The 72,089-nt window shown below is 38.6% G+C and overlaps 1 protein-coding gene across 1 annotated transcript; it reads right to left on the bottom strand.

Annotated features, from left to right (window-relative positions):
- Positions 1-56,590: 56,590 nt before the first annotated feature.
- Positions 56,591-64,370, bottom strand: LOC141590988 (ent-kaurenoic acid oxidase-like). The gene is made up of 9 exons (XM_074411478.1): positions 64,079-64,370; positions 63,612-63,936; positions 63,025-63,174; positions 62,603-62,860; positions 62,189-62,272; positions 61,350-61,428; positions 60,206-60,312; positions 59,407-59,525; positions 56,591-57,042 (listed from the first exon to the last, which is right to left on the bottom strand). The coding sequence occupies exons 1-9, from the start codon at positions 64,315-64,317 to the stop codon at positions 56,952-56,954; spliced, it is 1,452 nt and encodes a 483-aa protein (XP_074267579.1). The 5' UTR covers positions 64,318-64,370; the 3' UTR covers positions 56,591-56,951.
- Positions 64,371-72,089: the final 7,719 nt, after the last annotated feature.

The following is a 72,089-nucleotide window of genomic DNA, read 5'->3' as shown; positions in this document are numbered from 1 at the left end:
ACACACCTCAGTTATCTTCCCCAGCGAGAGTACATGATAGCCGATTGTTCCTCTCGAGACATGGATTTCAACTTCAACCTCAACCTCAAAGTTCGTCGAGATGATTCTTCAGTAACCTTCAGAGTACCTGTGATACCTCCTGCCTTTAGACGTCAAAGAGTTTTTGCCGAAGCACCTTCAGTCCCGTTTCGTCAAGGAATCTCAGGTATGGTCTATCTTATGGCTGGCGAGCCTCCTTACGTAGTCTAATGGACTTTAAATGACCCTCCCTGGAAGTCGACAGACTCTAAAATGTTCCCGACGACAGGTCCTTGGCTCAGACCCCTTGAGCCGCCTCGCATCACCATAGTCGTCAGGTTGTAATCTTCGATTGACTTGATGGCTATACTTTGACTCTCGCCTTGTCCAAGGCGCAGTCAAAGTGGGGGCTCTGTAGATACCTCGTTTCTGCACCTCCCACAAGCCACCCGATGATGATTGGGCCGCATGTTTGGTACACGGAACGATTTATGACAATTTGTAAGTTTATCGTCAAGTGATAGCTCAAATACTTGTGTCTACCCTTTGGTCATCAGCTACGCACCGTTACGGTCGTTTTGACAGTAATTAGAGCACATTTGGAGTCTGGGTCAAAAAACCGTCTTCATTTTCTAATAACCGTTTAAAATGCCGAGTCAGAATATCCTGGAATGTTCCGGATATTTCTATTCCATATTTTAATCTTTTTAATCTTTTGGTAAAGTAGTTTCCGGAATTATACTTTAAATAATAAGGAAATTGAGATCAACTGCAATTCCATATTAGAAACGCGGAAAATCAATGAATAGAATCTTACCGTTTTGTTAACCTTGACCGTAACACAATATCAAGGTCATAAGTCGGATTCCTTCAAAGTGTTGTAGATGTCGATCCCTGGTTTTACGGGAAGAGGGTATGTTATCAATATGCATAGAAACCGTCGAATAAATTGAGGGGAAGATAAAGAGTAAAAATATACTCTGAAGAGTAATACTATACAAATTATGTGAGACAATTGAATTGCCTATTAATGTTGGGAGCGTTTCTTTAGAGATGAAGATGATGAGTACTCCATTAATGTTGCCGTCTAAATTGGCTTGCCGCAGCTTGTGGACACGGGGGGCCCACGGGGGCGCTTGGGAAACAAGCGTTTGCATTTGTGGAGTCGCCACCAATTTATTGTGGAAAATTGGAAACCGTTCGAATACTTCGCGTCATGTCAAGACACAAAGTAATGACATCGACACTAAGAACTCGTTACCCTTAGCATTCTATGTCTAGAATGACTCTCGTGGATGTCAATGAACACGGATGTTCACAGAGATCTGGAGTAAGGGGTGAGGGTACGTATTAGGAAGCTCTTTTGATCGAACACCTAATCTCGCCCGCCTCGATAGCGGCCTCTACTAGTGATTAGGGAAATTATCTATACTCGATATGCTGTCAATTATATGCATGCAATGCAACAAACCATAAATTAATCCTAGTGATGCGTGCATTTTATATAGGCTTTTTGCATCATATTTGCACGCATCTCTATGCATTTTGTGTAGTGTTTAGCTACAAATGCCCCCCGAATTGTCTACTTTGGTTTCTCTTGTCTTATTTGCAGGAATGAACTAAAGAGAAGCGGAATCGAGCTTAAAACATGTCCCTATGCATGAATTTAGGAGATGAGTTGAGTCGGAGCTTGGAGACTACTATTTTGAGATGCGTAAAGAAGTAAGATAGCTAGGCGAGCAAAGGAAGAACTTTGAATTGCTAGTGCCTATTTTGAAGAGACATATCTCTAGTTCTATAACATATTTTCAAGTTATTCAAATTGTAGATGAAAGCTTGTCCTCTTACCTTTCCAACGCCACCAGAAACACTTTGTTTGCCAAAGTAACGAAGAAATGGCAGTCGTTTGAAGTTCATTGCGCGAAGCAGGAATTGTGCGCTGGAAAGTACTCGATCGAGTACAATCTTGTTCGATCGAGTCCTTTTTCTACTCGATCGAATGGCTTATTTTTGATAGTGTTCGATCGAGTACCTAAAGTACTCAATCGAGGAGTTTTAGCTTATATTTGTTCGATCGAGTGATATAAAGTTGTTCGATCGAGTGACTAGCTTATATACTCGGGATTTTTATCCCGTGTTAGGTTTATTTTATGTTAATAATCACTTCCCTATATAAAGGAAGTCGGGGATTAGGTTAAAAAAATCTCATATACATCTTATCATACTATTTTTACTCTTAATGGCTGCTGCTACTTGTTCTTTTGCCGGATTCTAAACTTCTGTAACCTTTCTTCTCTCTCTTTTATATTAATTCTCTTTTGCTTATTTCTTCATTATGTTTGTTCTTGCTTCATCTTTATCTTTTGCTTTATTCATTATTATGATTAGCTAATTCTCCTGCTAGGATTTAGGGGATTCAATGAGTTGGTGATAGTTACTAATTAGGTTTGCAGATCTTTTGCTAAAATCATGTCTTTGTTGTTAATCATTGCAATTAACTGTAATTAGCTGCTTGAGTCGACGCATTTAGCTAATTGAATTGGTAAGCCTTGACCTAGACCGGAAGGTTGGAATGGGTAAGACCTGCAGTGAACATTAGGATGCTTTAGTGAGGGCAGAAGCTAAGTTAATAGTGTTTTAGGGTGAATTGAGACCGGAAGGAGATATTCGTTACCCCTTAGACCGATACAAGCGACCGATTTGTGACCTTAGCTGCAATTATCTGACATTCATTGATGACCCGACAATCTTGGTTCTCTTTCTTTATTGTTAATCCCTTTATTTTTATCGCTCAATTTCTCTTGCCACCTCTCTTAGTTTAGAAATCATACTCAAACCCCCGTTACTCTTAGACTAATTTAAAACAGATAAATCTCATTTTTGCCTCCCTGTGGAGATCGACCCTACTTACCGCTAGCTTCTGTTAGTAGTACTTAGGTATTTATTTTTGGTACCTGACGACGGTATCAAATTTTGGCGTCGTTGCCGGGGAGGCAACGTAGTTTTATCTGTTTTTATTTAGTCTATTTCTTGTCTCAAGGAACCTCGGTTCCTTAAGACCATTCTCATGTCTCTCGTTCTTGACTTTCCGCAGAGAGAGAACGAAAGTTTTGGTTCTTATATAGACAGGTGGGAGGAGTGGCTCGAACCAAGACGAGGAATGCTTTTGGGACTCCAAATATGCATGTCTATCATCCGAGGAATTAATGCCCCTACGCGAGTATACCTCGAGGCTAATGGTAAGTGGGATTTCGAAGGAATCCCCGTAAAAGAGGTATTAGAATTTATTGAATGGTTTGCTACTGAAACTCTTAAACACAATTTCTCTCTTCATGTTGACTCAGATGAGGGGGTGGGTGAGACCTTGGAAACCGTTTTAGGAAATACTGACAGAGAAATAGAGGAGACCATTAGCCTGGTTGATAATTCTTTTTATAAGGATAATTTAGAACCCCTCTATGATTCTTGCACAGATAGTGAGGACGAATGGGAAGGTCTCTTTGAGAACTTCCCTACTGACGAGTCTAGCCATAAGGAGAGTGAGGAGAAAAGTCTTGACAGTCTTGAGGTTAAATGGGATAGTTATGACGATATTATAGATGAACCTATTATTGAGGACCCAGTTGACCCAATTGACTTTACTGTCCCTTGCATTTGGGATGAATACCCACCTTCTCCTATAGCAGACCAGATTCCTCCACTTCACAATACAAACCCGTCAGTGCATCTGGTTATACTCGCGTTATTTTTGAGTCAAATGCTCATGAGCTATCTTATTTTCCACTCGCGGTTAACTTGAGATTTTATATTCCGCCCGTAGCTGAGGGCAGAATTATTTTGTGGATAAATTTGGGAGCTGTCATAGGAAATTCGTTAGACTTAAACGGATGCACATTTCAATTTCCTATATTATTATTATATTATGGCGCTACTTACAGTTTTGTGTAGCACATGCGCAGATTTATGATCTTATGCTAAGAGCTTTGAGTTGTTTTGATTGTGACCAACTGGAGCGGGTGGATGAAGAAAAGAAGGTGTATTTGTAGTTGCTATTTGCGTCTTTGCAGGTGTTTCCTTAACGCCTAAGAGTTGCGCAATAAGGAGTTCTCGATCCAACAATCTTCTACCTGATCGAGTGACTTACTCCTTTGATCGAATGCTTTCCATCTTCGATCGAGCATCCACAGACACGACCATTTCGATCGAGCATTTCCCTTTTCTCGATCAAGCACTTCCACAGCCCATTTCACTCGATCGAGTAATCCACTCTCTCGATCGAGTTGGCTTGCTTTGATTCGCTTCCTGTGACGTTGTTCTGGGGCTATTTAGTGACCTCCCATGTTGCTGGATGGTTTGGGGAGGTCCCTACTTCGCGTATTCTTGTGAGTTTTCTGCATCTTCACTCTCTCCTATTCAGTTTGCATTTCCTTTCCCTATTTTTGAGTACAATGAGGGGATTGTACGGTTTGGTTTGGGAGGTTATGCATCCATATCTGTTTCTGCATTTATGTTCTTATTGCATTTCTGTCATCACATTTAATTTCTGTATGCATTTTTGTTTATTTTTTTTAAATTGAAAAATCCCATAAAAAATAGAAATTTCGAAAAATTCAAAAATACTTCACGTTTCCTTTTGCATATAGGTCGAGTCGGAACGGTGGATTTCAATGATGAAATTGCACTATTATTTGTCTTTTTGCTTAAGCCGTGCATAAACTAATTTACCTTTAGCATTGTCTTATCGCATATCTACGAGTTAATGTTAAAATTCAGCTGAACAAATAGACTTGACCTGAAATTTTGGCAACCTACTTATAATTTCTAAGATTTAGAGCCTTATAAACTGGTGTCATTTGTGGCCAGTTTCATGTAGGAATTGAGAGTAATATACTCCTTGCATAACATGTTCACTAATTTGCACGTTTATGAATTTCAATTGCTTTTTGCCTACATACATTCGGGTTAGTGGTTGGTGTCACATGCAGGGAGGTGCTTACATTCCTTTTTTCTTTCATTTTTACCCATTAAACTCCACATTTAGCCAAATTTGTCTTTTGACCCTTAACTACATCCAAAATTTAGCCTGACTTGTCAAGCTAGTTTAGTGTATGTTTTTGCGGTATATAATTTATCGTGCCGAGTTTGGTTTGTGTTGTTTTGTTTTGGAGTTGGTAAAAGAGAAAGAAAGAAGAAGGATGTGTTGAGAAAAAAAAAGAGAATTTGAAAAAAAAAATCAGAAAAAGAAAAGAAAAAAGCCGTAAAAAAGGAAGAAAGAAAAAGAATGAAAAAATGATGAAAAAAGAGTTTATATTGATGAGACAGTTTTACTCCTATGCTTTATCACTATTTTATGAGGAGGAGTTGTTTTGGTTAGTGAGTTTTTGTGCCAAATGAAGGGCACATGTTCTTAATTCTATAATTGAGTAAGAATCAGATGTTGATTAGTATGGTTTCGTTAGGTAGCTAGCTTGACTATTACCTTACATATCCCATAAATGTTTGTTAACCATTGCCTGACTTTACCATATTTTTGTAAGCCCTCGGCTGTGACAGACATTGATTGGTTGGAATGTATGTGTGGTGATTAGAATTGTCTATCATTTTAGTTGCATGCATGTTTATGCGGGTCGTAGTTTAGGCGAGCGACTATTTTTCTTTTTCTCTTACATTCATATGCTTACCCTTTGCTTCATGAGAAAAGAGTGACCTGTGAGAGTCCATAATTAAAGGTCTTGCAAGGTCGACGGTTCAACTTTATTATAAACATCCTACAACTCGTTTGCATTTGACATTTTTGCTATAAGTGTTAGTTTGCTGCATTAAATTGGTTTAAGTGGACAATTTGTAGCTAGCTCTGAGCTTTATTTTTCCGTTCCATTAGTTTGCATTTAGTTTGCTTGGAGACAAGCAAAGGTTTGGTTTGGGGAAGTTAAGCATGTGAGAATTAACTAAGTCGGTGAACATGTAATTTAGCACTCATTAATGTCGAATTAGGGTTTAAGATTGATTACATGTGAAAACAAGCAAACAAACGATACAAAATGATAAAGTACAATAAATAAATAAAGTACAATAATTACAATGGTTTAATGATTTACGTCAAAAATACATTTAAGACGGATAATTTGAGAAAAGAAAAGGAAAATAATTAGGTTAGAAAACGGACAGATTAAGAGGTGATATTAGGGTTACTAGTCGATTAATACGAAAACTAACAAGCTAGGTCAAAGCAAGAACGGAAGTTCAGAGACAGAAGTCACCCCGGAAAAGGCGCAGCAATGCCGCGTCCCTTGGAAGAGGCGCAATGGTCACTGCGTCTGTTCCTGAGGTGAGTTCTGGCTGTGAAGCCGGAACTGCATGTTGTTAATGTTCGTTGGTGATTTAATGATCGATTATTGATATCTAACTTGAGTAGAAATGATTTAACATATTATTTACAGTGAATTGGTCATAAAAGCGATAAAGAACGAACTAAAATGGACTAGAACTAATAAGAGGTTAATATAACCAATTGATACAAATTAATACAGATTAGTTAGGTTTATTTAGATTGAACTATTAAGAAATGTGTGATAAACAAATGAAAATATATACCAAAGGTCGAATCCTAGAGACTTGATATGAACAAATCGAATCTCCAAAACCCGGATTTTATTTTAATGACGAAAACCCGCAAATATTGATTATAAGGGATTTAAGTCGAATTTGAAGACGTTAACTATTATGAATTATGTATTATAATTATTAGGTGAATGGAACATAAAGAAAATAAGAGAAGACAGAACAAAATAGACGAATTAACAAAGAACAAAGGAAGAAGAAGAAAGTTAGAAACTGCGGTAGCCTCAGGAAGAGGCGCAGCACTTGAGGCGCAGCAGATGCTGCGACCCTTCGAAGAAGCGCATCAGTTGCTGCAATTCTTCTCGACGTATGTCTTCTGTTAATCCGTAAAAATAGGTTTGACAAAGGGTTTTATAAATCGGTTTTAAACATGTTCTTGACGTAAACCTTACATTAATTGATACAATAATAAAATACAATAATGAAATATGTGATTTACACCCTCAGACTTACATGTTTGACGAAATGAGATTAACTAAGTTAACGATTAGTGATTGCTCGACTCGAATGTATGATAAAAGTGCCCTCGTTAGAAGATTTAAATTAAATTGATTTGATTAATTGAAGTGGAGTTGGTCAAATTGGTCGGTTATGCAACGAGACTGGTACTCAGAAGGATGCGAGCTTACGTGGTCGATTGATCAAGCACGTAGACGTCAATAACCTTAGAGCACGGTCTTAGAATACAAAGGGAGAAGAGAAGGGCGGATACTCGCGTGAGAAATATGAGGAACGAAGGTCCCTATTTATACTAATCACACGGAGGAATTATGGTATGACTGAAACTTTGGAAACAAATCTCGAAAAGATCTGAAAATACGCAGAAAAGGGATGGGGAAGAGGCGCAGATAGGGAAGAGGCGCAGCAGCCACTGTGACTCTTGGAGGAGGCGCAGCAGGTGCTGTGCCCTTTCCCCAGAGGTTTCCTCCTGCGGAAGAAAGATTTCCGCGTTTCTGTTATGGAATTGCGGTAGATCTCAATTTCTTTATTGTTTAAAATAAGATTTTGGGATATATTTTGCCAAAAGATGAAAAGATTAAAATTATGGAATAGAAATATCCGGTATATTCTAGAACATTCCGACTCGGCATTTTAAACGGTTTATTAGAAAATGAAGACTGTTTTTGACCCGGACTCCAAATAAACTCTAATTACTGTCAAAATGACCTAATGGCGCGTAGATGACGACCAAGGGGTAGACATAAGTATTTGAGCTATCACTTGACGATAAACTTACGAACTGTCATAAATCGTTCCGTGTACCAAACATGCGGCCCAATCATCACCGGGTGGTTTACGGGAGGTGTAGAAATGAGGTATCTACATAGCTTCTTGAAATTCCAATACCCAAAAGCTATACGTGATGGCTAGAAGTAGGATGTATTTTAGACGTTGACACGTGGCATTCAAGTTTACCCTTTTTATATTATTTTATAGATTTGTTGCTAATTACTTATTCATTCCTATCAAATCGTCCATATTCATTTACACTTTTATTCATAAAAAAAAACCCTATTGTGCTCTCAAAACTGTGTGGGATCCTTCATCCATCACCATCTAATCATCATAACGTTTGTGTGGATGCGGGCCCACGGAGGCGAAAAGCGAGCAAGCTTTTGTGCATTTGTGGAGTCGCCATCAATTTATTGTGGAAAATTGGAAACCGTTCGAATACCTCGTGTTATGTCAAGACACAAAGTAGTGACATGAACACCAAGAACTCGTTACCCTTAGCATTCTATGTCTAGAATAACTCTCGTGGATGCCAATGAACACGGATGTTCACAGAGATCTGGAACAAGAGATGAGGGTACGTATTAGGAAGCTCTTTTGATCGAACACCTAATCCCGCCCGCCTCGATAGCGGTCTCTACTAATGATTAGGGAAGTTATCTATACTCGATATGTTGAAGGTTATATGCATGCAATGCAACATCCATTAGATTAATCCTAGGATGTGAAAATTAGACTAAGTCGGTTATCACGTAATTTAACATACATTAATGTCAAGGTAGAAATTTAATGTTGATTACATGTGAGAGCATACAAGCAATACGATAAAAGAAATACAATAAAAATACAATAAAGAAAATTTCAATAATTACACCGGGTTAATTGATTTACGTCGAAAATATATTTAAAACAGATGGTTTTAGAAAAGAAAGAATAAATAAATAAACGAACAGATTATTAGGTGATAATACGAGTAATAGTTAATTAATACATAATTAATAAACTAGGTCAAAGCAACGACGGAAGTTCAGAGACATAACTCAACCAGGAACAGGCGCAGCAGAGCTGCGTCCCTTGGAAGAGGCACAGCAGTCGCTGCGTCTGTTCCTGAGCTCAGTTCTGGTTGTGAAGCCGGAATTGCAAATTGTTAATATTCGTTGGTAAATTTAATGCTCGATTAACATTATTTGACTCGGATAGAAGTGATTTAACATATTATTTACATGTGAATTGGTCATAAAAACAATAAAACATAGACAAAAACTAATTAGAATGAATTATTTACAAGATTAAAAGGTTAATAATAAATCAAATAAACTAAAACAAATTAATTATGTTAAACATGTTAAACCGGTTATTAATGATAGTGACGATAAGTAACAGATAAAAATATACCAACGATGAATTCCAGAGACTCAATATGGATGAATCGAACCTCTAAAAACCCCGAATTGATTTTAATGACGAAAACCCGCAAATATGAATTATAAGGGATTTAAGTCGGGATTTTGAAAGATGAATTAAATATTAATGAATTACATGTTAAAATTATCATATTAGAATTATCGTGTTAAAATAAATATGAACAATTAAACAAGAAAACGAACAGACAAACAAAAGACAAAGGAAGAAGAAAGGAAGCAGGAACTGCGGCAGCCTCAGGAAGAGGCGAAGCAGGTGCTGCGTCCCTTCGAAGAGGCGCAGCAGTTGCTGCGTCCTTTCTCGACGTTTGTCTCCTGTTAATCCGTAAAAAGGGTTTGAGATAAGGTTTTACAAATCGGTTTTAAAAGTACTTTCGACGTAAATCTTACATTAATGATTACAATAATAAAGAACAATAATAAAAGAAGGGATTTACACCCTCAGATTTACATGTTTGACGATGCGAGATTGACTAAGTTAACGTTTAGTGATGCTCGACTCGAACGTACGACGAAAGTGCCCTCTAAGAGGAAATTAAATAGATTGATTAAGGTTGATTGATGTGGAGTTGGTCAAATTGGTTGGTCATACAAAACGAGGCGGGTACTCGGAAAGATCCGAGCTTACGTGGTCGAAAGTTCAAGCACGTAGGCGCCAAAAAGTAAGAACGTGGTCTAGAATGCAAAGGGAGAAGAGAAGGGCGGACACTCGCGTGAGAAATATGTGAGACCGAAGGTCTCTATTTATACTAATCACACGGAGGAAATTAGGGTTTCAGAGAAACTTTGGAAGTGAATCTCGAAAAGATACGAAAAATACGCAGAAAAGGACCGAGGAAGAGGCGCAGCAAGGGACTGCTTCTCTTGGAAGAGGCGCAGCACCTGCTGCGTCTTTTCCTCAGTGGTTTCCTTCTGCGGAAGAAAGATTGCCGTGTTTCTATTATGGAATAGCGGATTAATCTTATTTCCTTAATATTTTATATGATAATTTCGGGATATATTTTACCAAAGTTTAAAATATTGGAAAAAATACGGAATAGTAATATCCGGAACATTCCAGAACATTCTGACTCGGCATTTTAAACGGTTATTAGAAAATGAAGACGGTTTTTGACCCGGACTCCAAATGTACTCTAATTACTGTCAAAACAACCGTATCGGCGCGTAGATGACGACTATGAGGTAAACACAAGTGTTTGAGCGATCACTTGACGATAAACTTACGAAATGTCATAAATCGTTCCGTGTACCAAACATGCGGCCCAATCATCACCAGGTGGTTTGCGGGAGGTGCAGAAATGAGGTATCTACAGAGCCCCCTCTTTGACTGAGGCTTGGACAAGGCGAAAGTCAAAGTATAGCCATCAGGTCAATCGAAGATTACAACCTGACGACTATGGCGACGCGAGGCGGCTCAAGGGTTCTGAACCAAGAACCTGTCGTCGGGAACATTTTAGAGTCTGTCGACTATCGGGGAGGGTCGTTTAAATTCCATTAGACTACGTAAGGAAGCTCGCCAGCCATAAGAAGAGACCATACCTGAAATTCCTTGAAACTCCTTACTCTGTCGGACTCCAAGGGGAAACAAAACGCGATATTGGAAGAGGCAGCATGACGTAGTCAGGAACTGCTGGGAGAAATCTGCTTGGGTCGGCTTTCAAACAAATTTCGGAAAAAACTTGGGGTCGATGTTGATCTCCACGTGTTGAGAGGGACGATTGGCTGTCCGTGTACTCTCGTTGGGGGAACATAATCGGGAACTGATCTCCATGTCTCGAGAGGGACGATTGACTGTCTGTGTACTCTCGCTGGGGGAACAAAATAGAGCTGTGTCGAAACACCTATCAGAGAATATTCGCTCGTTGTGACAAGCAAGGTCTTGGTAAAATATCGCGACAGTTCGTAGTCGGCTTGGAAATGCGGGTCCGGGCGAAGAACAGACATCAAATGGACCAAATATACGATATATGGTATTGAGGAAGAGGCGCACTAAAGATGGGCCCACAAATAATGAACTTATAACGAATATTTGAAAATTAGTTTGGAGGGAAACTGAGGAAGAGGCGCAGCAAGAACTGCGTCTCTTGGAAGAGGCGCAACACCTATTGCGTCTTTTCCTGAGTGCGGCTTTTCTGAGTAAAAACTCGATGAAACACGGGATTATTTCATAATTTCGAAACACAAAACCTCCATTACTTTCTCAAATTCCAACCATTTCTTGCCAAAATTTGATCAAAAGCTTGCATTTGTCATGACTAATCGAGGTATGTGTATTATTTTTGCATTAATCTCCTGTATTTGATCAAATTGGATCGACAAATTAGGGTTTCAAGCCTAAAAGTGTCGAAAATTTGGGGCTTTTCCCCCAAATGATTTTGCCTTGTAAAATCGACTTTGTAAATGGATAATTGGTAGTATAAGGATCATAACCATGTATTTATTTTGAATTTTCGTTGAGTTTTGAGCATTTGAGCAAATTTGTGACGGTCTCACAGCTGAACCGTATATTGCTTCGAAAATAGCCTTAGGATTGCCCATTTGTGATGAAACTTGATATTAAGAATCCTTGTATGATGGGTAAACTTCCTACCATTTCGGAATTTTGATTTGTGACGACTTTTTCAGGACACTTTTCTAGGGCATAATCGCCGTTATAACGAAATGCTGTCGAAATTCCGACTCGAACCCATGATTAGGCTTCAACTTAGGCTTGACTTGACCCAAATTACCACATGAGCGGACGGGTTTGTGGGAAAATGGCCAAGGATGGCGAGAAAAGAGCGATTTCGGAGCTTTGAAAACTCGAAAATCCCTTAACTAAGGCTTGTCGTCATTTGACGCAGCCTAAATTCACTTTAATTTTGCTGGTGACGAGGCTTCTATGTCAGGGAAAGATCCCATGGACGTGGACACCGCTCTTGACCCTCCTCATATGCTCGAGGAAGCGTTAGAGCAGGCTTTTACCGCTGTAGTGGCAGCTGCTGAGGACGAGGTCGTCGAGGAGGAGGTTGTTGAGGAGGAGGTCCCGAGGCGGGTCAACATCGGACGAGGTGGTCGCCAGCTGAGGGGAGCACCAGAGTGGGCAGAGACTTGGGACAATAGGCACCTCATATGGGCTGCGGAGGGTCACCTGTCCTACAGGACGGTGAAGAGCTTGGTAATTTGAACTCATCACTCTTTCATTCATCCTCTTTCATTTCTTATTTGTTATTCCTTTTCTCTTCAATGCGAGCTAAAGATAGCTCTTGCTTCGAATCAAAATAGGATGCCGGGAACATTAGATCGTTCTCGGGTTACACGACGGGGATGGGGTTCTACGAGAGGCTGTAAGCAGAGGAGCGGGCCATCATCGATCGAGGAGCGTTTGGCGCTTTAGAACAGGCTTGGAGGGACATCATGAGGAGGAAGCTTCAGGCTAACCTTAGCCTGGTGCGAGCTTTCCTGGACCGGTTTTGGGACACGACCTCCACCTTTCACATGCCTTTTGGTGAGGTTGGGGTCACGTTGGAGGACTACGACATGATTTCTGGCTTGCCGTACGGGACTGAGGTTGTGGAGTGGCCGGAGACAGCCATGAGGGTGGATTCGGCCGAGGTAGGAGATTAATCGGCTGGAACCTGATGCCGAAGGCTGCTGCGATACCCGGGTTGGTGCCTAGTTCCTATGTCCGGGATTATTTTGCTGGGAAGTCACCGACGTTGGTGGTGATTGACGGGAGGGAGATGGCTCTTCCTCCCTATACTGCAGAGCAGAGAGTCCGTTTGTGGCTCTGGTGGTTCTTGTCTTCGATCTACCTCGGAGACAAGGGAGAGAGGCTGTCGACGAAGCGTCTTCCCTTCCTTTCTGACCTGGGTGACCTAGGCCATTGGGACTGGGTCACTGCTGGCTTTGCGGTCCTCATTCGCTATATGAGGGCCATGGTTCGTTCGGAGCTGATGGAGAAGGGGACTTCTTCTGCTACCGTTGGTCCTGGACTATTGCTGGAGGTATGAACCTCTCTTTCATTTCATGAAAGATCATTCCCTTTTCTTATCGAATCACGAAAGATCATTATTGACTATCTTATTTTATAGGCGTGGGTGTACTCCTATTTTCCGAGCCTTGCGCTCAAGAGGACGGAGCCGGTGGAGAGAGCTTATCCCGTCGTGAGGGATTGGGTGATGTGTCGCACGAAGAGCGAGCGTTCCTTTCACGACGCCTGTCGACGAGACGTGAATGCTCTGCAGCTGGACGGCGTGAGCACCTTCGAGCCACCTTTCTTTGTTTGTTTGTTTTTTTTGCTTTCTTTTAGAACCGATCATAAAAATGACCTCTTGTTTGCTTTTTATAGTGGGTGCCCAGGCCATGGGTGGACTACGCTGGCGCTCCTCCTTTTGTGGCTGAGGTCCTTCGACCTAGGAGCTCGAGCCGGTTGCTCTTGAGGATGTCAATGGGTCCTGTGTGGTACTTGGGTGAGCGTTTGGCTCGTCAATGCTCCCGAGATGTCTTGACGGTTCCCATCAATCCTCCTCGGACGATGTTCAGGGAGCCTTCTGATGCTGAGAGGGAGGCTGACTTGGCTGACGTCGGTGGCGACGCCCTCCTCCTTCCTGGTGAGGACTACTCGGCGTTCCTCTACGGGAGGTTGGCGCACTGGCCAGTCGTGGCTAGTGTTTTACTCTTCTCTTGATTATCTTGAAAACATGATGAATGATCATCGATTAATGGAAAGCTTTTGAGTTTTGCAGGAGGTCGAGGTGGCGGGCATCGAGCCCCCAGAGTACCCCAAGACCCTCGAGTACACTGACGCGACGGGGATGACGACGATCTCCGAGCTGCGCGACTTTGGCGTGGCGGTGACAGATGCTGGCTTGGACGAGTGGCAGCATTTAATTCGGAGAGTAAGTTCCCCGATTTGTATACATTTTTGTGTAATAACACATTTGTTTGAATTTGTCCAATCATTGAGAATCCTTGTTTATTGAAATGCAGGTAGCGTCATCCCGGTACGTGGCTTTGTGTAGGGTAGCCAATCGGCTGCGGGCTACTGCCATCGAGGCACTTGTTGGCGGTCGAGGACGTCAGGTATGAACCTTTCGTTTATTTTTGAGTTCTCTAACTTTTTTTGAGTTTTCGCCGAGATTGCTGCTCTCGAGACGAGATTTGCTGATCTAGGCGGCGACCAGCAGTAGTTCGTTTTTTTTTTGTTGGCTGTACTTCATACATTTTGTACATTTTTAGGATCTTTATTTTGGACTTTCGGACTTTATTTCGGGCTCGAGCCCCCAGTTTGATGTACATATTCCCTCTTTGGTTATGTATATGATGGCCTGATTGCCTTTGCTGTTGGGTTGCTTTGTTGGTACCTGCAAGTTAGCTTTGAACAGGTTTGGTAAATGACGGTTTATGCCGTCATGCTGCCGACATTTACACAGAAATTCACATAGAACATACATTTGTACACATGGCCTAAATTAGCGCAAGACAACGACTCGAAAATGCAAAAATGCAAAAAATTTACCGAAAATGACCGGACGGTAGGGAGGGTTACCCCTTAAAAAAGAAACAAAATAGAAACATATAAGTTTGAAATGTAATATGGAACGGGAGTGAAATGATTCCCCAAAAAAAGAAAATTAAAAAGAAATGTATAAGTTTGAAAATGAATAATTAAATTGGTGAAATGATTCCCCCAAAAAATAAAATTAAAAAGAAATGTATAAGTATGCTGGAATGACGAAAATATCGATATCGTCTCGAAATGCGTGCCCGAGGAATTTAGGAAACGCGAAACATGGTATATTGGACGAATTTACCAAAATAATAACCCGTATGAATAGGAAATTATTCTTTGAGGAATTAGGAAAGATCTTACGCGGAAAATCACAGAAATACAGCTGAGGAAGAAGCGCAGCATGAGCTGCGTCCCTTTGAAAAGGCGCAGCAGGTGCTGCGCCTGTTCCTCAGTGTGTCCGTCCTGACAGATTTTAGGAAATAGCTTTTAGTATAAATAAAGACGTCGATGGAGGTTTTATTCACATAATTCTTCCGCCTTTCTTCCGTCTTATTACATAAAAACTCTCTAATCATACATCATGAATACTCTTGAAATCCGTCTGAAAGAGTGGACAAATGAGTTCTCTAACGTGGAAAAACACGACATGGGTGCCTATAGTTTTGGATCAATTTTGAGTTTGAAGCTGATCAAGGTGATCAAACCGTTCCTGGATGCTTGTCTTAAGTATTGGGACCCGAATTATCACGTATTCGCCTTTCCTGGAGGCGATATTTGCCCATTCCCTGAGGAAATTGCTACGATTGGTGGTTGGGACCCGGAAGATTTGCCTGCCATACCCTCCACTTCTCAAGGGTATAAGAATAAGTTCAGAGATTTGCTTGGATTGACACGAGCTGAGGTAGACCGTCTTGTGACCTCAAACGGAGTGCGAATGCTGGATTTCATTGATCGATTCATCAATAGGGCAGATCCCACTATTTCCTATGTCGCGAGGCGAAGGGCATTCGGGTTTTGCCTACTGCATGTATATGTCCTTCAAGGACATGTTGATGAGGATCTGAGAGGTGACCCTCGCTATTTGAACTTAATTGAGCAAATGGAGCTGCGCAGGAGCCCAGCTTGCCTGTGTTTAGGAGAGATCCTGTTGGGGGTTAGATAATAGGAAAGCCAACCGCGACCTTCCTTATTTGGGAAGTCCCATCATCTTGCAGGTAAAAGAATAAAAATCCTTTTCTTTTTTTTTTCTTTTTTTTTCGGTTTTTTTCTTCTCTTCTTTTTTCGGTTTTTTGGTTCTAATACCTTCTTTTGGTAGGTCTGGCTTATGAAGCGTCTTCGATTGATCGAGCCCCCAGTTAATGTTCCTGCTTATCATGCTCGCTCAATTGCGATGAGCACTAGACTTTACATGGTGGACTTTTCTCGAGTCTGCAACTACTAGGAGAACAAGCTGAAGAGCGATGATGGTCCCCTGATTAGATGGATCGTACCATGGTGGCATCTCAAATCTGTCACTGGAGTATCGTCCTTGGACCCTACCGGATCGGTGGGCGTTCCTGGCTTGGAATTTATGATATGCATCTTCCCGGAGAGGTTGATGAGGCAGGTTGGATTGAAGTAGACGATTCCGAAGCTTGATATTGTCCCGCAGACTGCTGTAGCGCTTACCACTGAGAGCCGAAGAGAGTGGTCCATCAAATGGGCTCAAAGAAATGTGTGGTTCTTGAACTCTTCTGTTAGTGCTCTATGGGTGTCGGATTTCTACTTGTGGTGGAGGAAAGCTACTACTCCGGAGGAGCGCGAGAGATTGAGGAAGCGCGAGCCTGTTGACTACAACTTTCATGATGTAGAAAAGGAGAAAGAGAAGCATTTGACTGAGGGAGAGGAAGAAGCCGGGTTTCGAGTTGTTCATCTTTCGAAGAAACCGAAGACTTCTCCTGCCGTGGAAAAGGTGGTTGATAAGAATGGCAAGGCTAGACCACGAGAGATGTTAGAAATCTATATTTCATTAACTTACATATTCATATATGTTCAAATTTATTTAGTCATAAAATAAATTCTAGATCTTATGCATGCAAACATAAATAACAAAAGATGAGAAAATCGTTTTCTCACCATCAAATTTTCGGCCATTTTGGGCACCAACAAGATCTCCTACTTTTTGGTTCTTGAGCTATAATGAATATTAGTATGATCCTGCAAAAATCCCAAAGTAGAGATTCTCCTCTTGATTGCACCCAAGACTATCCCAAAATCCCACAAAATATGTACTAGATATTTGTAATGTGGTTTACCTTAAAATTGATTACTAATACTCATATACTACTACTAGTATTATTAGTGATTGATTTTTACAAATTTGATTCATAAAACTTGATTTTATGAAGAACAAGAGAGAGAAGTTTATTGTTTATCATAAAAACATAAAAAGAATGAAAAATTGAGAAAATCTCTCAATTTTCTATACCAAAAACCGGTGGGTAGAGGGCTATAGGACCCCCATTTTCTTTTTCCTTTTTGTCTTCACAAGACAAAATGTGTAAGCCTTTGTCCATAGTCATGTCACTATCAAGTGTCATAGACAAATGAATAAGACAAAAGAATAAGACAAAACTTCTAAAATGCCCACCAATATTTCGGTTGATATGTTGTAAAATGGAGTCCATTTTATTTTTGTCAATTGCACAATTGTATGTCATGTGACATGTCTTATGTCATGTTTTAATTTAAAATGCATATTTAACAAATTAAATATCATTTACAAATTAAATAAATCACATTTAACAAATTGACTAGTAATTCAAAATTACTTTAACATAAAATGGTCATTTAAATACTAGTTAGTATAATTCACAACATCTTGTAATTATAACTAACTTATCATTCTCATCTCGCGTGTTTCGCAAACACCGATTAATTTTAGTAATATAACTTCTTAAATTACTAAATAAAATCTTATTTAATCACATTATAATAAGATGTCATTTTTTCTATAATGATAATAATTTGTTCAATTTTAAGGAATTAATTAATCTGTATCGACATACAATTAATTAACCTTTTTCAATTAAGGGAATCGTCCTTTAGGTGTGACCTCAAGGGATCAGCTGATCACCACCGTCGCACGACAGTAATGTCAAACTCTAGCCAGCCAATCATTACCGATATGTGTGGACCAGTTGACTATATATGTAATTTATCATCCCTTTCGTATTCTTGTTATGAGATTTAAATATGTGATCAATATGATCGACAATTGTGATCGCATTATTGTCGGGGACACTTACTCCAACAATCTCCCACTTGTCCTCGACAAGTGTGCGTCACCAATTCTGTTGTCCTATTACTATCTCCCACTCAACGCAAGGTGTCTTTCGGGTCGTACTTGCAAGTGATCATATCGAGAGTGGTTTCCTCGATATGGAGAATAACTGATTGACCGGAAGTTTCTACCATAGAAACCTTCCGAGCGTGGCCACGCATTTCCAGTTCATTACTCCTCGAGTGGCCCTGAGATATTGTTTTAACCCTGACAAAGGGGTGGACAATTCCTATCGCACTATTCCCTTCGACTAGCCACAACCATCATAACCCAAAATATGCCCATTTGACCCCATTTACGAAGGTCGTAGTAACATAAATCAAAGCTAATCTGAAACTGTGCCATCTTAGGCGAACAATCTTTAGTTAAAAGAATCGACTCATTAGAATACTATAGTAGCTCTCGCCACGACCAGGCTATATAAATTTGCCAGAACTCTATAAGCGGTCACTGCCCGACAAAGTGTTCCTAACAGTCTGCCTATGTGATCGACTAGTCATCTCACATGACTGTATGGCACTGAACTTGCCATCAATCGCATCACACACTAGTCACTTCGAGACGTCACCTCATACAAGTGACTATGGGCGAATACTATGTTAATCCGGGTTCACTTTAACGGGGTTCAATATCGTCATACAACCCGTTTGGATGTAACAAAGTATGATAAAAGAGTTTTAAAGTAAAACTCGAACGACAAATGCGATTATCACATATGAATAGTTAATGCCTGATTACTACTTCATATTCTATAATCCAGCTTGATCTTGAATGTAGTTGTTCATCTCAATTCAATTGAAATGACATGACTCATCATGTTAAGCCTATGAGAAGGCTTTGGTTAGTAGGTTTTATCAACTTCTTGTACCTTACTCAACCTTACTACATACTCGTTTTCCTTTGTAATGTATACATTTGCATTACAAAACTTTCTGAGTACGTGTCGAGATCCAATCAAGACATAGGCCCTCTAGCCTTAGAATAGCTCCCACTGTTTTCACAGTGTGCGGGACTCATCCTTCTTGCACATCTCATGATTGCAAGTGTACTCAATTTCCGTTGTAAATATTTCTCATTAGTCTTTATTGCCTAGAACGATTCTAGAAAATCTATTTCTTAAATAACATAGCCACAATGGTATCTTAACCATCCTAATGTGTTTTGATTATGGTTTTGTCGGAAACCATGCGCAATCTCAATTGTCAATTGTCATTTGTGTAACACCCTTACACAGAATTGCATCAAAACACTTTGCATTACATCCTTAATGCTTCTTCAAGCACTTAAGGTTAATCTTTATGGCTTACTTGGTAACTATTACTTAAATTCGATTTGAAACAATTCATCATACTCAAGGTATATGAAGTGTTATACATCATTTCCTATTTAATTGATTCGGCAGCGGAAGCAAATGGAATAAATCAAATATGTTCAACTTGATTGAACTAGTCATGAATCTCATCAACATAAGACTTCTTATTTGACGCTAATATCATGTGGATTTATCTCTATAAATCTGGATATTAAAGATGTATTATAAATATCTCCAAGTCTTAAATCATTCCCAATGATCAATATGTCATCCACATATTAGACTAATTAAAATAACCGTGACTCCCACTAAACTCTATGTATAAACACAACCTCTCGACTTATCGAGAAAAGTTTTATAACATGATCAAAACATTGATTCCAACTCATTGATGTCCAACTTAAGACAATCTCTTAAGTTGCACATTATCTTAGGATTGTATGAATCTATAAAACTCAAGACATGTATTGAATACATTCCTTTTAATTTAAGAAGTGGATTTTAGATTCACTTGCTATATGTATATCATCATAATGAAACACAATCCCTAAGAAGATCCAAATAGACTTAAGCATTTCAACTAGTGCAAAACCCTTTGCTACCAATCAAGCTTTGAAATTTCTCTTTATTAGTGCAAAACCCTTTGTCACTAATCAAGCCTTTAATTTCGGATTTTCATGGCTCTAAGCCTTGTATTGAGTTGTGACTTAAATACTCTCATGTAAGTCATATATTCATTACTTTCCAGAAGTAACTTGAATCAAACAATTTCGTTGTAAGTTGTAAGCTCTTTACTTTAAGCTCTTTACTTTCTTAAAAGTAACACTAATTCATCATCTTCAACAAGTGATGGCTTTAACCTCCTAGGTTTTGAAGAAACAACGTCTTACACAAAACGTCTCATGTAGCCAAGAAAGACCAGTTTCTTGCGACATAACATTCTTTGTGGCTGCTCTTGAATAATTTCTCCCACTCTGTCTTCTAGAAATAAACTTGTATTCTAGAAAGACAGCTTCACGAGCCACAAACTCGTTGTACTTGTGATAATAGGAAGGGAAAAATGAGCATTTGTTTCTTGTGAAAACTTACAAGCATGGTACTCTACCATTTCATATCTCATATGAATCGTTTAGATTTAGTGGAAAAACAACTTAGATAAAATGATAAAATCCCCAAAAGGATCAAGTAACTCAAAGTAACTTGATTGAAGTTCAAACCATATCGAATGGAGTTTGAATTCTTTATCCAACCACACATTATCCCATAATGCGTGCTAAGAGAGATTAATTTGTGATACTATATCACATTTCCTTTGGCTTATATCAAAGTCTTCACTTTGATAATCCCATCACGACTTGATCGTGATTCATGGAACTCTTTGAACTCCTTCAAAGATTTCTCCTTTTACCTTATTAAGTAAACATATTGGTGTCAACTTAAATTGGTGGTAAAAGAAAATGATCAACTTATTCTGTATCAATGATTTACAACCTCGATTTCCTTTTCAACCAAAAGGCACGAGATATCTTGCTTTGAATACAAGATACGCATATACCATTAACAATCTAATGGTTTCAAGAGTACTCGATAACTCTTTGCGTTCATCATTCTAGAATTTAAGGTTTAATCCTGGGTTACCAATTTGAGTCTTGCATCATCCACATGATATATCATTCTAGTTTGGTTTAGAATATAATCACCTTGATAATGGGCTAGCCATACATCAAATCATGGTGTATAGGGTCACAAAAGTGAAAACCTCTTTTGTATCTTAACAAGTATATATTCTTATTTAAGGTTTATGCACTTAATAGTCGCAATTAAGTACAACTTTAAACCCAAAAGCTAGATTGAGTACACAATTACTCTATCTCTCAACATCATTGTTGTAGTCGTCATATTCTAATCATTCTATGTATCAAATACAATGATGAAAACCACCATCGGTTTCTAATATTGACGAAGTAGTATTACCAAAATTTATGTCAATCAAATAAATATTTAAAGAAGAATGTCCCATTAGATGTCCCACAACTAACTTGTTGATTCTTCAATAATTTGGGGTAGTTTCCTTTCTAGTGTCCAAGAATTAAGACAATGGAAACTTTATCGGTCGGGATTGATAGGTTTAGTACCGTTATTCTCAACAACTTTACTTTTAACATTACCTTGTATCAATTCCATTCTAATTTTACTTCTTTAAACCTTATCCTTTTCTTAACGGTTTAAGAGAATGCTCCCACTCATTTCAATGAGTCTTTGCTTTGAGAAGCAAAATTGAATTTCATGAAGACTACTTTTCATTCGTTCGTTTTAGTCTTAAAACTTTCATTGAAGTGGTTGCGTTATTTTGGTCAATTACGATTTCTAACAAATCTAATTACCAAAACAATTTATCGTTTCAAGGTACTTAACTCAATTAAGCAAATGAGAAACAATTTATTGTAAGTAGATATGTTAGTCAAGAATCAAAAACCCTTTTGATCACGAATAACTTTTATCTATACTCTTCACAAGAGATCCATGCAATGGATAATTCGAGGTTTTTAGAAGAAAATTCTAATTTTGTCTTTCGTTACGATGTTTTAATGGAGATTTGAACTAAAATCGAAATGATATCGTATATAAATTGTGGTAAAGAAATAGAACAATATGATAACGGATTAGTGGAAAACTTAACATTTATCGTTTTATTAATACTTGTAAATTTAATTTAAACAAGTTTTATTGCATTTATCTAGTGACCTCTACCCAACTTGATAAATGATTCCAAGACCCAAATTCATATCAACTTAGGGCACGGTGTGCCGAAATACCCTTTATTAACATAACTTGGTGGATTAACTTTTTAATCGATTCTACTTTTAGAACTCTTGGTCGATAAAATTACATTAATATTTATCTCTAGCCCGAAACACATCCGGAAATCGTCGTGAATACTTTCGTTGAGTTCAACCCAAATTTCGAATAAATTTGTCCATGATCCAAACTCATATCAACTTAGGGCACGGTGTGCCGAAATACCCTTCATTAACATAAATTCGGTGGATAGACATTTATCACCCACTTCCCCTACGTAACAAGGTTTGTACCCCGGTGTGGCCGAGTGCACTCCCTCACGAAATAGGTTTTCATGGTTTCTACTTTTTGGTAAGTCTAAGTCTCAATTGTTTATTTTTAGCGAGAGGTCATGTCAATTTATTATCTATCACGTTTTAAGTGAACTAAAGCGGTGAACTACGATAATTGTAATTGACACGGTCGATAAACTTGATTAAATGATAATGCATGTTTTAGTTATGGCGATTTAGCGATGCATGCAACATATAAATAAAATGCAAAGCATATAAAATCCTAGTATGGCCTTCCTAAAATAGTAAATCTAATAAACTATTTTACAAATTCGGAAACTAACTCCTTTGGTCCCTTGAACTTCGGTTTTGACACGCATCTCGAGGTAACACCGTCTTTGATGGACCGTCTTCTTGAAAGGCACCATCTTCAAGGAACTCCGGAATAAATAAATTACATAATAAATTACATAATTTCCTAATATACATATGTAATTAAAATAAAATAAATCTATTAAATTACAAAACGGTGATACGAGATCACAATAAATTACAACCGAATCGATATTCCCATACATTTCGGGTAATACCAATTAAAACTAAGGCCATACTAAGTAAAATTACATAATTCCAAAATTACATAAAATTAAAAAAAAAATGACAATCATAAATGAAATGCAGCATTATAATATGTATGAACATGCCCAATTTTATGCTAAATCGCCTTTAAGGAGCCAATATCGTATATTAATCGGTTTTTACGGATTTGCGTGATTTAACCCTTTAAAAAACACAATAATTACATAAATTTATATTTATGTACAAGTTAATTACCCTAACCTTTTTAGGACTCAAAATTAGTCTCCACTAACATTTGACAATAATTAACCTATATTTCTTAATATTGTTCATAAATGGACTTAAAATACAAAATTTTGTCATAAACTTCAAATTAAATCATAACAATTTCAAATAAATTTGAAATTTGAAATTTAAACTCATGAACATTCTGGAAAAATACCATGACACTCATAATGTTCAAAAACTTAGGTTAAAAATTTCGAATTTTATCGAGAAAAAACAATGTTGCGGTTTATCGGATTTATCAATTATTACCATAAATTTTAGATCTGAAATAAGTGATAAAATGCAACATGTGACGTTTTTCCTTAGTCATGAAGTATGTTTTAGCAATTTTTACTAATTAAAGTCACTATTTATGTGATTTTTCATCAAAAATTCATAAATCATGCATAAAGACTTCATTATAGCCAATTATTTTACACACATCTTGTAAAATTTCATGTGACAACATACTAAATTTCTATGACCAGATTCGAAATATAACTCATATTAACCTATTTTTCCATTTAAATTCGATTTTATCTTGAAAAATCCATATTTTGAGCATAAGAACTCATAAAATTATGAAAAATTACAGGTCATCAAAAGATAATATATGTGAAAACATATCCAAAAAACACTGGAAAAATCAAAGTTTAGCTAATTTTAGTCCAAAAATGACATTTTTATCATAAAATCACATTTTAATGCCATTATTATACAAAATGAACAATAAAAATCCATAAATTAACCAAAATATCCTAAATACATTTTAGGACCAGAAACTTTAACATGCATAATAAATTTCGTGATATATCATAATAAACACAAATTTATAAGTTTTGTTTGTTAATCGTATAACTCGGAAAAACAATAACCGATTTGCATGCAAACAACCTAAGGCTCATGATACCGCTTGTTAGAAATCTATATCTCATTAACTTACATATTCATATATGTTCAAATTTATTTTGTCATAAAATAAATTCTAGATCTTATGCATGCAAACATAAATAACAAAAGATGAGAAAATCATTTTCTCACCATCAAATTTTCGGCCATTTTGGGCACCAACAAGATCTCCTACTTTTTGGTTCTTGAGTTATAATGAATATTAGTATGATCCTGCAAAAATCCCAAAGTAGAGATTCTCCTCTTGATTGCACCCAAGACTATCCCAAAATCCCACAAAATATGTACTAGATATTTGTAATGTGGTTTACCTTAAAATTGATTACTAATACTCATATACTACTACTAGTATTATTAGTGATTGATTTTTACAAATTTGATTCATAAAACTTGATTTTATGAAGAACAAGAGAGAGAAGTTTATTGTTTATCATAAAAACATAATAAGAATGAAAAATTGAGAAAATCTCTCAATTTTCTATACCAAAAACCGGTGGGTAGAGGGCTATAGGACCCCCATTTTCTTTTTCCTTTTTGTCTTCACAAGACAAAATGTGTAAGCCTTTGTCCATAGTCATGTCACTATCAAGTGTCATAGACAAATGAATAAGACAAAAGAATAAGACAAAACTTCTAAAATGCCCACCAATATTTCGGTTGATATGTTGTAAAATGAAGTCCATTTTATTTTTGTCAATTGCACAATTGTATGTCATGTGACATGTCTTATGTCATGTTTTAATTTAAAATGCATATTTAACAAATTAAATATCATTTACAAATTAAATAAATCACATTTAACAAATTGACTAGTAATTCAAAATTACTTTAACATAAAATGATCATTTAAATACTAGTTAGTATAATTCACAACATCTTGTAATTATAACTAACTTATCATTCTCATCTCGCGTGTTTCGCAAACACCGATTAATTTTAGTAATATAACTTCTTAAATTACTAAATAAAATCTTATTTAATCACATTATAATAAGATGTCATTTTCTCTTTTATGATAATAATTTGTTCAATTTTAAGGAATTAATTAATCTGTATCGACATACAATTAATTAACCTTTTTCAATTAAGGGAATCGTCCTTTAGGTGTGACCTCAAGGGATCAACTGATCACCACCGTCGCACGACAGTAATGTCAAACTCTAGCCAGCCAATCATTACCGATATGTGTGGACCAGTTGACTATATATGTAATTTATCATCCCTTTCGTATTCTTGTTATGAGATTTAAATATGTGATCAATATGATCGACAATTGTGATCGCATTATTGTCGGGGACACTTACTCCAACAATAGAGACCGTTGGTGATTAGGTCAGAGGTGGCGCAGGAGCTCCCGACTCGAGGTCGAGACAAAAAATATGATAAAAATGACAAAGGCAAAGAGAAAATGGAAGAATAGCCTAAGTCTTTATTTATTATTATTATTATTTATTTGTAATAAGAAGTTGGGGTTTTTAGAATCCTAGCCTATATTTTTTATTTGTATTATGTAGCGTATTATTATTATTAAAAGAAATGAAATAAAAAAAGGTTAATTGGTTACGAAACCATTGTGATTTTCTATTATTATTCTTGTCGAATTCCAAATGCACATGCAAATGTCCTTCTATTTACATTTAAAATAAATAATGGGTTTTATCCTGTGAAGGATTGCCTACGTATTCATTTAAAAAAATGAAATCAAACCCTTGCGCGTAGTTCAAGTAAATGTAAAAGAATAATTGTTCTAAGCAAGAGCTTGTAATGATATAGAAAATAAGCATGAGCTTTTTACTTACTCCTAAAATACAATTCAGTTTATTTGATGATATGAGGATGACAAATTGTCAAAATGCACGAGCAAGGTGACATTAGCTTTATTTTAGCTTGGCCAGGGGCCGTTTATTTCATGCCACAGGAGCGACACGTGAGGTTACGCGAGGCGCGTGTTGCTCCTATTCTAGGCATAGTAACGTTTCAATTGATCGAGGTTTGTCGGGTTGGCAAATTCATTCCCATCTAAGTCTGTTATTCTAACCGCACCCCTGGAAGTATGGACTTGACTAGAAATGGTCCGACCCAGTTGGGTTTGAATTTTCCTTGTAGATCGACAAGTAAAAGAGCTCTAACTGATTTGAGGACCAAGTCTCCTTCTTTGATGTTCCTTGGCTTAACCCTTTTGTTGAAGGCTCGTTTGATACGTGCCTGATATGTTTGCACATTATGTAATGCGCGCAATCTACGTTCATCCAAGAGGGTGAGTTCTTCATATCTATCCCTATTCCAATCGGCTTCTAGGATTTGACTTTCGAGTAGAATACGCAAGGATGGTATTTCGTGCTCGAGTGGTTGTACGGCTTCCATGCCGTAAGTCAAGTAGAAAGGGGTGGCTCCAGTGGGCGTCCTAACGGATGTGCGGTATCCCCATAAAGCAAAAGGTATTTTGCTTGGCCAATCTCTATAGTTGTCAATCATTTTCTTAAGGATTATGGCAATGTTCTTGTTTGCCGCCTCTACCGCGCCATTAGTTTGTGGTCTATATGGCGAGGAATGGTGATGCTTGATCTTGTACTTGGCTAGCAATTGCTCGGTCTCGGCCTGGAAATGTGACCCATTGTCACTAATGATCTCATGTGGGCAACCGTATCGACAAATGATATTTGTTTGTATGAACTTTGCCTTGTTTTTGGCTGTGAGACTAGTATAGGAAGCCGCTTCTACCCATTTGGTGAAATAATCGATTGCCTCCAGGATGAAACAGTGACCTCCTGTTCCGGCTGGAGTGATCTTTCCGATGATGTCAATTCCCCAAGCAGAAAATGGCCAAGGAGATGTCATGGTGTAGAGCAATGAAGGTGGGACGTGTTGCACATTCCCGAAGATTTGGCAGTTGTGGCAATGTCTGACATATTTGATGCAATCAGATTCCATTGTGGTCCAATAATACCCCAAACGTGTGATTTTCTTTGCCATTATGGGTCCACTCATGTGAGGGCCACATTCTCCTTCATGGACTTCTTCCATCACTTTCCGTGCCTGTGAATGATCAAGGCAACGTAGGATTACACCAAGAGGTGTTCTTTTGTATAACTCTCTGTAGATACCTCATTTCTGCACCTCCCGCAAACCACCCGGTGATGATTAGGCCGCATGTTTGGTACGCGGAACGATTTGTCATAGTTCGTAAGTTTATCGTCAAGTGATCGCTCAAACACTTGTGTCTACCTCTTAATTGTCGTCTGCGCGCCGATACGGTCGTTTTGGCAGTAATTAGAGTACATTTGGAGTCCGGGCCTAAAGTCGTCTTCATTTTCTGATAACCGTTAAAATCCCGAGTCAGAATATTCTGGAATGTTCCGGATATTTCTATTCCATATTTTGCAATCTTTTACTCTTTGGTAAAGTATTTCCCGTAATATTCACACAAAATATTAAGGAAAACAAGATTAATCCGTTATTCCATAAACAAAACACGGAAATCTTTCTTCCGCAGAAGGAAACCACTTGGGAAAGGACGCAGCAAGTGCTGCGCCTCTTCCAAGAGACGCAGTGCCTGCTCCGCCTCTTCCCAGGTCTTTTTCTGCGTATTTTTCGTATCTTTTCATATCTTTTCGAGATTCACTTCCAAAGTTTCTCCGAAAACCATACTTCCTCCGTGTGATTAGTATAAATAGAGACCTTCGGTCTCTCATATTTCTCACGCGAGTGTCCGCCCTTATCTTCTCCCTTTGCATTCTAGACCACGTTCTTAATTTTTGGCGTCTACGTGCTTGAACATTCGACCACGTAAGCTCGGATCTTTCTGAGTACCAGCCTCGTTTTGCATGACCGACCAATTTGACCAACTCCACATCAATCAACATTAATCAATCTTATTCGTTTTCCTCTTAGAGGGCACTTTTGTCGTACATTCGAGTCGAGCATCACTAAACGTTAACGTAGTTCATCTCGTTTCGTCAAACATGTAAGTCTGAGGGTGTAAATCCTTCTTTTATTTATTGTTCTTTATTTATTGTAATCATAATGTAAGGTTTATGTCGAAAGTATTCTTAAAACCGATTTATAAAACATTGTTTAAAAAAACCCTTTTTACGAATTATCAGAAGACAATCGTCGAGAAAGGACGAAGCAACTGCTGCGCCTCTTCGAAGGGACGCAGCACCTGCTGCGCCTCTTCGTGAGGCTGCCGCGGTTCCTGCTTCCTTTCTTCTTCCTTCGTCTTTTGTTAGTTCGTTTGTTTTGCTTTTTGTTTTCAATTGTTCATTGTTCCTTAACACGATAGTTTGAACATGATAATTTAACATATCATTCATCATCATTAGCATCTAATTCATCATTAAATCTCGACTTAAATCCCTTATAATTTATATTTGCGGGTTTTCGTCATTAAAATCAAATTCGGATTTGTAGAGATTCGATTCATTCATATTGAGTCTCTGAAATTCATTCATTGAGATATTTCCATCTGTTTATTATCGTCACCATCATTAATTCGTCTTATTCAACCTAATTAGTTTATTCAATTCATCAATTAATCTTTTAATCATGTAATTAATTCGTTCTAATTAGTTTCATCCGTGTTTATTGCTTTTATGACCTTTAATCACGTGTAAATAACATATTAATCACTTTCATCCGAGTCAATAATTCATAATCAATCATTAAAATCACCAATGAGCATTAACGATTTGCAATTCCGGCTTCACAGCCAGAACTGAGCCAAGGAACAGACGCAGCAACTGCTGCGCCTCTTCCAGTGGGCGCAGCTCTGCTGCGCCTGTTCCTGGTTGAGTTCTGTCTCTGAACTCCCGTTTTGCCTTGACCTAATTTATTAATTATGTATTAATTAACTATTATTCGTATTATCACCCTAATTTCAGTTCGTTAATTTATTTGTTTATTCTTTCTCAAATTATCCGTTTTAAAAGTATTTTCGACATAAATCATTAATCCGATGTAATTATTGTAATTTTCGTTGTTGTATTTATTATTGTATTTCTTTTTTTTTTTGTATGCCTTCACATGTAATCAATTTAAACTCCAAATTCGACCTAATTGTATGCTAAATTACGTGTTTAACCGACTTAGTCTAATTCTCACATGTTAGGATTAAAACGTTGGATGTTGCATTGCATGCATATAAATTGACAATATATCGAGTATAGATAATTTCCCTAATCATTAGTAGAGGCCGCTATCGAGGCGGGCGGGATTAGGTGTTCGGTCAAAAGAACTTCCGAATACGTACCGTCACCCCTTACTCCAGATCTCTGTGAACATCCGTGTTCATTGGCATCCACGAGAGTCATTCTAGACATAGAATGCTAAGGGTAACGAGTGCTTAGTGTTCATGTCATTACTTTGTGTCTTGACATGGCACGAGGTATTCAAACGGTTTCCAATTTTCCACAATAAATTGGTGGCGACTCCACAAATGCAAACTCTTGTCCCAAGTGCCCCTTGTGGCCCGCGTCCACAGTTTAGCGACTCCGCTGGGGATAATACACTTACGTGTAGCCAAAAGGGTGAAACTTGAACAAGGTTAGGGAATAGTTTGTACAAGACAATTGTCGGTTTTTCATAACTCGCTCTTCCTAGATCGTTTTACTCGGCCTTCCTAGGCCCAACCCAACCCATTCATCCAATCGTCCCGTCTAAACGGTCCTAATTCTTATTCGGGCTCAAGGATGGATAGCAATTGACGTCACCCATACCATGGTACTTACTCTTGTTTGTATCAAGGACTTTCACTACTTGAGGAAATGGACTAGGAATCGGCCTTACTCTTGTTTGGTACGAGCCTCTCCACAGACTTCGGGTTTGATTGTTCGGTACGGTAACCCACCCTTTAAGCCAAAACCTTTTAAATCCATTCAGCATCCCGTTATAATGCTTGTATAAATGCTTGTTCCTTATGTGATCACCATTCCTAAACAAAGCCATGACGATTTTTGTAAAATCAAATCCTCTCTTTCAAAATGTAAAAATTTCGAAATAGGCCAATGTTAGCGCAAAACCGAGTCAAAACTCTGTCCAATTGTCGAGTCAAGTTTCGGGCTTAAGCCCATTTCAAAACCTCACTTCGAGTCCTTTCCTACAACTACACTACAGTTGACTAGGACCCACATTTTCAAACTTTGTCATTTCTTCAAAGCTCACTTGACACAAGCGGCACATACCCACTTCACAAGTCAAAACATTTTTTTAGTAAGTGTGCTAGAATGGTCGATCGTGTTTTGATTCGTCGTCGATCTCTTATCCAGTTTCCAAGATGCCTGAAACAAGCGACGTGAGCAACGACCAACCCCAGAATGGTAATGATCAAATCCTAACCGCACTAGCTTGTCTCCAAATCACTCAAGATCAAGTGTATGATCGCCTCGACATGATCGAAGGCCGAATATATGCTGTGGAAACGAGGTTTCCTCCTCGAGAAAGTGAAGTGTCTGATGACTTTGTGAACAACTTCGGGGAAGAAAACCCTCCCGTAGACATGACCGCAGCTGAGAAACGGCTTCAATATTTGGAGGAACAGTTGATGTATCTCAAAGGGGATGATATTTATAGGGAGAATAACCGCAAGTATGAGGTCGTGAGTTCTAAATTGCCTACTAACTTCAACATGACGGATATCCCTAAATTGAAGGGGCATGAAAACCCTTTGAACCATATCCGTGCTTTCAAGGACTACATGTCTATCAAAGGCATTAAACCCGAGATGTTCTTAAGGATCTTTCCTTCATCTCTTCACACCATCCCAAGACAATGGTTCTATTCTCTAGAGCACAAGAAGATCGCTACCTGGGACGATGCCGCAATTGAGTTTGCCAAACAATACGCGGATAATGCTGAAATCCAAGTCAACATGCGCACTTTAGAGGTTCTTACCCAAAATGACAAAGAAGGTTTCACCGACTTCTTAAGTAGGTGGAGGAAGACTAGTACCCAACTTGTTGAACGTCCAGATGAAGCTACCCTCGTAGAGAAATTTGTGGACAATCTAAAGCCCATCAATGCAAGTCATTTGAGGTACCAAACCATCAAGACCGTCAAGGACTTAACCGTACTAGGAACAAGGATCGAAGATGACATCCGTAAAGAGCTCTTGTCCAAAACAGTAGATCGAGGATATCAAGGCTCAACAAGTCATTCTTACGGCTCTACTAGCAAGACTGATGAAGTTAACCTTCTCGAGCCATCTAAGAAGAGTACCCCACCGAGGAAATTCAAAAATCTTGGGGATACGTATTCTAATGCTCTAAAAAGATTGATGAAACTAGGCAAGCTTCAACCTATAGGCCCTACACCCGAACCAGAAAAGAAATCCAAGTTCTGGGATGAGAATGCCTACTGCGAGTATCATAGAGGTAAGGGACATGACACAGAAAAATGCTACAAACTGAAAAATGTGCTTCAAGACATGATTGAAGACGGTTGCCTACCAATACCGCCGGGAGGTAAGCCTAACAACACTCAGAATCCTCTTGGAGTTCTGATGATTACAAGTGACGAATCTACCTTAGATTGCTCACATCTTATCTCCCCAAAATAGGAGCTAATCAACGGGATATGGACAGATAGCGAGGAGGATGTCTACCTCCAAGATCTCCCCTTAATCAAAAGCGCCGAAAGCATCATAGATGAGATCATTGCCACGCTGGGGGCCACAGAAACCAATTCCAACCAGCAGAAAGGATGGAGAAAATCAATCAAGTGGACAAACAATCAAGGAAGACTCTTCAAGCTCACCACTGGAGAAGGAGAGATGTTCAAACGAGTACCAGAAGACGATGAATTCGAGTCAGAGTCGGAGTCGGAGTCTCCTCCTGTCGTCATTCCCATTCCCTTTGTTTCTCCTAGCTTAGCATCAAATAGTAACAGTAGTTTGGGAAATGTCCCAATGACTGTCCCTTTACCGCCGCTGACTACAGATCAGATGGCTTCTTTGTTTCAACTTTTCTCAAACTTTAATATGAATAAATCAGGTTCTGCTTACTCTTTGTGTTATCTTGAATGCAATTCCGTTTACGATGATACTGAGGATGACCCAGACCCAGACTCGATCGAGATACCTCCTTACATAGCCACGGAAATACTACAAGAGGGGGAAGGGGGACCAGTAATAGAGAACACTGAACCCATTAACGTAGGAACCGAACTAGAACCCCAAGAACTTAGGATAGGGACGACCTTGAGCTCTACCGAAAGGGCCAGTTTCATAGACCTCCTACACGAGTTCAAAGACGTTTTCGCTTGGTCCTACAAAGACATGCCAGGGATCGACAAGGACATTGCAGAACATAGAATCCCAATTAAACCAGGTTCCAAACCCGTAAAACAGAAGCTTCGTCGAATGAGGACAGGATGGGCTCTTAAAATCAAAGAAGAAGTCAATAAACAATTCACAGTCGGGTTCATCAAAGTTTCCGAGTACTCAGACTGGGTAGCCAACATAGTACCCGTACCCAAAAAGGATGGGAGAATCCGTGTTTGTGTTGATTTTAGAGACTTAAACAAATCGAGTCCTAAAGATGACTTTCCTCTACCACATATCGACATATTGGTGGACAATACAGCCGATCACGCGTTACTATCCTTCATGGATGGATACGCGGGTTATAACCAAATCAAGATGGCCTAAGAAGATATGCATAAGACCGCCTTCGTCACTCAGTGGGGAACCTATTGCTACACGGTTATGCCATTTGGATTAATCAACGCCGGAGCTACAGATCAATGCACCGCAACTACACTTCTACATGACATGACGCATAAAGAAGTTGAGGTATACGTAGACGACATGATTGTCAAGTCCAAGGATAGAGACGGGCATATTGCGAACCTTCGCAAATTCTTCTCAAGGCTACGAAAATACAACATGAGGCTCAATCCTCAGAAATGCGCATTCGGAGTAACATCTGGTAAACTCCTGGGATACGTTGTTAGACAACGAGGAATAGAAATAGACCCTTCCAAGATCAAGGCTCTAATTGAAATGCCGCAACCTCAAACGGAAAAGTAAGTTAGAGGATTCCTAGGTAAGGTGCAATACATAAGTCGATTCATATCGAAACTCACCATGATCTGTGAACCTATCTTCAAAAAGCTCAAGAAAACAGATCACACCATGTGGGATGACGACTGTCAAAAGGCATTTGACCAAATCAAGGAGATACTAACCAAACCACCAGTGCTCATGCCACCTCAACGAGATCAACCTCTTGGTTTATATCTCACGATAACCAAAACAGCCATGGGCGCCATGCTAGCTCAAACCGTAGGAAAAGAAGAAAGAGCTATCTACTACCTTAGTATGAAGTTCTTGGAGTACGAGTGCAAATACACACTACTCGAAAAGACATGCCTCGCTCTTGTGTGGGCAATGAAGAAGCTACGCCATTACATGCTTAGCTACTCTGTGAAAATATACTCCAAAATGGATCCTGTCAAATACCTCTTCGAGAAACCCGTTCTCAATGGACGCCTAGCAAGATGGACTTGGATGCTCTCAGAGTTCGACCTCAAGTATGTACCTTTGAAAGTTATAAAAGGGCGCGCCGTTGCCGAATTCTTTGCAGAAAATCCCATCAATGATGCACAAACAATAGACACTTGGTCATTTCCAGATGAGGATATACTCCAAACCGATGTAGACTCCTAGGATCTTTACTTTGATGGAGCATCAAACTTAAGAGGATTTGGAATAGGAGTGTTGCTCATTTCTCCTAAAGGCGAGCATACACCAATCTCTGTCAAACTCGACTTCGAGGTGACAAATAATGCTGCAGAATACAAAGCTTGTCTCATTGCATTGCAAGCGGCAGTAAGTTTAGGCATCAAGAATCTTCGAATGCATGGGGATTCATCTTTGATCATCAACCAAATTACGGGATCTTGGAAAATACGAAGTGAAAGCTTAGCACCTTATCAAGCCAGAATAGACCAAGTTGCCCAATTTTTCGATCAAGTGACCTATCTACACCTACCTCGAGAAGAAAATAAATTTGCAGATGTTCTTGCAAAACTTGCATCTTTGATTAATATGCCAGATAGCATGGTAAAAATGCCTTTATGCATCGAACGACGATCAGAACCAGCTTATGTGCACCAAATCACCGATGAAGAGGAAATCGCCGAGAAACCTTGGTTCCAAGCGATCCTAAACTTCAAACTCAACGGCACCTATCCACCGGATATGGACAAGAGGGGACAACGCGCTATACGCCTACTAGCTTCCCAATACGTTCTCATGCAAGGAGAGTTATACAAAATAACACCTCTTGGTGTAATCCTACGTTGTCTTGATCATTCACAGGCACGGAAAGTGATGGAAGAAGTCCATGATGGAGAATGCGGTCCTCACATGAGTGGACCCATGATGGCAAAGAAAATAACACGTTTGGGGTATTATTGGACCACAATGGAATCCGATTGCATCAATTATGTAAGACATTGCCATAACTGTCAAATCTTCGGGAATGTACAACATGTCCCTCCTTCACTACTCTATACAATGACGTCTCCTTGGCCATTTTCTGCTTGGGGAATTGATATCATCGGAAAGATCACTCCGGCCGGAACAGGAGGTCACTGTTTCATCTTAGTGGCAATTGATTATTTCACCAAATGGGTAGAAGCGGCTTCCTACACTAGTCTCACAGCCAAAAATGTAGAAAAGTTCATACAAAACAACATCATCTGTCGATACGGTTGCCCCCACATGAGATCATTAGTGACAATGGATCACATTTCAAGCCGAGACGAGCGATTGCTAGCCAAGTACAAAATCAAGCATCACCACTCCTCGCCATATAGACCACAAACTAATGGCGCGGTAGAGGCGGCAAACAAGAAAGTTGTCACAATTCTCAAGAAAATGATTGACAACTATCGAGATTGGCCAAGCAAGATACCTTTTGCTTTTTGGGGATACCGTACATCTGTTAGGACGCCCACTGGGGCCACCCCTTTCTATTTGACCTACGGCATGGAAGCTGTACAACCAGTCGAGTTAGAGATACCATCCTTGCGTATCTTACTCGAAAGTCAAATCCCAGAAGCCGATTGGAAGAGGGGCAGATATGAAGAACTCATCCTCCTGGATGAACGTAGACTACGTGCATTACATAATGTGCAAACATATCAGGCACGTATCAAATGAGCCTTCAACAAAAGGGTTAAGCCAAGGAACATCAAAGAAGGAGACTTAGTACTCAAATCGATTATAGCTCTTTTACCTGTCGATCCACGAGGAAAATTCAAACCCAATTGGGCCGGGCCATTTCTAGTCAAGTCCATACTTCCAGGGGGTGCGGTTAGGATCACTGACCTAGATGGGAATGAATTCGTCAATCCGACAAACCTCGACCAACTGAAACGTTACTATGCCTAGAATAGGAGCAAAAACGCGCCTCACGTAACCTCACGTGTCGCTCTTGTGGCACGAAATAAGCGGCCCCTGGCCAAGCTGAAATAAGCTGATGTCACTTTGCTCTTGCATTTTGACAACTTGCCATCCTCATATCATCAAACAAACTGAATAGCATTTTAGGAGTAAGTACAAGCTCATGCTTATTTTCTAAAGTTCATTACAAGCTCATGCTTAGAACAATTATTCTTTTACATTTACTTGAACTACGTGCAAGGGTTTGATTTCATTTTTTAAATGAATACATAGGCAATCCTTCACAGGATACAACCCATTAATTCTAAATGTAAATAGAAGGACATTTGCAATTGCATTTGAAATTCGACAAGAATAATAAAAAGAAAATCATGACGGTTTCATAACCAATTAACCTTTTTTATTTCATTTCTAATAATAATAATAATAGTACGTTACATAATAAAAATAATGCAAAACAAAAAATAATAATAGGCTGGGATTCTAAAAACCCCCACCTTCTTATTATTATAATAATAATAATAATAATAAATAACAATAAAGACTTAGGCTACTCCTCCATTTTCCCTTTGCCTTTGTCATTTTTGTCATATTTCTTGTCCCGACCTCGAGCCGGACGCTCTTGCGCCACTTCAGACCTAATCACCAACGGTCTCTCTCGTGGTCTTGCTTTGCCATTCTTGTCAACCACCTTTTCAGCGGCAGGAGAAGTCTTCGGTTTCTTCGAAGGATGAACAACTCGGAAGCTGGCTTCTCCTTCTCCCTCAGTCAGATGTTTCTCTTTCTCCTTTTCCACCTCGCGAACCTTGTAGTCAACAGGCTCGCGCTTCCTCAATCTCTCGCGCTCCTCCGGAGTAGTAGCTTTCCTCCACCACAGATAGGAATCTGACACCCATAAGGCACTAACAGAAGAGTTTAAGAACCATACATTTCTTTGAGCCCATTTGATGGCCCATTCTCTTCGACTCTCAGTATTAAGTGCCACGGCAGTCCGCGGGATCGTGTCAAGCTTGGGAATCGTCTGCTTCAATCCAACCTGTTTCATCAACCTCCCCGGGAAGATGCATATCATAAACTCCAAGCCGGGAACTCGAACAGATCGGGTAGGATTCAAGGAAGATACTCCAGTGACAGATTTGAGATGCCACCATGGTACGATCCATCTAATCAAGGGGCCATCATCACTCTTTAGTTTGTTTTCCCAATAATTGCAGACTCGAGTGAAATCCACCATGTAGAGCCTAGTCCTCATTGCAATTGAGCGAGCATGATAAGCAGGAACATTAACTGGGGGCTCGATCAATCGAAGACGCTCCATAAGCCAGACCTACCAAAAGCAGGTATTAGAATCAAAAAACGAAACAAAAAAAAGAAAAAAAACGAAAAAAAAAACGAAAAAAAACGAAAAGAAAAAAAAAACGAAACAAAAAAAGAGAAAGAGAATTATATTCTTTTACCTGCAAAATAATGGGACTTCCCAAATAAGGTAGGTCATGGTTGGCTTTCCTGTTATCTAAACCCAATAGGATCTCTCCTAAACATAGACAAGCTGGGCTTATGCACAGCTCCATTTGCTCAATCAGGCTCAGGTAACGAGGATCACCTCTCAAATCTTCATCAACATGCCCTTGAAGGACATATACATGTAGAAGGCAAAACCCGAATGCCATTCGCCTGGCAACATAAGAGATGGTGAGATCTGCCCTATTGATGAATCGGTCGATGAAGTCCAACATTCGCACTCCTTTTGAGGTCACAAGACGGTGAACCTCAGCTCTTGTCAGTCCAAGCAAATCTCTGAACTTGTTCTTATACCCTTGGGAATTAGAAGGAATAGCAGGCAAGTGTTCCGGGTCCCAACCACCGATCGCAGCAATTTCTTTGGAAAATGGGCAAATGTCGCCTCCGGGGAAAGCAAATACGTGATAATTCGGGTCCCAGTAATCAAGACAAGCATCTAGGAATGGTTTGACTACCTTGATCAACTTCAAACTCAATAGCGATCCAAAATTATAAGCACCCATGTCATATTTCTCCACACTAGAAAACTCGTTTGTCCACTCTTTTAGACGAATTTCGAGAGTATTCATGATGTATGCTTAATTGGAGAGCTTTATGTAATAAGACGAAGAAAAGAAAGAAGAATTATGTGAATAAAACCTCCCTCGACGTCTCTATTTATACTAAAAGCTGTTTCCTAAAAAACCGTCAGGACGGATGCAATGGGGAACAGGCGCAGCACCTGCTGCGCCTCTTCGAAGGGACGCAGCTCTTCCTGCGCCTCTTCCTCAACCTTCTTTCTGTGATTCCCGCGTTGGATCCTTCCTAAATTCCTCAACGAATAATTTCCTATTCATACGGGTTAGTATTTTGGTAAATACGTCAAGTTGCCATATTTTGTGTTTCCTAATTCCACGGGCACGCATTTCGAGGTGATATCAACATTTTCGTCATTTTTAGCACACTTATTCATTTCTTTTTATTTTTCTTTTTTAGGGAATCATTTCACCAATTTAATTTAATTTATTCATTTTTCAAACTTATTCATTTCTTTTTCTTTTTTTTCTTTTTTTTGGGGAATCATTTCACTCTCGTTCCACATTAAATTTTAAACTTATATGTTTCTATTTTTCTTTTTTTTAGGGGGTAACCCTCTCTACCGTCCGGTCATTTCCGGCAAAGTTTTTTCATTTTTTGCATTTTTCGAGTCATTTGTTTTGCGCTAATTTAGGCCATGTGTACAAATGTATGTTTTATGTGAATTTCTATGTAAATTTCGGCAGCATGACGGCGTAAACCGTCATCTACCAAACCTGTTCAATGCTAACCTGCAGGTACAAACAGAACAACCCAGCAGCAAAGGCACTCAGGCTATCATATATACAACCAAAAAGAGATATGTACACCAAACTGGGGGCTCAAGCCCCAAAATAAAGTCCGAATGTCCAAAATGTAGGTCCTAAATGTAGAAATGTGCAAAATACAGCCAACAACAAACAAAAAACAACAAGAAAACTACTGCTGGTCGCCGCCTAGCTCCGCAACTCTCGCCTCGAGAGCGGCAATCTCGGCGTCATGAACCTCGAGCTCCCTCAGCAGCCGAGGTGTCTCCTCACGAGACTGGGCTAGCTCTCGCTCCAGGTCACTCTCTCCCTGCAAAACACGACAATTGGCTCATGTCAATCATTTCAAGCAGTCAAACGATAAAGAAAGTTGGAAAATTCAAAAATGAAGTAAACGGAAGGTTCATACCTGACGTCCTCGACCGCTGACAAGTGCCTCGATGGCAGTAGCTCGCAGCCGGTTGGCTACCCTCCATAAAGCCACGAACCGGGATGGCGCAACCTGCATTTCAAATAAGAGATTCTGAATGATTAGACAAACTCAAGCCAACGTGTTCTTACACAAAAATGATACCATTTAGAGACTCACCCTCCGAATCAGATGCTGCCACTCGTCCAAGCCAGCATCCGTCACCGCCACGTCAAATTCACGCAGCTTGGAGATCGTCGTCCTCCCGGTCGCGTCAGTGTACTCAAGGGTCTCGGGGTACGCTGGGGGCTCGATGCCCGCCGCCTCGACCTCCTGCAAAGTCAAATAATTTCTATTTAAACCGATGATCATTCATCGTGTTTTCAAAATAATCAAAAGGAGAGTAAAATACTCACCACGACCGGCCAGTGTGCCAACCTCCCGTAAAAGAACGCCGAGTAGTCCTCGCCCGGAAGAAGGAGGGCGTCGCCACCAACATCTGCCAAGTCAGCTTCCCTCTCAGCCTCGGAAGGCTCCCTGAACATCGTCCTAGGAGGATCGATGGGAACCGTCAAGACATCCCGAGAGCACTGACGAGCCAAGCGCTCGCCTAAGTACCACACAGGACCCATCGACGTCCTCAGCAGCAACCGGCTCGAGCTCTTAGGTCGAATGACCTCAGCCACGAAGGGAGGAGCACTAGCGTACTCCACCCAAGACCCGGGCACCCATTGGGAAAAGCAAACAAGAAGTCATTCTTATGATCAGTTCTAAAAAAGGTAATGAAGAAATGAACAAAGGTGAAGTACTCACGCCGTCCAACTGAAGAGCGTTCACCTCCTTTCGACAGACGCCGTGAAAGGAACGCCGACTCCTCGTACGACATATCACCCAATCCCTCACAACGGGATAGGCCTTCTCCACCGGCTCCGTCCTCTTGGGCGCGAGGCTCGGAAAGTAGGAGTACACCCACGCCTGTGAAGCAAGATAATCAATAACGGTCTTTCGTGATTCGATAAGAAAAGGAAATGATCTTTCATGAAATAAAATGAAGGTTCATACCTCCAACAACAGTCCAGGGCCGACAGCGCCAAGAGAAGTCCACTTCTCCATCAACTCTGGACGAACCATGGCCCTCATAAAGCGGATGAGGACCGCAAAACCAGCAGTGACCCAGTCCCAACGGCCTAGGGAGCTCAGGTCAGAAAGAAAGGGAAGGAGCTTTGTCGACAGCCTCTCCCCTTTGTCTCCGAGGTAGATCGAAGACAAGAACCACCAGAGCCACAAACGGACTCTCTGCTCTGCAGTGCAAGGAGGAGGAGCCATCTCCCTCCCCTCGATCACCACCAACGTCGGGGTCTTCCCCGCCAAGTAGTCTCGCACGTAAGAACTAGGCACCAAACCAGGTACCGCAGCAGCCTTCGGCGCCAAGTTCTAGCCGATCAACGTCCTAGCCTCGGAGGAGTCAACCCTCATGGCAGTCTCCGGCCACTCCACCGCCTCAGTCCCACACGACAGACCAGAAATCATGCCGTAATCCTCCAACGTGACCCCCACCTCACCAAAGGGCATGTGAAAGGTGGAGGTCGTGTCCCAGAATCAATCCAAGAAAGCTCGGACCAGGCTAAGGTTGGCCCGAAGCTTCCTCTTCGCGATATCCCTCCAAGCCTGCACCAGGGCACCGAACGCTCCCCGCTCGATCATGGCTCGCTCCTCCGCCGACAGCCTCTCGTAGCACCCCATCGCCGTCGTGTAGCCCGAGAACGATCTGATGTTCCCGGCCTCCTATTTTGATTCGAAACAAAAGCTATCTTTAGTTTGAATGAAAAGGAATAACAAATGAAAGAAGATGAGTGAAGGGTGATGAATTCAAGTTACCAAGCTCTTCACTGTCCTGTAAGATAGGTGACCCTCCGCAGCCCAAAGCAGGTGCCTACTGTCCCAGGTCTCGGCCAACGCCGGTGCTCCCCTCAGCTGGCGACCACCCCGTCCAACGTTGGCCCGTCTCAGGGCCTCCTCCTCCTCAGGAACCTCCTCCTCGAGGACCTCGTCCTCAGCAACCTCAGCAGCCGTCACCACAGCGGTGAAAGCCTCCTCTAATGCATCCTTAAGCATCTGAGAAGGGTTAAGAGCGGTGTCCACGTCCATGGGATCCCTCCCAGATGTAGAAGCCTCGTCACCTGCAAAATTAAAGTGAATTTAGGCCGCGTCAAGTGACGACGACAAGCCTTGATTAAGGGATTTTTGAGTTTTCAAAGCTCCGAAATCGCTTTTTTCTCGCCATCTTTGGCCATTTTCCCACAAACCCGACCGCTCATGTGGTAATTTGGGTCAAGTCAAGCCTAAGTTGAAGCCTAGTCATGGGTTCGAGTCGGAATTTCGACAGCATTTCGTTATAACGGCGATTATGCCCTAGAAAAGTGTCCTGAAAAAGCCGTCACAAATCAAAATTCCGAGATGGTAGGAAGTTTACCCATAATACAAGGATTCCAAATATCAAGTTTCGTCACAAATGGGCAATCCTAAGGCCATTTTCGAAGCGATTTACGGTTTAGCTGTGACACCGTCACAATTTCACTCAAATGCGCAAAACTCAACGAAAATTCAAAACAAATACATGGTTATGATCCTTATACTACCAATTAGCCATTTACAAGGTCAATTTTGCAAGGCAAAATCATTTGGGGGGAAAAGCCCCAAATTTTCGACATTTTAGGGTTGGAAACCCTAATTTTGTCGGTCCAATTTGATCCATTATAGAAGATTAATGCAAAAATAATACACATACCTTGATTAGTCATGGCAAATGCGAGCTTTTGGATCATATTTTGACGAAAATGGTTGGAATTTGAGAGAGAAATTGAGAATTTGTGTTTCGAAAATAATGAAATTAACCCCTCTGTTTCATCGGGTTTTTACGCAGGATTGACACGTCCAGGAATAGACGCAGCAGGTGCTGCGCCTCTTCCAAGAGACGCAGCTCTTGCTGCGCCTCTTCCTCAGCTCCCCATCATACGAATTTTCAAAAATTCGTTATGAGTTCGTTATTTGTGGGCCTATCTTTGGTGCGCCTCTTACTTGATGCCATATCACATATTTGGTCCGTTTGACGTCTATTCTTTGCCCGGACGCACATTTCCAAGCCAACTGCAGACTGTCGTCATATTTATTTTTACCAAGACCTTGCTTGTCACAACGAGCGAGTATTCTCTGGCCCGTGTTTCGACACGCCTTCATTATGTTCCCCTAGCGAGAGTTCACGACAGACAATCGTTCTTCTCGAGACATGGAGATCAGTTCCCGATTATGTTCCCCCAGCGAGAGTTTACCGACAGACAATCGTCCCTCTCGAGACATGGAGATCAACATCGACCCCAAGCTCTTCTGAAGTTTGTTTGAAGCCAACCCAAGCAGATTTCTCCCAGCAGTTCCTGACTACGTCCTGCTGCCTTCTCCCAATATCGCGTTTTGTTTCCCCTGGAGTTTCGAAGAATTTCATGTATGATCTCTTCTTATGGCTGGCGAGCCTCCTTACGTAGTCTAATGGACTTTAAACGACCCTCCCCGATAGTCGACAGACTCTAAAATGTTCTCGACGACAGGTCCTTGGTTCTGGCCCCTTGAACCGCCTCGCGTCGCCATAGTCGTCAGACTGTAATCTCTGATTGACCTGATGGCTATACTTTGACTTTCGCCTTCCAAGCCTCAGTCAAAGTGGGGGCTTTGTAGATACCTCATTTCTTCACCTCCCGCAAACCACCCGGTGATGATTGGGCCGCATGTTTGGTACGCGGAACGATTTGTGACAGCTCGTAAGTTTATCGTCAAGTGATCGCTCAAACACTTGTGTCTACCTCTTAATTGTCATCTGCGCGCCGATACGGTCGTTTTGGAAGTAATTAGAGTACATTTGGAGTTCGGGCCTAAAACCGTCTTCATTTTTTGATAACCGTTAAAATCCCGAGTCAGAATGTTCTGGAATATTCCGGATATTTCTATTCCATATTTTGCAATCTTTTAATCTTTGGTAAAGTATTTCCCGTAATATTCACACAAAATATTAAGGAAAACAAGATTAATCCGTTATTCCATAAACAAAACATGGAAATCTTTCTTCCGCAGGAGGAAACCACTTGGGAAAGGATGCAGCAAGTGGCTGCGCCTCTTCCAAGAGACGCAGTGCTTGCTGCGCCTCTTCCCAGGTCCTTTTCTGCGTATTTTTCGTATCTTTTCATATCTTTTCAAGATTCACTTCCAAAGTTTCTCCGAAAACCCTACTTCTTCCGTGTGATTAGTATAAATAGAGACCTATATTTCTCACGCGAGTGTCCGCCCTTCTCTTCTCCCTTTGCATTCTAGACCACGTTCTTACTTTTTGGCGTCTACGTGCTTGAACATTCGACCACGTAAGCTCGGATCTTTCTGAGTACCAGCCTCGTTTTGCATGACCGACCAATTTGACCAACTCCACATCAATCAACATTAATCAATCTTATTCGTTTTCCTCTTATAGGGCACTTTCGTCGTACATTCGAGTCGAGCATCACTAAACGTTAACTTAGTTCATCTCGTTTCGTCAAACATGTAAGTCTGAGGGTGTAAATCCTTCTTTTATTTATTGTTCTTTATTTATTGTAATCATAATGTAATGTTTATGTCGAAAGTATAAAACCGATTTATAAAACCTTATTTAAAACCCTTTTTACGAATTATCAGAAGAGAATCGTCGAGAAAGGACGCAGCAACTGCCGCGCCTCTTCGAAGGGACGCAACACCTGCTGCGCCTCTTCGTGAGGCTTCCGCAGTTCCTGCTTCCTTTCTTCTTCCTTCGTCTTTTGTTTGTTCGTTTGTTTTGCTTTTTGTTTTCAATTGTTCATTGTTCCTTAACACGATAGTTTGAACATGATAATTTAACATATCATTCATCATCATTAGCGTCTAATTCGTCATTAAATCCCGACTTAAATCCCTTATAATTTATATTTGCGGGTTTTCGTCATTAAAATCAAATTCGGATTTGTAGAGATTCGATTCATTCATATTGAGTCTCTGAAATTCATTCGTTGAGATATTTCCATCTGTTTATTATCGTCACCATCATTAATTCGTCTTATTCAACCTAATTAGTTTATTCAATTCATCAATTAACCTTTTAATCATGTAATTAATTCGTTCTAATTAGTTTCGTCCGTGTTTATTGCTTTTATGACCTTTAATCACGTGTAAATAACATATTAATCACTTTCACCCGAGTCAATAATTCATAATCAATCATTAAAATCACCAATGAGCATTAACGATTTGCAATTCCGGCTTCACAGCCAGAACTGAGCCAAGGAACAGACACAGCAACTGCTGCGCCTCTTCCAGAGGGCGCAGCTCTACTGCGCCTGTTCCTGGTTGAGTTCTGTCTCTGAACTCCCGTTTTGTCTTGACCTAGTTTATTAATTATGTATTAATTAACTATTATTCGTATTATCACCCTAATTTCAGTTCGTTAATTTATTTGTTTATTCTTTCTCAAATTATCCGTTTTAAAAGTATTTTCGACATAAATCATTAATCCGATGTAATTATTGTAATTTTCATTGTTGTCTTTATTATTGTATTTCTTTTATTATTTGTATGCCTTCACATGTAATCAATTTAAACTCCAAATTCGACCTAATTGTATGCTAAATTACGTGTTTAACCGACTTAGTCTAATTCTCACATGTTAGGATTAAAACGTTGGATGTTGCATTGCATGCATATAAATTGACAATATATCGAGTATAGATAATTTCCCTAATCATTAGTAGAGGACGCTATCGAGGCGGGCGGGATTAGGTGTTCGGTCAAAAGAACTTCCTAATACGTACCCTCACCCCTTACTCCAGATCTCTGTGAACATCCATGTTCATTGGCATCCACGAGAGTCATTCTAGACATAGAATGCTAAGGGTAACGAGTGCTTAGTGTTCATGTCATTACTTTGTGTCTTGACATGGCACGAGGTATTCGAACGGTTTCCAATTTTCCACAATAAATTGGTGGCAACTCCACAAATGCAAACGCTTGTCCCAAGCGCCCCCCGTGGCCCGCGTCCACACTCTCCTTGCATGAGGACGTATTGAGAAGCTAGTAAGCGTATAGCGCGTTGTCCCCTCTTGCCATATCCGGTGGATAGGTGCCGTTGAGTTTGAAGTTTAGGATCGCTTGGAACCAAGGTTCCTCTGTGATTTCTTCTTCATCTGTGATTTGGTGCACATAAACAGGTTCTAACCGTCGTTCGATGCATAGAGGCATTTCTATCATATTATCCGGCATATTAATCAAAGATGCAAGTTTTGCAAGAGCATCTGCAAATTGATTCTCCTCTCGAGGTAGGTGTAGGTAGGTTACTTGATCGAAGAATTGGACGACTTGGGCTATTCTGGCTTGATACGGTGCTAAGCTTTCACTTCGAATTTTCCAAGATCCCGTAATTTGGTTGATGATCAAAGATGAATCTCCATGTACCCGAAGATTCTTGATGCCTAAACCTACTGTTGCTTGTAATCTATTGAGGCAAGTTTCGTATTCTGCCGCGTTATTTGTCACCTCGAAGTCGAGTTTGACAGAGATTGGTGTATGCTCGCCTTCAGGAGAAATGAGCAACACTCCTATTCCAAATCCTCATAATTTCGATGCTCCATCAAAGTAAAGATACCAGGAGTCTACATCGGTCTGGAGTATATCCTCATCCGGAAACGACCAGGTGTCTATTGTTTGTGCATCGTTGATGGGATTTTTTGCGAAGAACTCGGCAACGGCGCGCCCTTTTATAACTTTCAGAGGTATATATTTGAGATCGAACTCTGAGAGCATCAAAGTCCATCTTGCTAGGCGTCCGTTGAGGACGGGTTTCTCGAAGAGGTATTTTACAGGATCCATTTTGGAGTATCCTTTTACGGAGTAGCTAAGCATGTAATGGCGTAGCTTCTTCGTTTCCCACACAAGAGCGAGGCATGTTTTCTCGAGTGGTGTGTATTTGCACTCGTACTCCAAGAACTTCTTACTAAGGTAGTAGATAGCTCTTTCTTCTTTTCCTACCGTTTGGGCTAGCATGGCGCCCATGGCTGTTTCAGTTACTCTGAGATATAAACCAAGAGGTTGATCTCGTTGAGGTGGCATGAGCACTGGTGGTTTGGCTAGTATCTCCTTGATTCGGTCGAATGCCTTCTGACAGTCATCGTCCCACATGGTGTGATCTGTTTTCTCGAGCTTTTTGAAGAGAGGTTCACAGATCATGGTGAGTTTCGATATGAATCGACTTATGTATTGAACCTTACCTAGGAATCCTCTAACTTCTTTCTCTGTTTGAGATTGCGGCATTTCGATTAGAGCTTTGATTTTGGAAGGGTCTATTACTATCCCTCGTTGGCTAACAACGTATCCCAGGAGTTTACTAGATGTTACCCCAAATGCGCACTTCTGAGGATTGAGCCTCATGTTGTACTTTCGTAACCTGGAGAAGAACTTGCTAGCTAAGGTTCGCGATGTGCCCCTCTCTATCCTTGGACTTGACAATCATATCATCTACGTATACCTCAACTTCTTTATGCATCATGTCATGTAATAGGGTAGTTGCGGTGCGTTGATACGTAGCTCCGGCATTGATTAACCCAAACGGCATAACCGTGTAGCAATAGGTGCCCCATTGAGTGACGAAGGCGGTCTTATGCATATCTTCTACGACCATCTTGATCTGGTTATATCCCGCGTATCCGTCCATGAAGGATAACAATGCGTGATCTGCTGTGTTATCCACCAATATGTCGATATGTGGGAGAGGAAAGTCATCCTTAGGACTTGCTTTGTTTAAGTCTCTGAAATCAACACAAACCCGGATTCTCCCATCCTTTTTGGGTACGGGTACTATATTAGCTACCCAGTCTGAGTACTCGGAAACTTTGATGAACCCGGCTTTGAATTGCTTATCGACTTCTTCTTTGATCTTGAGAGCCCATTATGTCCTCATTCAACGAAGCTTCTATTTTACGGGTTTGAAACCTGGTTTAATCGGGATTTTATGATCTATAATGTCCCTGTCGATCCCTGGCATGTCTTTGTAGGACCAAGCAAAAACGTCTTTGAACTCGTATATGAGGTCTATGAAATTGGCCCTTTCAGTAGAGCTCAAGGTCGTCCCTATCCTAAGTTCTTGGGGTTCTAGTTCGGTTCCTACGTTGATGGGTTAGTGTTTTCTATTACTGGTCCCCCGTCCCCCTCTTGTAGTATTTCTTTGGCTATGTAGGGAGGTATTTCGATCGAGTCTAGGTCTGGGTCATCCTCATTATCATCGTAAACAGAATTGCATTCAGAATAACACGAAGAGTAAGCAGAATCTGATTTATTCATATTAAAATTTGAGAAAAGTTGAAACAAAGAAGCCATATGTTCAGTAGTCAGTGGCGGTAAAGGGACAGCTGCTGTTACTACTTGATGTTAAGCTAGGAGAAACAAGGGGAATGGGAGTGACGACAGAAGGAGACTCTCTAGGGACTTCTCTAGACTCCAACTCTGACTCTGACTCGAATTCGTCGTCTTCTGGTTCTCATTTGAACATCTCTCCTTCTCCAGTGGTGACCTTGAAGAGTCTTCCTTGATTGTTTGTCCACTTGATCGACTTTCTCCATCCTTTGTGCTGATTTGAATTGGTTTCTGTGATTAATGCGGTAGGGTTGAAGTGATTGTCCTGAAGTATCATGGTAATGATCTCATCCTGCGCGGCTCTAACAAATCGATCTTCCCCCAATAAAAGGCAAACAGCTTGTTCGTCTAAGCAAGGAGCTTGACGAGTCTTGACAGTAGGAACCGTTTCTGGAGGAATGAAGTAGCAATCGTGAAAGATCTCAATTCCAGCTAACTTCTTTTCGAGATAGTGCCAAGGTTCGGGAAATCCGTGAAAGAGTTCTTGACTTCCTTCCCTAACGAAGTATCCATTTAGGGTAGGGAGGTAGGGTCGCATTTGTATTCCCACGTTCTTGCGGTTTTGAACTTGGGCGAGCATCTCGAGAGCTTCCTCTTTAGTGGGTTTGTACCCTAATCCAAGTGGTATCCTTTGTGAGTTGCCTTCTTTGTAGGGTGCAAAGGTGTTTCTTCGGATTAGATTCAAAGGAATTCCCGGGAAGTATCCCTGGGATTTGAGCATGTGGTTGACCACCAAATTAGAGTAGGGATTGAAGTATAGGGGTGCCAACTCGCTTTCTATGACGTTTATGCTATGGAAGCCCCCAAGTTCATATACTGGATCTGCAAGTACTTGATTACTTGACCTCTTTTCTATTACTGCCTTGATGGGTGATGAAGTGATTGTCACCACTTTACCATCTAATGGGATCTTGATTTTCTGGTGGAAGGTGGATGTTACCGCTTTGGAAGCGTGAATCCAAGGTCTTCCCAGAAGTATGTTAAAAGATGCTTCAATGTCCAGTATTTGGAAGTTAACCTTTCGTTCAATCGGCCCTGTGGCCATGGTTAGGTTAACTAGTCCTACCACTTTTCGTCGGGTACCATTATATGCGCGAACACTTTGGTTGGTAGGGATCCAATCCGACTCTTTCATGCCCAATTTGTATGCCGTTTTCAAAGGTATAACGTTTTCAAAGGTATAACGTTAACTGCCGAGCCATCATCTACCAAAGTCATTGGCACATTCTTCTTCAAACAAATGACAGTGATGTAAAGAGCCAAGTTGTGATTAGCGCCAAAGGGTGGCAAGTCTTCATCCGAGAAAATAACAAGGTTACTTAGCTTTGGCGATTCTTGGAAGACCAAGTTGACTACGTCATCGGGTGTGGAGTTATGTGCCACACTTAGTTTGGCCAAGGCTTGCAGTAAAGCTTGGCGATGTGGAAATGAGCTCGCAACTAGTTGTCATACTGAAAGATCAGCCTTTGTCTTCTGTAGTTGCTTTAGCAAATGGTTAGTAGAGGTATCTTCGTTATCATTTGGTGTGACAACGTTGGTTGGACCATTCGCTATGGGACCATTTTGAGAAGTGTTTTGGTATGGACGTCCCGAACGAGTAAGGTGGTCTACATCTTGGTCCTCACTGCTTTGGACTATTTCTTCACTGACTTTGACTAGGTAGTGTTCAGTGAGATACTCATCTTCATCATCGTCGACCTATACTCCATTGATAGTAGCAAGTTCTCTCATCCTTATGATCTCGGCCTCCAATTGGATAATTTGGTCGATTAGTTCATCAACCACGGCTACTACTTCTTGCATTGTAGCATTTTGAGAGAAACTTAGTGGCACACGTTCTTTAGGTGTTGCGTTTGGATCGCGTAGCGTTTCCACTACACTCTCTAGTTCCGAGACTTGCCTATTCACACTCCTTGCCCATGCGATGAAATCGGTGATGGTAGGGGAAATGGTGGAGTAGTTCCCTTCACTCTCTATTGCATGAATTTCATCTTCGACTGGAGAAATGAGGTGTGAACAATCTAAGGTAGATTCTTCACTTGCAATCACCAGAATTCCAAGAGGATTCTGAGTGTTGTTAGGCTTACCGCCGGGCGGTATTGGTAGGCGACCGTCTTCAATCATGTCTTGAAGCACATATTTAGCTTGTAGCATTTTTCTGTGTCATGTCCCTTACCTCTATGATATTCGCAATACGAATTCTCATCCCAGAATTTGGATTTCTTTTCTGGTTCGGGTGTAGGACCTATGGGTTGAAGCTTAACCTGTTTCATCAGTCTCTTTAGAGCATTGGAGTATGTATCCCCAATATTTGTGAACTTTCTTGGCGGGGTACTCTTCTTAGATGGCTCGAGAAGGTTAACTTCATCAGTCTTGCTAGTAGAGCCGTAAGAACGACTTGTTGAGCCTTGATATCCACGACCTACCGTTTTGGACAAGAGCCCTTTACGGATGTCATCTTCGATACTTGTTCCTAGTACAGTTAAGTCTTTGAGGGTCTTAATGTTTTGGTACCTCAAATGACTTGCATAGATGGGCTTTAAATTGTCCACGAATTTTTCCACGAGGGTAGCTTCATCTGGACGTTCAACAAGTTGGGTATTAGTCTTCCTCCACCTACTTAGGAAGTCGGTGAAACCTTATTTGTCATTTTGGGTAAGAACCTCTAAAGTGCGCATATTGACTTGGATTTCGGCATTATCCGCATATTGCTGAGTAAACTCAATTGCGGCATCGTCCCAGGTGGCAATCTTCTTATGCTCTAGAGAATAGAACCATTATCTCGGGATGGTGTCAAGAGATGAAGGAAAGATCCTTAAGAACATCTCGGGTTTAATGCCTTTGATAGACATGTAATCCTTGAAAGCACGGATATGGTTCAAAGGGTTTTCATGCCCCTTGAATTTCGGGATATCCGTCATGTTGAAGTTGGTTGGTAACTTGGAACTCACAGCTTCATATTTGCGATTATTTTCCCTATAGATATCATCCCCTTTGAGATACATCAATTGTTACTTCAAGTATTGGAGTCGTATATCAGCTGCAGTCATGCCTATGGGAGGGTTAACCTCATGTGCTCCCATAAAAGGATTTTCATTCCCGAAGTTATTCACAAATTCATCAAACACTTCACTTTCTCGAGGAGGCAACCTCGTTTCCACAGCAACTATTCGGCCTTCGATTGTGTCGAGGCGATCATACACTTGGTCTTGGATGACTTGGAGACGAGTTAGCGCGGCTAGGATTTGATCATTACCATTCAGGGGTTGGCTGTTGCTCACGTCGCTTGTGTCAGGCATCTTGGAAACTGGACAATAGATCGACGGCGAATCAAAACATGATCGACTGTTCTAGCACACTTACTTATAAAAAAAATGTTCTGACTTGTGGAGTGGGAGTGTGCCACTCGTGTTAAGTGAGTTTTGAAGAAATGACGAAGTTTGAAAATGTTGGTCCTAGTCAACTGTAGTGTAGTTGTAGGAGTGGACTCGAAGTGAGGTTTTGAAATGGGTTTTGAGGCCCGAATTTTGACTCGACAATTGAACAAAGTTTTGACTGGTTTTGCCCTAATATTGGGCCTTATTTCGAAAACTTTACATTTTGAAAGAGATTTTGATTTTTACAAAAATCGTTATGGTTTTGTTTAGAAATGGTGATCACGTATGGTACAAGCATTTATACAGGCATTATAACGGGATGCTGAGTGCATTTCAAAGGGTTTTGGGTTAAAGGGTGCGTTGCCATACCGAACAATCAAACCCGGGGTCTGTGGAGAGGCTCGTACCAAACAAGAGTAAGGCCGATTCCTAGTCCATTTCCTCGAGTAGTGAAAGTCCTTGATACAAACAAGAGTAAGTACCATGGTATGGATGACGTCAATCGCTATCCATCCTTAGGCCCAAATAAGAATTTGGACCGTCTAGACGGGACGATTGGTCGAATGGGTTGGATTGGGCCTAGGAAGGCCGAATAAACGGTCTAGGAAGACCGAGTTATGAAAACCAACAACTGTCTCGTACAAACTATTCCCTAACCTTTTTCAAGTTTCACCATGGGGGCGAAAAGCGAGCAAGCTTTTGTGCATTTGTGGAGTCGCCACCAATTTATTGTGGAAAATTGGAAACCGTTCGAATGCCTCGTGTCATGTCAAGACACAAAGTAGTGACATGAACACCAAGAACTCGTTACCCTTAGCATTCTATGTCTATAATGACTCTCGTGGATGCCAATGAACACGGATGTTCACAGAGATCTGGAGTAAGGGGTGAGGGTACGTATTACGAAGCTCTTTTGATCGAACACCTAATCCCGCCCGCCTCGATAGCGGCCTCTACTATTGATTAGGGAAGTTATCTATACTCGATATTTTGAAGGTTATATGCATGCAATGCAACATCCATTAGATTAATCTTAGCATGTGAAAATTAGACTAAGTCGGTTATCACGTAATTTAACATACATTAATGTCAAGGTAGAAATTTAATGTTGATTACATGTGAGAGCATACAAGCAATACGATAAAAGAAATACAATAAAAATACAATAAAGAAAATTACAATAATTACATCGGGTTAATTGATTTACGTCGAAAATACATTTAAAATGGATGGTTTTAGAAAAGAAAGAATAAATAAATAAACGAACAGATTATTAGGTGATAATACGAGTAATAGTTAATTAATACGTAATTAATAAACTAGGTCAAAGCAACGACGGAAGTTCAGAGACAGAACTCAACCAGGAACAGGCGCAACAGAGCTGCGTCCCTTGGAAGAGGTGCAGCAGTCGCTGCGTCTGTTCCTGAGCTCAGTTCTGGCTATGAAGCCGGAATTGCAAATTGTTAATATTCGTTGGTAAATTTAATGCTCGATTAACATTATTTGACTCGGATAGAAGTGATTTAACATATTATTTACATGTGAATTGGTCATAAAAACAATAAAACATAGACAAAAACTAATTAGAACGAATTATTTACAAGATTAAAAGGTTAATAATGAATCAAATAAACTAAAACAAATTAATTATGTTAAATAGGTTAAACCGGTTATTAATGATGGTGACGATACGTAACAAATAAAAATATACCAACGATGAATTCCAGAGACTCAATATGGATGAATCGAACCTCTAAAAAACCCGAATTGATTTTAATGACGAAAACCCGCAATATGAATTATAAGGGATTTAAGTCGGGATTTTGAAAGATGAATTAAATATTAATGAATTACATGTTAAAATTATCATATTAGAATTATCGTGTTAAAAGAAATATGAACAATTAAACAAGAAAACGAACAGACAAACAAAAGACGAAGGAAGAAGAAAGGAATCAGGAACTGCGGCAGCCTCAGGAAGAGGCGCAGCAGGTGCTGCGTCCCTTCGAAGAGGCGCAGCAGTTGCTGCGTCCTTTCTCGACGTTTGTCTCCTGTTAATCCGTAAAAAGGGTTTGAAATAAGGTTTTACAAATCGGTTTTAAAAGTACTTTCGACGTAAATCTTACATTAATGATTTCAATAATAAGAACAATAATAAAAGAAGGGATTTACACCTCAGATTTACATGTTTGACGAAGCGAGATTGACTAAGTTAACGTTTAGTGATGCTCGACTCGAATGTACGACGAAAGTGCCCTCTAAGAGGAAATTAAATAGATTGATTAAGGTTGATTGATGTGGAGTTGGTCAAATTGGTCGGTCATGCAAAACGAGGCGGGTACTCAGAAAGATCCGAGCTTACGTGGTCGAAAGTTCAAGCACGTAGGCGCCAAAAAGTAAGAACGTGGTCTAGAATGCAAAGGGAGAAGAGAAGGGCGGACACTCGCGTGAGAAATATGTGAGACCGAAGGTCTCTATTTATACTAATCACACGGAGGAAATTAGGGTTTCGGAGAAACTTTGGAAGTGAATCTCGAAAAGATACGAAAAATACGCAGAAAAGGACTGAGGAAGAGGTGCAGCAAGCACTGCGTCTCTTGGAAGAGGCGCAGCACCTGCTGCGTCTTTTCCTCAGTAGTTTCCTCCTGCGGAAGAAAGATTTCCGTGTTTCTATTATGGAATAGCGAACTAATCTTATTTCCTTAATATTTTATATGATAATTTCAGGATATATTTTACTAAAGATTAAAAGATTGGAAAAAGTATGGAATAGAAATATCCGGAACATTCCAGAACATTCTGACTCGGCATTTTAAACGGTTATTAGAAAATGAAGACGGTTTTTGACCCGGACTCCAAATGTACTCTAATTACTGTCAAAACGACCGTATCGGCGCGTAGATGACGATTATGAGGTAGATACAAGTGTTTGAGCGATCACTTGACGATAAACTTACGAACTGTCATAAATCGTTCCGTGTACCAAACATGCGGCCCAATCATCACCGGATGGTTTGCGGGAGGTGCAGAAATGAGGTATCTACATTTTGTACTCATATTCATCTCCTTTCATCCTAATTCGAAGGGTAATTAATTGCTCTTATCGATCTAGTATTAGTTTTCATTTTATATTAATTATCATGTGGTTTATTCATATAATCGATATGTTTTTGTAGGGTCCAAGAGGATTCATTTGAAGACTAGTATCTTATTGATTCGGATCCAGAATAAGGTAACTTCGACGTTACTCGATATCGCAAGATGTATTTGTTATAGTTGCATGTATTAGGAAATTTGGGGATAATTATGAAAATTATATTTATGGCCTACATATTATATTTTAGGAATGTCGTGAATTTTCGTGAATTTTATTTTGGTCAAAAAGTATTTATTTCGGGTTTTATAGTGTTGATACGGTTTTTACGATTATAGTGATGCTGGACTGTTTTAATTGGATTTAAAATACTAATTGAAATGATTAATTCAAAAAAAATTAGTATGTGCCAGAGACATGGAGTATTAAGGTGTGTGTAAAATTTTAGGTCATGAAACCTTCATTTCGATTTATAAGTAATTTAGAAGTTTTGGCAAAACCGTTTGTTGATTCTGCTGAATCTGACATTCTATTTGTAAAAATTATATCGCCTTTTTTTATTTTGAATATGCAAAATTATTGAAAAAAGACTCCTGTTATTTTCAAGCCTATAGTCTGCACAAAACAATTCATAAATTTCTGATGTACGATTTTCTCAGAATAAATTATTTGTCAACAGATTGCCTGTAAACTGCAATTCTGTCTTTCGCTCAAATATTATTTCGTAAAATGACTTTTCTTTGTTATCCAGTGGCTAATATTTTTCCTACATAAACTTTGGGATATCTAGTTATGTTTAGAATTTTAATTTGCCTTAAAATATTTTCTTAAAGTCCTTTTATAAACTGAAACATTATGGATATTGTTTTCTGCCAGATTTTAGAAATGAATTTTTAGACCCCTGATACTTTCGTCTTCTGAAGTTGGTTATAAAATGAAAGTTAAAGATAAGAGCTACATGAAACAATAAAAATTGGCCTTGTATCATTTAGATTTTTCTGTATTTAATTATGAGTTTTACAGTACCGTTGTTCTATTTTATAAACTGTTTTAAGACTCCGTCTCATTAAGGCCTAAATAATTATATCTTTACTAAAGTATTTTGAGTCAATTTGTTGGTTTTAGATTTTTAATACAGTGATTAATCAAATTATAATCCTTGAATTTATTTTATACTTTTGGAAGTGAAGTTTAAGCTTCCTGTTTTGAAGATATAAAAGTGTAGTTCACTTACGAACCTTTGAAATAATATACTTTGGATAATATACTATCTTTAAGAATATTTTTGAATTTGGAATAATTAAAGGAAGGGCAAATGAATAATGAACTAAGGCATACAGGTTCTTATACAGCTATATGATTGGGTACCCTAGTGGGAGGTATAGATTGTCGTAAAGTCATGTACATGTACTTAGACTGGGACTGGGACTGCGCACTGCGTGGTAAGACAAGTCTTGTTATAGTTTGTTGTCTAGTGAGTGGATTTGGAGTTGGTCATCTCTGCATGACAATGGGTTCTTGAAACTACTGTAAGATGCTGCGGTGTCAAGGAGTATAGCTAAAGTTACTTTATGGCCTGAACTATGTTATTTCCATTTTGTCATTTGAAGAATTTTGCTTTAAAGCATGCCGCACGTTTATTCTAAGCGTGAGTTTGGTAACTTATTTTCGTTACATAAGTTTGATATTTCAATCTATTTTTGATATACTATTGCTTCTGTAACATTTATATCATGTGATATGGCTGGGTGAACGTCGAGTTACTCCCCGATGATTAGGGGGTGTGATGTTAATAACATGGAAGGTATTTGATTTGTTTTGACTGGGGGTATCAGTGTGAGCTAGCGAGTAATTTGCAGATCTTGCTCTATTTTTCTACTTTCTTTTATGGATTTAGTTTGAACACTTTTGAGGAATTTTATTTTCGCCCTTTTTATAAAAGTGGCAACTGTTTAGACTAAACCATTTGATTTTACTCTTAAGAATTTCCATATTCTCGATTTAATAATGTTATAATTTTCTTTATCATTGTGTTTATTTAATCTCATGTCAACAATGATTCCGCCATTGTTTTGCACTAGATTTCATAGGGGATTACACCAAAAAAGCAGCTTGTTGCACCTTTCATGTTCTAAAAGCTAGCTATGTTATTCTACAACTTTCGTTCTCCAATATTGTTGAGGCGAAGCCCTTGGTTATACTTCGATTCTTTGCCATATTGTTTAGTAGTAGTATATCGAAGAAACATGTCTATATTTTGTTAGTAATATTTAGAGTGTTGAGAAGATCATCTCAATTAAAACCCTAAAGTGATGATTGAGGTCTAATCAATATTTAATATCCTAGTACACTCCCTCACTAAAAAGTCCTTTGGGCTTGAAGAGTGGTTAGTTCACAAGCTCCGTATACCATGTCTTGAAATTCCACTTCACGCTGTCTTTGATAGCATGTTGAGAAGACCATCGCAACCAAAACCCTAAGGTGATGGTTGAGATCGAATCAATATTTAATAACCTAATAGAGAGAATGATAGAAATGTTTTATATTGAATGTGTGTATCTTACAGTAAGAATCTTTAAAACTTTGATACGATACCCATTACTAAAGCTTGGGAATTCCACATTTGACATAGTTACTGGTATAACGACGGTACAAATAAAAAAAATATATTTCTTAATTGGATCTCATTAATACAGCTTGGAAGTTTAATCATAGAAATTTTCAAAAATCTCTACATAAATTTCACAAGGGAGAAATTAAAATAATGCAAAAGATAAGAATATTTTTCATAATGTTTAAATCATCTTTACAATAGTGTAAATGAGTTTATTTTTAAAATTTACCTACTAGAAACATAAGTGAAAGGGTACAATATTTGGTAATAAACAATACATTGTTTTGTCCAAAGCAAACTAATTTAGTCTTAATGCGGCGAAATGGAGATCCCCTGCGTGCAGTTGGTAATTTAGGAACATCGTGAAGAAGTAGCTTCATGACATGTCATCATAGACACGTATACATACATGCATGCAACACGAATTAAATATGGATATATACATAATAGTAAATTAATATATAATAAAGAAAAGATATTGATATACTTCGTGCTTATTATTATCAGCTTTAGATCTTGCTAAAGGAAACTTCAACACCGTCGGTTGGTACAGGATGTGAAAGATATATTATTGGCATGTCCGGATTAGTTAATTCCCACCTGTTTATTTAGACAATAATATATCAAAACCTTATTTATAAACAAAAAAAATCTCAAAGTTATTCTAGGTGTAACAATTTTTTTTTGCAAAATGTTAGAAAATAAGAACATATCTATATTATTGTTACAACTACGTAACTAATAAGAATATTTACTTCACATAATCATGATCTAAACAATACAAAATGTATTAACTAATTCTACATTTTCAGTTTTGTTTGATAACAAACATTTCTTTTATGAGCTAATGTGTGTTAACTGTTGATTGTTCCTTTAATAGTTATCGTTTGATGACATGATATGTCGCCTTTTAAATGATGGTCAAGCATAAAGATAAAAATGATGTTAGGAATGGTGTATATGTCATGTACCTAGTATTGTTGTGGTGATGGTGGATGAACATGTCTGATAGTGGGATTGTCACATGGTGAACGTGATAGTGGTGCATGACTGGAGAAGTCTTATCAAAGGAGATATTTGTAATCTTATACGAGTATATTTTTAATAATTTCGATACATGATAAGTTTTGAATGAGTATTTAACAAATTCTTTTATCTTAGTAAGTAGACTATACAACCAGTGGTATTGGTTGTACATAAAAGAATCTGAGCTTTATAATGAATTATTTGAACTTAGACTTATACATTACGAGTTTTTTTGAAAGAATCTGAGCTCCATGTAAAAATATTGCTTTTAAAAAATTATAATAAAACTCAAGAATAGTATATATAAGCTCAATTAGATTTTAATTTTGACAACAAGAATTTTAAATATAAATTAAAATTTATAAAAGCTCAAAAAAAATACACATAAGCTCGGTTAGATTTGTTATGGTTGTACAATACTCTTATATAACAACTTGTATAATAGAATTTGGGCTTTTATCTTATGTACTATTTGATGCATTTGATTTACCTAAAATTTTCCCAAGAAATATTCTACCAACCGGGTCATTCATTTGAAAATTGAAGGGTTACGAAATTGAATTATTGTTAGGAATGGTGTATATATGTGTGAGATTTTATTCTCCATGACATGATTATAAGAGACGTGGATTAGGCATTTTCTCTTAATCAACTTGAAGATAATAAAGCACATCTTCTTTGCATTGTTAACATAAGTTATTTTAGTGTATATTGTCCATATTAGTTTGGATTATTCAAATCGGATAGGATCAGAAGGTGGTAAAACTTTCCTCGTTAGTTTTAACACTACTTATCATTATCATAAACTTTTCATGAGCATCATACCAGTCTGATCTTTTTTTTTTTTTTTTGCTAAGCATTTAAAAAAAAAATCTAACAAGTCGATTTTCATTCCTTTAATTTAGTATAATTGTAACTCTTTTATCCATTTTTGCATTTATTAGAGAATATATTGTTTGAAGTGTTGTATAAGTTAGCATGATAGTAGAGTTATTATCACGTCCTTTTGTTAATAACATTGGTGCTTTTATTTAGTTAGGAGAACGAGTTACATAAAATAATTTGAATTTAGGAATGAAATGGGTCCTTGAATTTGAGGTGGAACCTCATAAATATGGTAAATAGGATTACACCATCTGTTGTACAAAAGTATTGTACAACCATTGCAAATCTAATTGAGTTTATGTGTATTTCTTTTAGTCTATGAAAGTTTTTAATTTATATATTATTATTTTTACACTAAAACTAAACCTAATTGAGTTTATATGTATTATTTTTAAGTTTCATTATAATTATCATATAATGTTTTGAGATGCCTAGTTTTACGAGAGGAATTTGTCCTTTGGCTTCTATTAGATTTGTTGTTTTCGATTATACCTATTATTAGAGAATATATTATCATATAGGAAAGATATTATTATGCGTATCATAATAATATTCTATAGAATATTAGGAAAATTCTTGGATACCCATAATAATATCTTTCCTATATGATAATATATTCTCTAATACCTATCTCTTGTAAGTGCCGTTTGGTGATTTATTAATGAATTGATCTTTTCCTTCAAAAAAAAAAAGTGAAAACATTACAATAAAGTTCATTAACCTTACATTAAAACTCAAAAACTCTATTATAAACTTCAAACACCATATCACCAATTATAATACAACTAGTGGTATAATAACTTTCCTACCGAATCAAACTTTTTATTCTTATATTTATGGTTCCTATTTTTTTTCCGGCTTGTATCATAAGTTTTTACGTACCATTATTTCTTATTTTTATTGTTTAAGTTTGTCTTGAAATTAGAGCGTATGCAACATATATAGATGACATTTATCAAAATATAATTAAGAACCAGCGTAACTTTATAAAATCGACAAAACAAAACTAAAATCTATTTTTTATGTCATGATTAAATGAGCGGAAAATGTTACCTATATCCAAGCGCTAAGTGATGGAGAAAAAGAATAGTAATGAGACGAGCCATCGTACTTCCGGGACAAGCTCTTACTCCTCCTCCGAAAGGGAGGTATGTTCCATGTTTTGGAAGAGACTGCCAAGTACAATTTATAGTATTTTTACAATTAAATAATACTCTTTATTTTTTTTATATATATAACCACTATAAATTTTGGAGAAAATGAATTTTAATCTTTAAAAGTTATAGTTTACAAGTAAATACTATCACATTAAAGTAAGAATATAGATATCGTAAATTCCTTTTTTTTATTATAAAATTAAAGTTAAAAATTTTTATTTAAAACAATAACTTACTCTATTTGTCCTGGTCGTTCTTTATCTATCTTTACTTTGGTACAAAATTAAGAAAGATGGAGAAATTATAGTAGTCATTAAAACATTCTTTAAAAATAAATGTAAACAAATATCTATAATAGAACAAATAGATCAAAAATTGTAACAAAGAGAGTATAATAAAGCATTAAACAAATTTATTAAAAACATTGGAAAAATGAACGTTAACATTATTATAGTCTCATTAGAATACGTCCAGTCGTTTATCGCTCGGTGTTTATTATCAAATTTACCATTTTGTAACGAAAAATAATAGACTTATAAACCATATTATGAGAGTAAAATTGTAAAAAAACTAATATATATATATATATATATATATATATATATATATATATATATATATATATATATATATATATATATATATATATATATATATATACATATATAACTACTTGATGAGTAAGAGTGACGTACATCCCATCTGGCTGGATTGAAAGTCAAAGGGTCTTCAAAATTTGATGGATCGATGTGAAGCTGCCTTAGCCACACTAGTACATTCCACCCTTTTGGTATCAAATAACCTACACATATTCATCAATTTTTTTAGCCATTTCTTTAGTACTACCATTTTTTTGAAAATATCTTTTGCATTAGTTGCTCTATCCTCGTCAATTATTTAACTTTATTTCTTTTTTTTTTAAAGAGTTTCTTTTTATATAAAGATAAAGAAATGTGTACAAAATGAAATCGCAATAACAAAGGCGTAATTAAGTATGATGTATAATGTATTGAACTTCATCTCCTAAACATAAGACTTTCTTCATTGTGTCACTACGTCAAGACTATCTTAATATGTAGTCATTTTTTTATATGTTTTTTTAATTGGTATGTTTGCCTCAAATAGAAATAAAATTTCATTTCAGTTTTGGAGCGAAAAATTCATGTACAAGCAAATTCAGAGAACATTGAGCATATACTTTGAGTGAGTTTAGAATTTTTTTTTCATTTCTTTTCTTTCCATTATCTTCAGTTTTCTTTCACATATAACTATTTTAAATTACTCCTTATTATTTATTTCTAAACACATTAATATTAAAAATAATAACGTAGCTAAAACTTTTTATATCGTGGTGTTAGGGGCGCCTCAACTCCCAAGTAATATGAGTTCACTCTTAAAACCCTCCCTTAGAAGTCAGAATCACTTATTTGTTTGTAAAGTTCATTCACTTAGTTAAATTTTGACTTCAAGATGGTCCTAAGTTATTTCTCAGGAATATGACCAAATCCATAACGCAATAGATCTTCATGATATTGCTTAACAAAGCAAGTTGATAAAATTTTATGGCAAAAGACCCTAAATGAACAAAACTTAAAAGGGAACAATAATTTGTAAATAGCAACTTTATCAAGTGTTATATCTAGGAAAAAGTAACGTTACGCAAAATTAAAACTCACATATTACAAATGAAATATATTTAATATTTTAGGTTTGATATAATTGTACCATATAAACTTAGCTTGAGTATTGAGCTTTAGCTATAATCTACTTATTGTATTTCCTTATATGTGGTTGAAGTGTGGCATGTTGCCATATTTTAGCTAAATATTATGGACGTACCTTCAAATTTGATGTCTTCAGTAGCTTTCTTGATTATAAAGCCGGAAAGGCTAGCTATTCTAATAGTTTCATCCACAACCTGCATGCAAATTGTTACATTATTTTTTATATAAATTTTTATTTCCCTACAATCAAGGAACTAATTATTCAGATCTTATTAAGTGAGAGTAAATATATATAGATCCCTACTCCGCAACTCTTAAGTTAACATAAAATATTTGTTGGTAATTTAGGTAAGCTAGAAACTACTCCTTTATTCGGACATCTGATCTGTTGAACTTTATTTTTTTGCCACGGAAATAAAAAAGGAACAATGAGTTGAACTCTGCTATTGTTGATGAATAAGAAGTTATTCTAAAAGTGAGTGGATAATAAATTTACTTATGTATGCAAAACATTATCAAAACAAAAAGGTCAACAATTAATTAAAATACCCGTAAGAAAACAAATGATTAAACAAATGATAGGAGTGTGTATGGGTTAGATAAGTATAATTTATGTTTTAATGAATATATTTCATTTGATTTATTCCTTATCAGTAAAAAAAATGTCAATGAAACCTATGGCCAAAATGTAAGGAATGTGATCATTACAAATTCTCATACTAAAGTACGAAGAATTGATTTAAGAAGTTAAAATGTCCTCAATTAATTATAGGTCTCACATTCATATTTTGTCGTTGGTAATTTGAATGAGATTATAATATCATGGTTTGAAGGCAAAAACATTACAATTTGGATCCAACGTTAAGAATTACTGGTACCTAAAATAGAAAAAAAACCATAGAAATATAACAATTACAAAATAAAAATGGCAAGGATAGCTTGTATATTACGCACCTTGTTTGTGTATTTCATCCCCAGAAAATCTTTGTATGTCAATTCAGCACCATTTTTCTCCCTAGCCATTTCCATATTCTCTTCCTATATTTTGACATTTAATATCATCAATATCACAATATGAATATATTATTAAATGTCGATGGTCTAGGTTTTGAACTAATTAATGAACATAGAAACACAATAATTCTAAGAGTCTTATATGCAATAATCATCCACATCATAGTTTAAGAAAATTATTAAAACAAGTTCAGAATGCCATAGGTTTTTAGGTAAATTAGAAAGTGTTTTATCGCAGTACTTATAAAGAAGCTAATACGAGTATTTGTGTTGTTTATAATGCAAATAATAAGCAATTTTAAACTTTATAACAATGCAAGTAATAAGAAATTATTAAGTAAATGTATAAATTACCCGGAGTTTTTGAAGAACATGGGGATTCTTGGCTAGATAATACATGGCCCAAGTAACAGGATATGCAATACCAATATAAGCTATGGCAATGTTACTCAAAATATTATCTACCACCTCCTCATCGCTTAAATGTCTCCCTTCTTTATCCTTACTTTGCATCAATCTATCCATCATATCACTTGTTGCGCCAATATTCTTACCCTCCTTTTTCTTCTTCATCAATTGCAACGTCAGTTTCTCGGTAAGCTTCTTTCGACACTATATTTAACAATGCAATGACCGTTGGTTTTAGTGTAATAATAAAGGCGGAGAAATCATAAACAGTTTGGTCGGAGTATTTACTACTCTTATATTTTTCTAGTAATTACTCCATCAATCCTTATTTATGTCGCAATATTTTAATAACATTTGCGGAAAGAAACCTGGAGGGCATGACGAAAAGGCATTCCAGGAAAGTTCCATGGTTGGGCTCTGACTCCTTCATTCACGGCTGAGAATAACTTATCAAGAGCATCTATCTCGGAACCTAATTCCAAACCACCCATGTACCTTCCCATAAACTCCAGCGCTACCTATTTAATTTCATTCATGTACAAGGGCAAATTAAAACACCATGTCAACTTATAAATTAGGTTCTATAATTATATACGGAGTATAATTTGATAGAGGAATCACGTTCGTTGTAGTGTCGTCATTAAGAAAGCATCTATTTTATTCGTATATAATTAAGACCGTAACTCTAACTCTCTAAAAATACACACAATTTAAAAGATGAATCTTGCGTGCACATAATAATTATGCCCTGATCAATTCTCCTCACCCTCTTCTTACTTGGGTGTCTCAAACATTTCTTTACCTTTTCATTTTAAGCATGTATAAGTTTTCAATATTTCACACATACCAATTAGAAGTTTTTTACTTTAAGCAAGTCATTTCTCATATCATTGATTCTTGTGACTAAAACAAATTAAACATAAAGAATTGTTATACGAGACATTACTTAGCTTACCCTTTTTACTTGATAGAAGGTATTAATTTGGCCCATTTGAAACCATGATTGAAAAGCAGCTACGATACAAGGCTGTAATTGTCGCGCAACTCGAGTAAGGGTGTCACGGTGGTTGAACTCACTTGTGAGGAGCCCCTTGATGTGCTGATGACGTGATCCATGAATAGTTATTACTGAATGAATTCCTAATACTTCACTTGAGGGCCAACCTTGTTTAAATCCCGTTGTTGCTGTTAATATGCTTTTGCAAAGTGATGGTGCGCATGCTATTATGGCTGGAGATCCGTACAGAAACGTTGTGTATGCCCCTACATTCTTCCCATACCTATATTTGTCAAAGTAATGATGAGCATGCTATTATTGGGTAAATTTCAAACATAAATTGTATACTCTCTCATTTACTGGAATTATACTTTAATTAGATATATGTGAGTAATATTTTACAAGAGTAGTATATAGCAACTTACTTCTGCATCTTGTTCGTGATATAACGGTCGGGACGAAGGCGGAAATTAAAGTACCATGCAAAAGAGAAGTAATCCCCAAAGATAGGGATCCCCAAGTGACCTGGTGGTAATTTAGCATTCAATAACTTGCACCTAGCCCTAACCGAGGTTCCATACCAAATCTCATTCCACCTCCAAAAGAGAAATGCTATAAGTGGCCAGACCAATGCATGAATCACGTACACCATATTAATCTCCATTTATTTTATTATTATTTATTCGTTGCTAATTTCTCTTAATTTGCCTTCTCATGAGAGTTTTATATACACACATATATATATAGCGCTCATTGATACACATGCATACAAAATATAGTACGTAGCCTCAATACGTCATCTTAATTAGGCCCTGCCCAAAAATTAGATAAACGCACATTTTTTGTCATTCATTCATGGTTATATCGGGTCAAAATCTCCCGCACTCGACCAAAATCTCCCGCACTCTATCAAAACCGATACACGTAACTTTAAAACATGGATGAAAGCATTTGAATCCCATAATTAGTTGTGGCAATCGGGTCAATTGGGTCGGGTTTGGCTCGAGTCACGTTGGGTCGGGTCATATCGGGTCAGCATATCCTTTCGGGTCGAGTCGGGTTCGGGTTTGGGTCGTTATCAGATCGGTCATTATCGGGTCCGGTAACATAATCGTATTACTATAATTTTTTACCATTGAATTTACTTTTTAACCTATTATTTGGTTTAATTACTTCATTACTAAGTCAAACATACCAATTTAAACACAATATCACTTTCATTTTGATCAAAATTATGCTTAATAATTGTCGGGTCAGCATCGGGTCGGGTCAATATCGGGTCGGGTATGGGTCGGGTTCGGGTCATTGATAATTGGGTCGGGTTGCAATTTTTCGGGTCCTACCGGGTCGGGTCGGGTCAGACTTGCCCGCTCTACCCATAATGTATGGGCCATTGCCCATTAAGCTATATAGCTGAAATTTGAACCCGTACTTTGCTAAGTTTTTGTTGAACAGATTATATTTAATTCAGTAGCTCTCCTATAGGACCGTCCTATAACATAAGACGGACCCAATAAGAGAGATTAGCCCAACAGGCAACAGGGTAAAGATCAACCAAAATGAAACATAAAAAAACAATTGAAATCCTGTCTTCTCCCCTGCCCATTCAGTCAGTCACCACGTTTCCATATCCTTTCCAACCCATATCCTCTACACCTCAGCTCATCCACCGCCTTTGTCGCCCACGTCCTCACCGCTTTCTATACCGCCTTTTTTGTTGTCGTTTCGATCACGTTATTCTGGCCATTTCTCTCCTCCGCCAATCAATTAAAACCCAAAGTTAAAGGTCCCGATAATCGTTGTCGAGATCTCCTCCATGCCAAGTCGCCAACCACCACGATGAGGTTTCGTTCTTGATTTTCAAAGTTCCAGTTTTTAAAGTTGAATATTCATGTTTTTAAATTGAAAACTTTGGTTTATACATTGAAACTCATGTTTTTAAATTGAAAAGTTTGGGTTATAAGTTGAAAATTATGGGTTGCAATTTAAGCTTAATTGAAGTTTGTTTAACTGCCCCAATACATATTTTAATACCTTGAAGCTTTAACTTTAAAACTCATAATTATAACTTAAAAGCTTGATTTATTACTATGAAAACGGTAGGCTTTTAATTTTGCAGCTTCTCTTTTTTATTTACGTTAGTATGGTTTTAGTTTAATTACAACTACATTTAATTTCAAACCTTAATGATATAGGTTAAAAAATATCTGGGTTTGAATTAATTATTTGGGTAGAGATGTACGGCGGTTTTGCATTATCTGCATCTGCTGCCGGAGTTGAGGTTGTCGTTGGTGCATCAGCAGGTCTTGGGATGTTAGTTCTCTATTTGAGATGATAAGGGGCAGCGGTGCAGGACTAAGATGGGCTTATATTTAATTTTCTAAAGTATTTAAATTTATAGGGCTTTTGATTAATGGGCTGGTCTTATGCTAAGAGACCGCCTTATTAAACAATTTGTGTATTTAATTTTATGAGTCTGTGTTAATTCTTCAAATTAATACTTCGTATTTGGTTAATTAATATTCTCTCCAATCCATTAATCTTACTGATGATGGATTTAAACTTTTAAGCGTTTTTGGTTGTCGTTGTCGTTATCGTTGTGGTTTCGATTGTCGCTGATATTATATGGGTTTCGATCATTATTCATTACCAGCTCCTTTGCCGAACAAGAGGTCCACTTATGCTAATATCAATAGAAAATAGAAAGAAATAATGGAAACAGTTTGACGTGTTGAACAAAACAACATCCATTTTTAGGGCATTATTGATATTTTACTACCATGAATGATATTTCCAACTACTTGCGGAAATCTGCAGAAATCATCTAGCTAGATTTTAGAGGATGAAAGGTGCAACAACCTGCTTGTAGCTCTAATCCCTAAAGATCGTTCAATGAAAACGCTATTGTATAAGATCATCCTACAAGAAAAGCTTACACTGCGTTCCAAGGAGTCCGGGATAGGTACTGGGATGGTTCGAGAAATGCATATCTGACATGTAATAGCATAGCATTTAACGCCGGAACTTAGAAATAGCTCAACTCGTAAAGAATCACAAACGGTTCAAGCGTATTCTATCATGGCACTTGCTTAAAATACACACTATTAAAAGAGTATCGAGTAACATACTCCGTATATGGCATATTACCTTTGATTTATTCAACAACTTCCTCCTTCAAAATCATTTGTTTTTTTTACAATGACAACTGAGTCCGACATTTAGTCGAACAGATGGCATCCATTGAAAAATACGATATTAAAGGATATAAAAAATATAGGGATATTCTCTCGTGTACCCCTGAACTTTTTCGTTTTCTAAGGTGTACCCCTCGTTTTTCACAAAAAAACTTTGACCGACAATTTCTCAGTTACAAGTTCAGAAAATGGTAATTTTTTTTTTCAAACAAATTATCTCGTCAAGGCCTTGAATTTGAAAAAACAATTCACCGCATTTTGAGCTCGTAGCCGGTAGTATGGTTGGTCAAACATTTTTTAACGAATAAACTTTGACCGACCATAATTCCCGACTTCGAGTTGAGACGTCGGTGAATTTTTTCTCAAACTGAAGACCTCTTAAAGACGGTCAATGTGGAAACAAAATTTATCGTATTCTGAACTTGTAGCCAAGAGTTATTGACGGTCAAAGTTTTTTTGCATGAAAAGAGGGGTATATCGTAGAAAATGAAAAAGTTAAGGGGTACACGAGAGAATATGCTACTACAACTTTGTTGTTTAATATAAGGAAATATTGTCTTATAACCTAACCTGAAACACGCAATTATAGAAGGCCCTACAAAAGTGTTTAATACACGACAATATAATTATTTCATTTTAATAATTTAATATTTTTAATTGATAATTTGCATATTTAAAAATTAAATATGAAAGCATTCATTATATTCTATATAATAAGATATAAGATATGAGGCTATTAAAATAAAATCAAGAGTTTCATATTTTATAATGTTAAGTTTGGGCTATTATTTTTTTGGAATCTCTCGATAAAGGACTATCTAACGGTATTAAAAGAGAGTTAATTTTTGTAAATACACGTATCCGTCGAGATACTCGTATTTGGTGGTGACTCCAATTGTCTTAATTTGATTCTAAAATGTTGAACGAATAGTGTAAGTTAATTGTGTGTGTCGATCTTCTCATTAGCATAATGCAACTTATAAATACAATGTAACTTGGGTCGAAGCCCATACAAACGATAATCACATAGATGGCCTAATTCGGCCCTAATACTCCCCCTCAAACTGGAGCATGGAGATCAAGAATGCCCAGTTTGCGGAGAAGAAAATCGAATTGAGTCGAGGCAAAAGCTTTAGTAAGAACATCGGCAAGTTGTAAATTGGTGGCAACATGACACGGGCGAATTAAGCCCTCGGAAATGGCGTCTCGAATGAAGTGACAATCTACTTCTATATGTTTAGTCCGTTCATGAAAAACGAGATTTTGAGCAATGTGGAGAGCGAACTTGTTATCACAATATAAGGACATAGGCTGGGCAACCGAGACACCCAGGCTAGAGAAAAGACCGAGGAGCCATTTCATTTCGCACAAAATGTGCGTCATAGACCGGTACTCAGCTTCGCTGGAGGATAATGCCACTGTCCGGTGTTTCTTGGTCTTCCAAGAAACAAGCGAATCACCAATAAAGACGACCCAACCAGAAATGGATCGACGTGTCAAGGGACATCCTGCGTAATCAAAATCACACTATCCAGAAACACGAAGGTCACTATCCGATCGTAACAGTATACCATGACCCGGTTTACCTTTGAGATACCTAACAACCCGAAGGCCAGCATCCATGTGCTCCTTACGCGGCTGTTGTAAAAACTGGGACAAAATATGGACGGCATAAGAAAGATCAGGACGGGTCACTGCGTGGTAAACAAGTCTGCCAAAAAGTCGTCTATACGACTCAGCGTCCGCAAGTAACTCGCCCGTAGCCAACCCCAACTGATGATTTTGTTCGATGGGCGTTGCTGCGAGCTCTACACCCAATAAACCGGACTCAGAAATAATATCAAGGGCGTATTTCCGCTGACTAAGATAAATGCCCTCAGAATTACGAGCAACCTTGATGCCCAAAAAATATTTCAAGACAGCGAGGTCCTTCATATGGAAGCAGGTACCCAAATAAGTTTTGAAAGCAGCAATCGCAGCCGAATTGTTACCAGCAATAACAAGGTCATCCACATAAATTAAAACATGTAGACATACCTCATCAGTATTGTAGCTGACTAGAGAGTAATTGGAGTAAGACTGAACAAAACCATATGTTCGAAGAGCAGCAGCTAGCTTGACAAACCAACAACGCGGAGCCTGTCGAAGCCCATACAAAGACTTGTGCAAACGACAAAATTTCCCGTCCTTGCCTTTGCTAAAGCCAAGTGGCAATTTCATATACACTTCCTCAGTCAGATCGCCATATAAGAAAGCATTATGAACGTCCATTTGATGTAATTCCCACTTTTTATTAGCAGCAATAGCAAGCAAAGTGCGTATCGTCACCATTTTAACAACCGACGCAAACGTCTCCCCATAATCAATACCCTCGACCTGATGATTACCAAAGATTACTAACCTGGCTTTAAACCGTTCAACACTTCCGTCAGATTTATATTTTATCTTGTAAACCCAACGGCAGCCGAGAGACTTCTTGTTAGGAGGAAGATCAGTGAGCTCCCATGTACCATTGTTCTCAAGCGCTATGATTTCTTCTTGCATAGCCTTACACCAATTAGGATCAGTGACGGCCACATGAAAATTCGGAGGCTCAACACCTGTCGTAATAGCTGCAAGGAATTGTCTATGACGAGATGAAAATTTATGACAAGCAAGATAGTTAGCGAGAGCATAAGGAGTACCCGAAGACGAATAAGAAGGGGAGTCGGGAGGTGATTCACGTGGCATGTCAGCGGCGGTGGTGTCAAGAATATAATCCTTCAACTGAGGAGGTGGCCGTTTCACCCATTTACCACGACCGAGCTCAACAACATCTGAAGAAGGACCCGCAGCACCCTCACCATTATCAGGATCCCCATTATCAATATTACCAACATCATTAATTATCGGGCCTGAGGCTGTGTCATTCCCCTCGTCAGCTACGGTGTCCGGATTGGTCACGGAAGGAGAATCCGCAGCATATTCGACAGGGAGATGAGACCATCGACTTGTCATTGGACGGATCATAGGGAAAGGTGGTCTCATAAAAATGAACGTCCCGACTTACAAAGATATCCCCGGTAGAAATATCAAACACTCTCCACCCCTTTTTGTTATGCGGATAACCAAGAAAAATACACTTACGACTCCGTTTAGTAACTTTATCACCCCGGGTATATTGGTTGTGGACAAAGCAGAGACAACCAAATACACGTAAATTTCATAAGACAGAGCGACACCAAATAAAATTTCATAAGGAGTCCTATTGTGAAGGAGCGTAGATGAGGTACGATTAATTAAATATGCCGCAGTTAAAGTACACTCTCCCCAAAAAGAAACCGGAAGATTACCTTGGAACATAAGGGCACGTGCAATATTTAGGATATGACGGTGTTTACGCTCGACACGGCCATTTTAATGAGGGGTGCCAACACACGAGGTTTGAAATAAAATACCAGTCTTGAAAAAATAATCGGCCATTTCATTAAACTCCATACCATTATCAGATTGAACTATTTTGACACGCTTAGCAAATTGATTTTCAACCATAGATACAAAACTCATAAACATACTCGTCACTTCAGTTTTATCAAGTAACAAATAAACCCAAACCGCACGAGAGCAGTCGTCAATAATGGTTAAGAAATACTTCACCCCACAAGATGAGGGTGTATGATAATGACCCCTTAAATCACAATGGAGTAAATCAAAAATTGCAGAAGCTTTATTGGTATTCAATACAAAACTATGCCGACTTTGTTTTGCAAGATGACAAACGTCACAAACTAGAATTAAAATTGCTAACATGAGGAAGTAATTTAATGACTTTGTTGGACGGATGTCCAAGACGCATATGCCACAAATCAACCGAAGAAGCTGCGCTCACCCGATGCACCGCCACCCGAGTCACTGCACGCAAGAAATAGAGGCCATCTCGCAGCTCACCGACTCCAATCTTCGTCTTCAAAGAAGGGTCTTGAATGTGACAAGAATGATTAGTAAAGCTCAATATACAAGCAGTAGTAGCAACAAGTTGTGACACGGAAAGAAGGTTGCAAGTGAGACTAGGAATAAATAACACATCGCGAAGGATAAGCGAGTCATTTAAATAAACCGTGCCAGCAACCTCAGCCGAGTCACTATGACCATTAGGAAGACTAACTAGACAAGGCGGAATCGAGTGGGACTCCGTTAACCATCGAATATCGCCTGTGACATGATGAGAAGCACCTGTATCAATAATCCAATCATAAGATATACCACTGAGACGATCATGTGACAAGGAAGAATTAGGAGTCACGGTCAGAGCATTCGCACGAGCCTGAATTCGAGATGATGAATCCATGTGCGATTTAGTCCGCATTTCATCAAGAGTACGAGGACGATCGCCCCACCAGTCCGGAAATTTTTGGGACTTAATGAAACAATCTTGAACCTCGTGTCCGAATGCATTACAATGAGCACACTGTAATTTACAACTTTCTTACCGCTCAGCCTCTCGCAAAGCACGCCAGTGCGGGGTAGAAGAGGAAGGCTCACGTTGAACGACAAAAGCCATCACGTCTGTCGGTTCAGCTGCAACAGAAGGACCAGCACGGAGGCGCTCTTCTTGGAGCACGATATGATAAACACGATTGAGCGACGGAAGGGGGTCAAGAGCAAGCTGGTTGGAACGAAGGGTACCATAAATAGAGGAATCGAGACCCATTAGGAATTTATGCAAACGCTCCGAATCTTGAGCGAGAGCATCCTTAGCAATACCACACTTACACCCGCCACACTTACAGGCGAAAGGTGGCTCATGAGCAGCGAGGGCGTCCAATAAAATTTTAAAATTGCCAAAATAAGTAGTCACTGACATACCTTTGGATTGACGACAGTCATGTAATTGAGTCATTAGGGAATGAATTTTCGCACCATCGATACTGAGAAGCGCTCCTCTAAATCAGTCCAAAGGAGTTGCGCATCTTCACAATAGTAAACACTATCTTTGATGGAAGGATCGATCGAATGCATAATCCATTGAAAAACAGTGCAATGAACGACCTCTCATTGATCGAGTAAAAATTGGTCAGTCAGCTTAGCAATCGACCCATCACAGAATCCGAATTTACGTCTCGATTTAAGAGACATACGCATCGAGCGACTCCATTCCTAATAATTGTCGCTTCGGAGTTTGATATGGGTAATTATTTGCAGGTCCCTCTTGATTAACAAGAGAATAGGGCGATAAAGGATCGATCTTTTGATCGGAAGCGGT

This window comes from Silene latifolia, chromosome 7, assembly GCF_048544455.1.
Source record: "Silene latifolia isolate original U9 population chromosome 7, ASM4854445v1, whole genome shotgun sequence".
Classification (NCBI taxonomy): Eukaryota; Viridiplantae; Streptophyta; class Magnoliopsida; order Caryophyllales; family Caryophyllaceae; genus Silene; species Silene latifolia.
Note: the sequence above shows the minus strand (reverse complement) of the source record. Positions and strands in the feature narration are given on the sequence as shown.

What these genes read in the sequence shown, in the direction of transcription:
- LOC141590988 (XM_074411478.1), bottom strand. Translation starts at nt 64,317, where the DNA reads ATGGAGATTAATATGGTGTACGTGATTCATGCATTGGTCTGGCCACTT. An exon ending in CCTTCTATCAAGTAAAAAGG is followed by an intron (nt 63,175 to 63,611) that starts GTAAGCTAAGTA and finishes GAAATTAAATAG; the next exon opens with GTAGCGCTGGAGTTTATGGG. An exon ending in GGATGAAATACACAAACAAG is followed by an intron (nt 61,429 to 62,188) that starts GTGCGTAATATA and finishes ATTTGCATGCAG; the next exon opens with GTTGTGGATGAAACTATTAG.